At 32.1% G+C, this 72,089-nt stretch overlaps 1 protein-coding gene and 1 long non-coding RNA gene across 2 annotated transcripts; both read left to right on the top strand.

The window, feature by feature from the left end:
- The first annotated feature begins 37,417 nt into the window (after positions 1 to 37,417).
- On the top strand, positions 37,418 to 70,594 carry LOC127730389 (vacuolar-sorting protein SNF8-like). Its single transcript, XM_052238769.1, has 8 exons — positions 37,418 to 37,605; positions 39,694 to 39,744; positions 43,526 to 43,664; positions 46,405 to 46,509; positions 48,655 to 48,727; positions 49,270 to 49,411; positions 55,739 to 55,813; positions 70,397 to 70,594. The coding sequence occupies exons 1-8, from the start codon at positions 37,552 to 37,554 to the stop codon at positions 70,502 to 70,504; spliced, it is 747 nt and encodes a 248-aa protein (XP_052094729.1). The 5' UTR covers positions 37,418 to 37,551; the 3' UTR covers positions 70,505 to 70,594.
- Positions 52,118 to 53,841, top strand: LOC127730390 (uncharacterized). Its single transcript, XR_007995091.1, has 2 exons — positions 52,118 to 53,419; positions 53,555 to 53,841. It is a non-coding gene; the product is annotated as an uncharacterized LOC127730390 (long non-coding RNA).
- Positions 70,595 to 72,089: the final 1,495 nt, after the last annotated feature.

Below are 72,089 nucleotides of genomic sequence, written 5' to 3'. Positions count from 1 at the left end.
TCACCGTACGGCCTTCAACAATGAGCAAAGCCCATACCGCATAGTCAGCTATAAAAGGCCCCGAAATGACAAATGTAAAACAATTCAAACGAGAAAACTAACGGCCTAATTTACAAAAAAATGAACGAAAAACAAATATGTAACACATCAACAAACGACAACCACTGAATTACAGGCTCCTGACTTGGGACAGGCACATACATACAGAATGTGGCGGGGTTAAACATGTTAGCTGGATCCCAACCCTCCCCTAACCTGGGACAGTGGTGTAACAGTACAACATAAGCTTAACTCATCAGATGGATACAAACAGAAATACTACACAGAGTGGACGTGGCCAGGTACTTGTATATCCCAACAACAAATAGACACTAAGTACAGATCTGAGAGTACTCGCAGTTAGTGACAGCTAGTTCAAAGCAACTAACAACTAATTAAAAAAAATCATGCATCTAAGACTAAATTATCAATTAGTACACATCCAACATCCAATTATTGAAGAGGCATAACTTTTACATTCAAGATACAAACATTTCATTAATAAAATAGAGTCACACGAGGTAAAAAAGTATGCATTCTTATTGCCTATGATGTACGTCAATGTACACAAATATGATCATTGATAATTAAGAAGAAACTGTTATCAATGCATTAGAATTTATTGACACACAGGAGAATATACTTTAAAGATTCTCAACAAAATAGATTTAACTGCATTTGTTAAATTAATTCTTAGAAACAAAGAATTTGAGTTTAATGGACTGTTATACAAACACATTATAGGAGCGCCCATTGTCACCAACATACACAGATCTGCATCTGTCTGCCCTATTCATTAAAATCTTAGATAAGTTCCAATGGAGAGAAAACATCAAAGTACACTGTCAATAGGAATGACGGTTTTACTGTCTTCACAGGCAAATTGGAGCAAGTTGAAGATTTCTTTAACCTTGCAAACGAAATTGACCATCTACTTAAGTTCTAATATGAGGTGTCGACATCTAGTATGGCCTATTTAGAGGGTGGTAAAGGGTTATTTTCGTGCAACGTTTTCGGCCTTTTTATTTCACTTGTTCCATGTTTCGAGGTTTTATTTCTCGTTTTCTCGTGTTTGGTTCGATGTGCGTGCTTCGTGTTTTCCCTTAATTATTTTCCGTGTTTCGTGTCGGTACTCTTATTTTCTCGTGCTTGTCCCGCATTTGATTAAAAAGTAAACCGGGACCAATTCAAAGTCAGCCCAAATATTGTTTTAAATTATAAACTAATTAACTGGTCCCAAGATATTTATTAATAGCCTATTGTATTACTATGATAAATCGGATGCAACTAACGGACGCTAAAAGGTGACCACATGCAGGGTCGCCATGTCCATTTATAATAACTGCATGATCTCCAAGAACGGCTGAGTAATAACTTTTGGTACTTTTTTCCTTAATATTTACGATTTTATTCCTTGGCTTCGTTTTTCCAGAGTGTTTTTTTTCCGTGCAACGTTTTTGCGATTTGTTATTTCACGTATTTCCGTGTTCATACCTTCCCTTTTACCAGCCTCTATTTAGATACCGAAGTGTACAAAAGTGAACGACTCCATAATAATGGAATTTTTTATGTTAAGTCACATATATTAAAAACACAGAAACGTATCAATATTTACCAATCACTAGTGCACATCCAAAACACACATAAATTTAAGAGCATTACAGTGTGTGAATAATATAAGAAATTTCTACTTCTACCACTAAGTGACCACCGTCATTTGGTTGAATATCCTGTTACTGTTTGGTGTGCGCTTGCATACTTATAACAAGTCCAAAAATAATTTTAACAGAAATGAAATAATTTGTGCTGTACATAACATTTATACATGGTGCAAATAAAAACATGGGACTTGAAATTTAATGTGAATGCAGAAGTCTCTTGAACGAGTCAAGACTTTCTGCAGCGGTCACTGAAATAATAGTTACATCAATGAATTAAATAAACATTTAATTAACTTACAAGATAACTTAATTGATAGAGAATACTGTAAAAAGGAAACAGTAAAAGTTGTAAAAATGTATATTAACGAACAGTCTTTATTTTACTTGTTTTATTTTCATTTGAAACAGATTTGTTTTTATCTGATTTGTCAAAATGACAAGTGTGCATAATGATTTTATTGTTACAAATCAAATCCCAAAGCCCACTATAACTCATTATGTAGAAACCACAGCACTATTTTAAAATATCTCTCTTTGAATATCTAGACACAGATGTTTGATATCATAGGTCGTTATAATTAAATCTTGTCACTTATTTATCACTGTCAACTTTGCTCAAGTCAGTAAACCCTTGCAATGCATAAAATGTAGCGTTACAATAAATATACATGTTTGAAAAGGACCTATAGATTGTTTATTATCATATCAGATAAGTGAATTAGCGATCTGTGAAATTTCTTTATTGCCATGTTTTGAATATCTTAGTTACACCGTATGGAGGTGCTCTTAATTGCAGGAAGCTAATACAGATCAGATAAATAGGTGTTCCGAATGAACAATAATTTAGCTTCCGAATATTCCTCCATAGACTATATTTCTAACTAATAAATATGCGTGAACCCTCAGGGGTTCACGCAATAATATTACTATCTGTGCAAAATAATCTTTTTTTTAAGATTAAGATATAGAACAAACATTTAAATACTATTGTTTATCTATTTCCTTTTAATCACGAATAGGCTAATCTAAATTCTACTGTAATTGAAATGTATTGAATTACGTTTACTTGTAACTACGGAGTACATTCAATTGAATAAAAAAGTAATAAATCAGCACCAATTATAATTGCATTTTTAAATTACCCTAGATCTACCGGTGGTGGATGCCACTGCTGGGGTGCTTTCGTCCACAAGGGTATCAGCAGCCCAGTAGTCTGAACTTCTTTGTTTACATAAAATATAATTTTTATGACCATTTTCTGAAATTTTACTGTTTTTAAAATGTTGCTTTATTCGACACTAAGATTGTTTACCCCCAGACATAGATTGCCTTAGTCGTATTTAGCAAATCTGTACGGAATTTCAGTTTTCAATACTCCTCAACCTCCTATATGACTTGAACTTCGAACTGTTTTGATTAGAGCGCCACTGATAAGTACTTTGTAGACGAAACTCTTGCGTACTAAACTACCAGCCTAGTGTCTTTGATGAGTTTATTTCATTGATTGAAGTTAACCACATTAGCAGTATCATTTTGTTTTTGCACCAGATGCGCATTTCGACAGTAAATATCTCTTCAGTGATGCTCGAGGCTGAAATATTTGAAAATCCAAAGTTAAGTGAAGTCTGATTATTTATCTAACACAATTTCATGAACTTTAGCATATCTTATATCAATATTGGACTTTAATGGACTTCCCCTTTTTGAAATTGCATTGCAGTTCAGTATTTATGTTAAACTCTTTTATCAGATGAATATATATTTCGTGCATATTGTGAGTCAATTTACAAAACTATCTGATCGTTTAACAATAACTTTTTATATTTAATTTGCTTCTCATAGCCAGCCTTAAATCTGACAATAAGCAGGTTACTCGCTTCAATTTTTCTTCGACTTACTGTAGATTCATTTATTTTCGTGGGTATCAATTTTCGTGGATTGAGGAACACTTCCATTTTCGTGGATATCTGATTTCGTGGTTTCGCCAATCACTGCATACAAAGCCTAAAGAAAATATTCAATTCGTTGAACATTTGAATTCGTGGTTCACCTCTATCCACGAAACCCACGAAAATTGGTATCCAACAAATAATAATGAATCCACAGTATCTAATTTAACACCCGATCCCAATACAATAAGCATTGTAAATTTCTAAGCCTTGTTTTCATATCCATAGCTTTAACAAACCGACACGATCATTTGCTTATTCTTAAAATGAGAGTTAACATGTTACTTGAAACTTACAAAGTCCTTACAAACGTCATCTTCTCCCCAATTAAATGTTTTTTAAGTTTATTTTCAAATTTTGAATTTGATTTTATATTGTTGTGGCCAAAACACGAGGGTGGAAAAAGGTTGCCTCAACATATAGATGTGTGTACACACAGTCATATGTTGATATTTTGGCAAAAATCCTGATCTATTTATACATTTCACAGAAAAGACTTGGCTCATTCATATATTTTTTTGCTGTCAGACAAATTCTGACATCGTAGATGTTAACCACATTGGATCATACATGTAAACTAGATATAAGGAGTGGTGCACATTATTTCCAGACATCTTATCAGAATTTGAACATGCATGACTTATTGTCCTATTGATGTACTACTTCCTTGAAATTTTAGCCTGTTAATTTAACATACCCAAAAAGAGACCCGTACTAGCAGCACGTATGTATATACCTACTTATAGCAAGAAATCCCTCTAAGAACTGACAAAATTAAACGTAACTGATACTTTTGTGAGCATTTGATTTCGTCTTAAAACCTAACTCAGTGTGAATAGATAAAAATGGTTTGATATATAAAGCATTACTCTTCAAGGTGACACTAAAGGGGTGGATAAAACTTTATTAATAACGAATGAAATATTAAGGGGTAAACAGGAATTGCACACATGACACCAGATCACATCAACCACCAACAAAAAACAACGCATGATCAATAAGCCTGACTATGCGCTAGCACAAAATGTGGTGAGGTTAAACCAGTTTTACGTGCGCACAGCCCTCCTTTGCATTTCTAGACCATATGTCGTAAAACAAACACACACACAAAAATACATTCACAGTGCAGCTTCCATCAGGGAAACTAAGCAAATTATTTCAAAGAAGGCTCTTATTTATATGTGTTTTAATGTGTCTCTGACATCAGCATTGAATGAACTAATACGGTAAAAATAAAGTGTTTTTTCTTTTGTTTTTTTTTAAATAGAATAAAATAAAAGATATATTAATAGCTGCACAATTGGATAAAAACAGAAATTACTGTTCCAATATTTCAATTATTTTTTTTATTTTGTTGAAAAGAATTTTGGCCATTTTCACAGAATTTGGCGCACTAAAATCCGGACAGGGTAGATAAAGTGGGATAGATAAACAGATTCGAACCATTCTCATGTCCCACTTACTTAACACAACATACAAGACTTGGTACGCGACTGATTAATCGATGTTTTCCCTAATTGATAGAAATACTATTATTTATTATTCAGTAGAATAGAAGAAAACTTCGATTTAACCTCTGTTAACTTTACAGCATTTAGACATGAACTGTCAGTTTTATTCTGTAGGTTTAGAATGACGAAATGAATTAAATATAATTCCAAATCGAGAAGACATAAACAACAGACATGACGGCTCTAACGAAATAATTGCCTTCAGTTATTTTATAATATCACAAATCTGTTACTTGAATGTCGCTTCTTCAGAATTTAATCAATTAAAAGTTATTGTACACAAACAATGAATTTATAAATGAAATTAAATTACCCTATGACTAAAGTCAATTCTTTCATATTCTTTAGATTTGTTTTAAAATATCCATGCCACATCCTCAAAATCCTTTACCAAACAGTGAAACATATACATATGAAAATGGAAATTACTTTCTCTAAACCAATTTTATTAAACTATAAACGTTTATGTATTCAACCACAAATCAACATTATATATTTATAACAGCAATTATTAGTTTCTGCTTATAATATGTGTAGATTCTATCATGATCATTTATTCAAAAACAGATTTTTAAGGATATATCAACCCGATTATTCGGGTATCACTCATAACATGAAATCAACCAAATAGTTCATGTGATGTATACCAACACAAATTAAATCTTTATTTCCAAGTATAAATGTATTAAACTAACTACATTATCGACACCACATGATTCTTAAATTATCCTCATCGGCTATGCTAAAGACAGAAAATTTTCGAAACAAGGCGATGAAACATTGTATGAAAACCCGTTACAACATAAATTTTATTTCTAAGTTAAACATTTTATCAATTTGATGCTTCCAGCGAATTTTGCGTGAATGTTTTGGAACCTTAGTTTCTATTCATCAACGGGAAATATAAGTATATGTCATATATCATGCCAATGCCAACTGATACACTCGGAGACTTACTCACCAGCAGCAGTATCGTCCAATTGATTTATCTAAAATATACCTTTAAGATTGTACCAGTACCGAACCATTACCAAATAGACAGATGGAACCCATTTAGTGCAATGTTTATCCCAACCTCCTTAACAAAACACATGGTATATATTTAAACGATTTCAAATCAGTAATGAATGCACTAAAGTCTAGATCTGTTGGAACACAATTTTCAGATCATTCCGATAACAAGAGAATTTGAAAAACAAGCTGTCTTCTTTAGTTGATTGAATAGATAAATAACTTACTTCTACATTAGAAATGTGTGTTATATCAATTCAACAGACAAATGAGGTTTTAACAATGTTTCAGTTAGCGCTTATGCAAACAGATGACGTTACTTTTTTTAAAATAAAACAAATAAGTAATATAAAATAAATAACAACAAATAGTTATGCCATCATAAAATGCATTACTGTAGTTCGATTTGCATTATGACAAAACTATCATTAGTAAATCGGTTTTGAACTGAAACGGAAATTTTAATCTGAACATGTCTGGAAAACACTGATCAATAAACTAACGAGTCACGTTCAGTCCTTTCAGGACAATCATTCAGTACCTTTTTAAACACATCGTTCGCAGTCAATTTGAAAGATCTGTACAGTCAATTCTCATACCAATATCAAAACTCAATTACCTATTTCAGGAGACCCAAAACACTTTCGTTATTGATACAAATTCTGCGTATCGGTTGGAGTAATTATGGACATTGCTAAAGATATGCTATTAAAATCCATGACAACTCCGTCCATAGAAGATGAAAAACTTTTTTTCGTGTAGAACTCCCAATAAGGGTTTAAATGCCATCAATGAAATATTTTTTTTGGCGTCTGTAGATTTATGTGTATGTTTGTTAGAATGTTTTAGTCAGTTGTGTTGTATGTCTGTGATGTATGTTTGCACAGTGCTGAATCCCAATCATTGTCACATTAACTTATAATGTCTGTTTGGGTTGCTCACCAAATTTTGTCATTATACCGGAACTTTAAACAACTGTTAATTATACAAGGGGAGGTTTATCTAGCTATAAAACCAGTTTTAACCCACCTTTTTCTTCGGAAAATGCCTGTACCAAGACAGGAATATGACATTTGTGTTCCGTTGGTTGATAACGTTTGATTTTGTCAGTTTTTATGGACTTCCCCCTTTTTGAATTTACCTCGGATTTCGTGTTACTTTTTTAGCAATATATTCCATCAAAAATCTGAGCAGAAACCAATACATGATTACTTCAGATATAAACTACAACTGTCATTTTATATTCTTTTTGCATCCAAGATTTTCAAACACAAGAGGGATATAGATAGATATATTTACCATCAGTGATGAAAAGTCTAGACCTCCAAATTACCCTTGTGGATCGTCCCCATACATATAAAGCCCCGCTGGTCATCTTATAACTGGAGAGTTGTTAGCCTTAAACTTAAATATCCAGCTCATCAACTGGATTGATTGATTGTTTGTGTTAAACTTTCAGCAAACTTTCATTAATAATGGCTATATCGTGGCTGTCAGTTTGTATAGGTGGAGGAAGCCGGAAAACCCGGTGAGAACCCTCGACCTTCGGCAGGAAAGCTGACAATCCTGTCAATTAAGATTGCTGTCGAACGAACCTGTCACATGTGGAATTCGAGCTCACAACCTCGGTGTTGACAGGCTGACAGAGAGACTGTCAGAACTTTTGCAGAAAATTGGGAAAAAGCGATCCAGATGAACCAAAAATGGCCACTTTATCTTAATGTATAAAAGCTGTTCGGTCATGAATTCAGATGCGCACTGAAAATCTACGATACAAAAGAACCCTGAGGTTGTGGATGCTTTATCTTTATGTACGACGAACATGTTGTTTTTTCAAGCAGAAAAAGTCTAAAAAATAGTGTTTGATGTACAAAAATCATTATTTGGAATGTGTTCTAAAATAAATGGAATTCACAACAAAACTGAAGATCCTACATACACACCTACGCCATTCACGAAAAAAATCCCAAACCCGTCCTTCTCTCCATTTGTATTTACATAATACAGGAGGATGAAAGTCTCCTATCCTTATACTGGATACTTTATATCCACAAAACTCCTTATTAAAAACGAAATATAGCCGGGTCGTCAAGATGTTTCGCTTTCGACAGTTAGAATGGTTTTACACTACTTTTCCCTGCAACAAATAAACCGAAGATGATATCATTAAAATGTTGGATATTTTTATCGACAACATATTTGTTGAGTTTGGTGGATTGATATTTCAGCAGACAGTCAGTATTCCAATGGGTTATGTTCCACTATTGACCGACTTCTTTTTTGTAATCATATGAAGCTGAATTTATACAGAACCCTCACAGATAAAAAGAAAGAGCATGTTCTTCAATTTCACCAACAAATATATGATGATGGCCCATCACTCAAAAACCCACATCTCAAAGAGTGTTTACATCTTTTTGCGGACCTGTTTTTGTATTGTTATGAGTTACAATGTATGACTAAAATCAGCAAAGACCCATCGAAACAACATCTGATACAAAAATTTAACAATACTTTTAGATATTTGGATGATATATTGGCTCTCAATAATGACGACTTCAGTATGTATACTAAAGAAATTTATCCTTTTGAACTTACTTTAAATAAAGCTAACACTAACAATGACCACTGTCCTTTCCTCGATCTTGATATCTATATCATTAACGGGAAGCTTAATACAAAAATTTATGATAAAAGAGATGATTTTTCATTTCCTATCATTAATTATCCATTTTAAGATGGTGACGTTCGCTTGTCACCATCTTATGGTGTTTATATATCTCAACTTGTACGATTCGCTCGTGTATGTAACAACGTATTAGATTTTAGCGAGAGAAATTTATGTATTACTGAAAAATTATTACACCAGGGTTTTCGATATCATAAACTAGTCAAAACATTTACTAAATTTTATCATCGGTATAAGGACATCATTCGTAAATATAACTCAACATGCAGACATCTTATACGTTCGGGTATTTCACATCCAATCTTTTATAGTAATATTCTTTACAAAGCACAAAATTGTCAGTATTCACCTCAAAAGCTAACAAAATCTTTAAACAGACTTATTAAGAAGGGATATAGTTACGATACTGTTGTCAGGTCATTAAAGATTGCATATTTTGGCTTTAATATTGATTCACTTATAGGGTCTTTGCATCAGAATTAAACACATTTATTCTAAAACCAGTTGTTGGCATGACACGGGTTATGTTCTTCTCATATATTTTATGACGGTATAATACTAAACCCCTAACAGGAGGGATTGTGCCTGATATTCATATAATGAGACATAATCTTTCAATCAGTTTAATTGAGGTTTGGAGCTGGCATGTCAGTAACTGCTAGTAGTCTGTTGTTATTTATGTATTATTGTCATTTTGTTTATTTTCTTTTGTTTCCTATTCTGATATCGGACTCCGACTTCTCTTATACTGAGTTTTACTGTGCGTACTGTTGTGCGTTTGTTTTTTTTACTACATTGGCTAGAGATATAGGGGGAGGGTTGAGATCTCAAAAAACATGTTTAACCCCGCCGCATTTTTGCGCCTGTCCCAAGTCAGGAGCCTCTGGCCTTTGTTAGTCTTGTATCATTTTTAATTTTAGTTTCCTGTGTATAATTTGGAGTTTAGTATGACGTCCATTATCACTGAACTAGTATATATATTTGTTTAGGGGCCAGCTGAAGGACGCCTCCGGGTGCGGGAGTTTCTCGCTGCATTGAAGACCCATTGGTGGCATTCGGCTGTCGTCTGCTCTATGGTCGGGTTGTTGTCTCTTTGACACATTCCCCATTTCCATTCTCAATTTTATCTAATATATTGCAGTGAACTTGAGATTAAGGATACTACCGAAAGTTAAAGTTGACACAGATGGACGAACTCAAACTAGAACAATAAACATGATAATTTCAACTTTTCGATTGTCAAATTCCCATTTCTCAGTAGTAAAATATCCTCTGTTCCATGATATGGCGTATACACATCACAGTTAATATGTTACGCTTGTGCATATTATACGGACTTCATTAAGAGGAGTATGCGTCTTACACAAAAACTATTCCAACAGAGTTATAAAGAAGAACGACTGAAATCGACGCTACATACGTTTTACTGTTTTACTGTCATCATCACAAAATTAGTTGACCGATACGGTACGTCGGTGTTTCAACTTAGCATAAGAAAAATAGTTGAAACACAACATAAACTCTTAACAGAGATTTAACTCTTTTAGGTTTAGACTTTAGGTTTAGACTTTCCATATGATGTTAAAATCAAAATGTTCATTTCAGACAGAAATTTATTTAAAAGTGTATCATCGAAAAAACTTGGTATAAGCTCATCGCCTTTTCTAACATCAGTCCAGTATCATAGTTCTGTTTGAGTCATACTATTTATTCCTAGTCTTTCTCGTTATAACTTTAATTATCTTATGTCGACCATTCCAAGAGAATATTTCAATTGTTTTATGTCATTTTTCACTGTTTTTAAATTTTATTGAAAAAACAAGGCATCATTGTTATTTTTCTAATCTTTTAAAATCTATCTTGTAGATATAGGAAGTGACATTTATTTCTCCGGAATTCTGGAGTCCGATCATTTTTTTATAGCTGTTTGTAACACTGCGACAGTATAGTCATTGTTAGATAGAAATTGAAAGAACCTTAGTGAGCGCGCTCACATACCCCACGTCTCCACATTGTCATTGAAGAAATAAAATAAGTGTAAGAAAAAAAATTGTATCAGAAAAAAAAATGGTATCAGAAAAAAAATTGAATCATAATTTCCTGTCAATATGCACATCTACATAGTATGTCCTTATTATCTACACAGTTTCATGAAATTCTGTTGTGTGGTTTGAGAGGAGTTGCGATGACAAAAGGTTGCAGTAGTATATTGGGCAAATAAGTTCAAAGGGGCGTAACTCCTGGAAAAAAAATTGAATCGTAATTTCCTGTCGATATGCACATCTATGTAGTATGTCCTTATTATCTGAAAAGGTTTCATGAAATTCTGTTGTGTGGTTTGAGATGAGTTGCGATGACAAAAGGTTACTGTAGTATATTGGGCAAATAAGTTCAAAGGGGCGTAACTCCTAGAAAAAAAATTGAATCGTAATTTCCTGTCGATATGCACATCTTCGTAGTATGTCCTTATTATCTGAAAAGGTTTCATGGAATTCTGTTGTGTGGTTTGAGATGAGTTTCGATGACAAAAGGTTACAGTAGTATATTGGGCAAATAAGTTCAAAGGGGCGTAACTCCTAGAAAAAAAATTGAATCGTAATTTCCTGTCGATATGCACATCTTCGTAGTATGTCCTTATTATCTGAAAAGGTTTCATGGAATTCTGTTGTGTGGTTTGAGAGGAGTTGCGATGACAAAAGGTTGCAGTAGTATATTGGGCAAATAAGTTCAAAGGGGCGTAACTCCTGGAAAAAAATTGAATCGTAATGTCCTGTCGATATGCACATCTACGTAGTATGTCCTTATTATCTGAAAAGGTTTCATGAAATTCTGTTGTGTGGTTTGAGAGGAGTTGCGATGACAAACTGTTGCAGTAGTACATTAAAGTAAATAAGTTCAAAGGGGCGTAACTCCTAGAAAAAGAATTGAATCGTAATTTCCTGTCGATATGCACAACTACATAGTATATCCTTATTATCTAAAAAGGTTTCGTGAAATTCTGTTGTGTGGTTTGAGAGGAGTTGCGATGACAAGAAACAGGACTGACGGACTGATGGACTGACGGACGGACGGACGGACAGACGGACGGACGGGTCAAAATCATTATACCCTCCGCAACTCGTTGCGTGGTGTATAATAATGCATTTTATTCAAGAACCAGCAGTTATATAGAATCATAACAGCGTGGACATGGACACATGATATTTAAATGTTATCATGTGTATCACTGGCTGTCGACAACAAAGACTTCACGCAATTACAGTATGTCAGGGACTCTCAATGGGGATATACATAATTACTATTTTACACATGTCCATTCATAAAATAAAAGTTTTTGCAAGAAAGTTTATAGGAAGATTTTTTAATATATTTTTATATACTCACAACAAAAAGTTTCTATTGACAGAATGAGTATATTCAGAGGTGATATCACCAAGTAATCGAGAAAAAAAAACGTTATGTTTTTCTTGCACAAACGTTCTGTGGCTCCTTAAAAAAATAAGAAAACATTTATTCGTACGAGTTGATGTAGAGTTACCTACAATCAACTTTCATACTAAGATTATTCTTGTTGGTAATAGGAACCCCGGACCTTCATAAAAATCATTTTAGTCCTCTGGCTGCATAATGTTTAGCACGGAACAAATTTGAATTCCCATCGAAGACTCCAACGATCAGATTTCCGTGAACATTTAATATCATTCTAACAAAAAATAACTCGTGAAAATATCAAGAAGCATATGAATCCGGTCTTGTGTGCAAAATGTACTTTGATTGGAGTCAGAATAGCTTTTGTGGAAACATTGATATTTATTTTAGATTTTGTTATACCTGAACACGTATAACAAAAGTTACAGGATCTATATTCTTTTACTAAAATTTAGCAGGTAATTTAAAAGAAATTTGGTCTTACTCAACTATTTTTTTTTGTTATTTGAGGACGCATTTTTGAGAGCATTCTGCATAAACGTTTATTTGCAATTTTATTCATGCTGATTTCAAAAGCCTCTTGCATAGCCACCTCTTCCTTATTTTAACTGAATCAGGAATGGTCGCCGCCTTACAATTTGAAATTGTACTCACTTCTTTTTCGGTTTCTGTGTTTCAATATATATCCATGAATTTAATGATATGTTCACAATACATCTGTTTTGGAATAATAAATCATGTGCACAAGACTAAACTGGTCAACTGTAACACGAGATAATGTACAGGTTATTATGTCAACATAACCCGTAACAGTGTAACAAGTTGCTTTTTAAAAAAAACGTGAACCTTAGAACTTTTTTATTCTAATTATTAATTCAACTGAATAAGAAATTATATATCAGTGTTATCTTGGCCATATGTGTGGAGGATAATATTTTCTTTTTATTGTAAATCATTACAATTTTGGCATGTTGAGAGGAGTGTTAAATATAAAGCAAGGAGAGAAAAAAAAAGATTCCCAGACGTATAATTTCTTAAAGAATAGTAATAATTCAAAACATGGAGGACACATGTACCTTCCTCCAAAAATTCATAAAATTAATCTAGAAATAAGTTATGAGGCATTGCGAACTGGTCAGCTAGCAGGTCACATTAATGTTCGTTACCGACCAATCATAAATAGAATCATGTGCAAAACAGTGTAGACGATACCATTGATTGGCGCGCTAAAATATCCCATTGACTGGGTCAGATTAGGTGAACGTTCGTCTGTAACGCCCACAACTCACGACGTATTTATTATAAACATTTAAACTGGGGGGTTGCCAAAGGGTCTCAGTATATATACGAACTACAGTGCACAGTATATTATATACATATTTTATTTGCGATCATAAAATGTACGAAGTCGTCCATTACTATGTAAATTGGGTCGATTAAAAAAAAAGGTGAATATGTTTCTGTTGCCAAGGGTTTTTCACAAGTATAGCAGTTAGCAGAAAAGTTCACCAAACTATACATTTCACCTATTCAAAAACGTTAATGCAAATTTCAAAAGGCTTGATCCAAATAGCCTTTTTACTGTCTAATAACTTGCAAGTACGAAAAAGACAGGAAAGAAGTATATTTTGTCTATATGTTTTGTGTTTGCACACTTTTTAAAGTTGATCATGAATTCGTTCTAAAATAAAATTTTGACCAGATAAAAGTTAAAAGATGACATAATTGGACAACCGCAATTGTTAAATCGCTTTGGCGTCCGAAAAAAAGATAATAATCAACACATCCATTGTAACTTTTAAAGCCAGTTAAATCCTATTTTGCTGAAAGAACGTGCGATATCATAAACATTGATTACCAAAAGATAACAAAAACACAAGTAAAGAACGTTTAAGTATTCAATATAAATCAAAACACAAAGTTTATTCCTGATTAGTTTTTCGAATTATTTTATTTAGGCACTGAGACCCTTTGGCAACCCAACAGTTTAAATGTCTATAATAAATACGTCGTGAGTTGTGGGCGTTACAGACGAACGTTCACCTAATCTGACCCAGTCAATGGGATATTTTAGCGCGCCAATCAATGGTCTCGTCTACACTGTTTTGCACATGATTCTAAGTGTAACTCTCCCGCGAGAGATACTTACTTGATCTAATTATAAATATAAAAAAGAAGATGTGGTATGATTGCCAATGAGACAGCTCTCCACAAGAGACCAAATGACACAGAAATTAAAAACTATTGGTCATCGTACGGCCTTCAACAATGAGCAAAGCCCATACCGCATAGTCAGCTATAAAAGGCCCCGAAATGACAAATGTAAAACAATCCAAACGAGAAAACTAACGGCCTAATTTATGTACAAAAAATGAACGAAAAACAAATATGTAACACATCAACAAACGACAACCACTGAATTACAGGCTCCTGACTTGGGACAGTCACATACATACAGAATGTGGCGGGTTAAACATGTTATCGGGATCCCAACCCTCCCCCTAACCTGGGACAGTGGTGTAACAGTACAACATATGTTGAAAAAGGTTTTACTCATCAGATGGATACAAACAGAAATACTACACAGAGTGGACGTGGCCGGGTACTTGTATATCCCAACAACAAATAGACACTAAGTACAGACCTGAGAGTACTCGCAGTTAGTGACAGCTAGTTCAAAGCCACTAACAACTAATTAAAAAAATCATGCATCTAAGACTAAATTATCAATTAGTACACGTCCAACATCCAATTATTGAAGAGGCATAACTTTTAAATTCAAGATACAAAAGATTTCATTAGTAAAATAGAGCCTGGCACACGAGGTAAAAACGTATGCATTCTTATTGCCTATGATGTACGTCAATGTACACAAATATGATCATTGATAATTTAGAAGAAACTGTTATCAATGCATTAGAATTTATTGACACACAGGAGAATATACTTTAAAGATTCTCAACAAAATAGATTTAACTGCATTTGTTGAATTAATTCTTAGAAACAATGAATTTGAGTTTAATGGACTGTTATACAAACACATTGTAGGAGCGCCCATTGTCACCAACATGCACAAATCTGCATCTGTCTGCCCTATTCATTAAAATCTTATATAAGTTCCAATGGAGAGAAAACATCAAATTACACTGTCAATAGGAATGACGGTTTTACTGTCTTCACAGGCAAATTAGAGCAAGTTGAAGATTTCTTTAACCTTGCAAACGAAATTGACCATCTACTTAAGTTCTAATATGAGATGTCGACATCTAGTATGGCATATTTAGAGGGTGGTAAAGGGTTATTTTCGTGCAACGTTTTCGGCCTTTTTATTTCACATGTTTCCGTGTTTCGACGTTTTATTTCTCGTTTTCTCGTGTTTGGTTCGATGTGCGTGCTTCGTGTTTTCCCTTAATTATTTTCCGTGTTTCGTGTCGGTATTCTTATTTTCTCGTGCTTGTCCCGCATTTGATTAAAAAGTAAACCGGGACTAATTCAAAGTCAGCCCAAATATTGTTTTAGATTATAAGCTAATTAACTGGTCCCAAGATATTTATTAATAGCCTATTGTATTACTATGATAAATCGGATGCAACTAACGGACGCTGAAAGGTGACCACATGCAGGGTCGCCATGTCCATTTATAATGACTGCATGATCTCCAAGAACGACTGAGTAATAACTTTTGGTACTTTTTTCCTTAATATTTACGATTTGATTCCTTGGCTTCGTTTTTCCAGAGAGTTTTATTTTTCCGTGCAACGTTTTTTCGATTTGTTATTTCACGTATTTCCGTGTTCATACCCTCCCTTTTACCACCCTCTATTTACAAAAGTGAACGATTCCATAATAATGGAATTCTTGATGTTAAGTCACATATATTAACAAGAGTGCACACGCTGAAATGTCTCGCCTTCTTTACTAATCATTGATATTATGTTGATAGTCCTAAATATAAAGTTTTATTACAACTGTCACATAAACTTAACATTAACCAAGTAAACTAAACATTGACCAATGAACCATGAAAATGAGGTCAAGGTCAGAGGAACTATGCTAGGCAGGCATGTACAGCTAACAATTCTTCCATACAACAAATATAGTTGACCTATTGCTTATAGTTTAAGAAAAACAGACCAAAACACAAAAACTTAACACTGAGCAATGAACCTTGAAAATGAGGTCAAGGTCAAATAAATCCTGCGTGACTGCCAAATAGATCATAAAATATTTCCATACACCAAATATAGTTGAACTATTGCATATAGTATAAGAAAAACAGACCAAAACACAAAAACTTAACTATAACCACTAAACCATGAAAATGAGGTCAAGGTCAGATGACACCTGCCAGTTGGACATGTACACCTTACAGTCCTTCCATATACCAAATATACTAGACCTATTGCTTATAGTATCTGAGATATGGACTTGACCACCAAAACTTAACCTTGTTCATTGATCCATGAAATGAGGTCGAGGTCAAGTGAAAACTGTCTGACGGGCATGAGGACCTTGCAAGGTACGCACATACCAAATATAGTTGAACTATTGCATATAGTATTAGAAAAAAAGACCAAAACTCAAAAACTTAACTTTGACCACTGAACCATGAAAATGAGGTCAAGGTCATATGACACTTGCCCGCTAGACATGTACACCTTACAATCATTCCATACACCAAATATAGTAGACCTATGGCATACAGTATAAGAAAAACAGACCAAAACACAAAAACTTAACTATAACCACTGAACCATGAAAATGAGGTCAAGGTCAGATGACACCTGCCAGTTGGACATGTACACCTTACAGTCCTTCAGTACACCGAATATACTAGACCTATTGCTTGTAGTATCTGAGATATGGACTTGACCACCAAAACTTAACCTTGTTCACTGATCCATGAAATGAGGTCGAGGTCAAGTGAAAACTGTCTGACGGGCATGAGGACCTTGCAAGGTACGCACATACCAAATATAGTTATCCTATTACTTATAATAAGAGAGAATCTAACATTACAAAAAATCTAAACTTTTTTTTCAAGTAGTCACTGAACCATGAAAATGAGGTCAAGGACATTGGACATGTGACTGACAGAAACTTCGTAACATGAGGCATCCATATACAAAGTATGAAGCATCCAGACCTTCCACCTTCTAAAATATAAAGCTTTTAAGAAGTTAGCTAACGCCGCCGCCGCCGCCGCCGCCGCCGCCGCCGTAGCCGCCGCCGCCGCCGCCGGATCACTATCCCTATGTCGAGCTTTCTGCGACAAAAGTCGCAGGCTCGACAAAAACACAGAAACATATCAATATTTACCAATCACTAGTGCACATGCAAAACACACATGAATTTAAGAGCATTACAGTGTGTGAATAATATAAGAATTACTACTTCTACTACTAAGTGACCACCGTCATTTGGTTGACTATTCTGTCACTGTTTGGTGTGCGCTTGCATACTTATAACAAGTCCAAAAATAATTTTAACAGAAATGAAATAATTTGTGCTGTACATAACATTTATACAAGGTGCAAATAAAAACATGGGACTTGAAATTTAATGTGAATACAGTAGTCTCTTGAACGAGTCAAGACTTTCTGCAGCGGTCACTGAAATAATAGTGACATCAATGAATTAAATAAACATTTAATTAACTTACAAGATAACTTAATTGATAGAGAATACTGTAAAAAGGAAACAGTAAAAGTTGTAAAAATGTATATTAACGAACAGTCTTTATTTTACTTGTTTTATTTTCATTTGAAACAGATTTTTTTTTATCTGATTTGTCAAAATGACAAGTGTGCATAATGATTTTATTGTTACAAATCAAATCCCAAAGCCCACTATAACTCATTATGTAGAAACCACAGCACTATTTTAAAATATCTCTCTGTAAATATCTAGAGACACAGATGTTTGATACCATAGTATAATTAAATCTTGACCATTTAACTTTCACTTGTTTATCAAAGGGTACAACTGTCAACTTTGCTCAAGTCAGTAAACCCTTGCAATGCATAAAATGTAGCGTTACAATAAATATACATGTTTGAAAAGGATCTATAGATTGTTTATTATCATATATCAGATAAGTGAATTAGCGATCTGTGAAAATTCTTTATTGCCATGTTTTAATAAATATCTTAGATACACCGTATGGAGGTGCTCTTAATTGCAGGAAGCTAATACAGATCAGATAAATAGGTGTTCCGAATGAACAATAATTTAGCTTCCGAATATTCCTCCATAGACTATATTTCTAACTAATAAATATGCGTGAACCCTCAGGGGTTCACGCAATAATAACCTTTAAACTGGATGCACTCGTTTTATTATTCTAGTATATAAGGTATTATGAACATATTTAATTCTTGGATAGATACTGAAACACAAATTAAAAAAAAAATAAGTACAATTCTAAATTTAATCGCTGTGATCTGTCCATTCGTTTTTCAAATCAATAGTACAGCTGCATTTTACAGGTCGGGCACATTTCCTTATACGAACATGTATTATTTTGAATACGTATGCCCCGTCAATGCATGTACGTATAAGTGTTTGTTTACAAATAAAGCATTTTTTTTAATTTGGCAATTGACCAATCCACTGAATCATTTGCAATGCATGATGGACTACTTGTCTATAACTGATACACTACTCAAGTTAACTTTTCACTTATTGACAGAAATGATTTTTCTTACTTTTTTTCTCTCGATTACTTGGTGATATCACCTCTGAATATACTAATTCTTTTTGCTGTGAGTAAATAAGTATATTCAAAACAAATTCCTATAAACTTTCCTGCAAAATAAATTATTTTATGGATGGACTTGTGTAAAAAAATAATTATTATATCCCCATTGAGAGGCCCCTGACATACTGTTATTGCGTGAAGTCTTTGTTGTCGACAGCCAGTGACCAACACGATATCATTTAAATATTATGTGCCCATGTCCACACTGTTTTGAAGTTCATTCTATAAAATATTTTATAAATATATTTTCGTTTTACTTAATGATAAATCAAATGCTTTCAATGGCCATTGTCCGTTTGATGTAAGGACTGGACACTGACATAGAAATCCTTTTACATAATGATGATTTAATGTGATGATGTCGACTATTCAAATAGCTCATTTTATAGAAAGGTCTGAAATAAATGGGATGTCATGTTTGTCTACAGAGTTGTACTTATATGTATTTATATTTTATTGATCTTATTATTAATTATTGTATATTGTCATGTAATTTTGTTTAACCTAGCTTTCACGGAAATTGTTTTACATGTAAAATCTAATATGACTTATCTGTTCTGTATATCTGCATTCAAATGAAAAATTAATGAAAACTATGTTAGGCCAAAGAGGACGATTCATCATAGACGTGGTAGCTCGGATGCATGAGCCCTATAAAAAATATATTTAATATATTTCAAAGCGAAAGTACTAGCATAGCAAATTACGTAGACGACTTTATATATTTACTTCTACAGCGATGTGTACACTTGCTTGACAAAATGCAGTTTTTTGTAGTTAATGTAGTTCATTTACCAATGAAAGAGATAAAATAATACGTTTCAGTTCAAGACCTGATTACCATTGTGTCCAAGAAATGCTCCCCATGAACATAGTTATTGACGTCTTTGTCCAGATGTCGTAGAAAAAGTTCAAATTTAGTTTATATAAGAATGACACTAATTATGACATTGGTAGTTTTGTTTGGCAAATACAGTAAATTGAGATATGGAATTATCCTGTCATTTCTGGCATACTATTTTACATAAAAAAATAATTCTGTTAGTAACAAAAAAAATCATGATCGTAACATAGGAATTTTAAATAAGTATATATAGCACGTTGTTATATATGTACTTTTATACACAACATTGTCATTTAATATATATTTTTAGCATCTGTTTGGGGGTAGGTTTGAATAATAATTATAAAAAAAAAACAATCATTATGACAATCCTCTAGACCAACTTGAACCTAATCTTTCGACACCATATTTGTTGTCAGTTCAGCTGCTAATTATTCTTAACGACGGAAATGCATTACAAGCATTACACTATTAATACTTGTCTCTATTTCAAGACTCCATTTATATAATCTAAAATTATTAAAAAATTATATATATGATGGAAATTAATTTAAAGACAAGTTACAATGCCTAGTACAAAATCATGTAAACATAACCAATTATATCAACCAGACCGAGTTCTGATTTCGTGTACTATCTTGAAGTTGTAAGACGAATATATTGTTAAATAGAAACAACTTTTAAACAAACCCTTTATAAAATGCAAAATGAAAAATAGATTCATATTGTAAATCTTGAATTAACAGTTTTCGTTACGTTTTCTCTCTCGATGATATTGTCAAGTATTGCATGTATCGGTTACACGTCGCTTCAAGTTTTACAGAGGGAATTAGATGTGGTATTTTTTAAACGATGATGTAAAAATTGCCTAAGATTATTATTAATTATAAGCGGCCGTTTCATTAAATCGATATATTTTACAGTGATTGCTAGTTCACCTTACTGCCTTTAAGGTCAAGTTACGTTTAATGGTCTATGTCACAGATTTTGGTAAAATTTTGCATACAGCATTTGCTCGATGAACTTTATCTTTTAACTGGAAATCGAAAACATAATTCATTTATCTCTTGTAATTTCTAATATATTACTGAATGAATTCATTACAAATGAGTGAACAGGTGTATAGAAATCAAATACAATCGGCGAAAAACTTTCTTAAATGTATTGTACAATCAACAAATCTTTAATTACCAGTCCATAGATTTTTCTCAAAAAATTATGTGATGTTGACACATGAATTTCCGTTTTAATGATGTAAAATGAAAAAAGGGTCATCGGATTCGTTTTTACGGTATTCATAATTCAAAGTGGTGTTCTAGGTAAAAAAATGAAATACCACAAAACGTCGAAATAATTCGTCATCTCGTTGTCAGCCGTAAAACGTCGATTTGCTAAGTTTGCTTTAGAAAAACGAAGTCGGCGTCCTTGTGAATATTTCATTATTATTTTTGTCAATTGAGAATTAAAGAAAGGTTTATGATAAATCATGTTATTGCCGCTAAACATGACTAAAATTATCGATTGACTCCTCGTAAAAAAAACTATAAAAGATAAATTTAAAACTATTATTAGAAACAAATCGGTTTTAATGTTAACTAGGGTCTCAGAAAAACTCTCCAGTCCATTTGGAGCCTCTAGTTTTTAGATGTGTGATTTTTTTAATGTATGAAATGATTCAACGGTCATATTAAATAAAACATACAATTATATTATATTCCTTAATCTATATCTCTTAAACCAACACGCTATAATATTATTTTGATGGATGCTGCGGTCTGACAAACAAATGAGAAATCTCAACATTAATTCTTGCATTTGCTGTCTTAAACAATAAAATTAATGTGACTTGAGAATGGCCTCACGATCCGCCTATGTAAACATTGTTGATCTCGTCATTTGTTTTATCTTATTATGTAACTTCCATGAAATTAAGACGGACATATTTCTAAACTCTCAGGAAATGCACTTTTGTTGACATGCGTGACATATAAAAGCGAAATATTAAGTAGAAAATTCTTAAGTACACAACTCCCCATTTGCAATGTTGACAGTTTGGAAACAAAAACTGATCGAAATGTCATTTATATCAGAAAAATCGGATTAGAATGCATTTTATATGACAAAAAATAAAGTGCTCTGTTAATTTGCGCTGGTAACCCTAGCAGAAAGACAAAGCAAGTCAGTCTCATTCTGAAGCAGTTAGCTTGAAAACACCGGGCATTCTAGAGTTATACTTCCAACAAAATATTGATTGGTAAAAGTGTTTTAACAATTAAGCTACCATTGTTCAAGTACGTGTTTTGTGCTTATTCTTTGTTATCTATTTGTGTTAACTGCATGCTTCCGTAACTTCAAATCATTCTAAATGTTATTAAAGTCTATATGTCAGGCGCAAGTTATTGCTCTGATTCTCTTTAAAATTAGGTTTCAGATTTTGGTTATGAGCGTTTCTGATGAAGGTGAATGAAAAAAGCACTTCAGAGGAACTAATAAATTAATAAAAAAGTCATTTTCATCTTAACGGTTTTTTGATCTAGAGAATTTGGAGTTTATGGCATCTCTTTGATAGTCTCTATTTAATTTATTCACTTATATTTCAGCTTTTTGTTTAAACCGGGCCAATTTAGAGCCTAATATATTGTATATACACCTCTAGCGATTGTTGAAGACTTTATGTTGACCTTTAGATGTTTGTTATTTTTTTTTCTTGGGTTGCTGTCTCGTTAACGTATAGCTCAAATCTCCTTCTATTCTTATTGATAGTTATTGGAGACAATTTCATGTTTTTCAAGTGAATAAATATTTACGACTTTTGAAACTTTAAATGTACAATACAAAACTTGATTCCTAGATAATAATAAACGAGTTTTCAGCGGTCGTTGGACAACGGTCCGTGTATCACTTATCAATTAAAAATTTCAAAAAGTTTTGAAATTTTAGATTTTTTGGAATTTTGATCAAACTTTTTAAGTTTTAAAATATCAAAATTTTTTAAAAGTTTTTAAATTTTGAAATTTTCTCCAAATAATTAAAATTTTAAAATTCTAAATATCGTTTTTAAATTTGATAGTTTAGATAGTTGATCAAACTTTAAAAGTACTAAACTTAACGTGCAGTTTTGATTATTTCGCTTTTTGAAAGTTTGAATTTTTCAATTTTAGATTAATATATCAAAAATAGAATAGGGGCGAAAAGAGGGGTACCTGTAAACACGGCTCTGATTATGATCATTCTTAGTTAGGAATAAAAAGCACGAAGTATATCAAATCAGTTTTAATTACAAACTAAATAATTAAATTTTAAAGAAGAATTCGGATTTTTATAAATCATATTAGACATCACAGTATCCTGAAATTTTTAATGTTGTGCATCTATTAAAAAAATATTTTTAAACCTATTTAAACCGGCATCAAACAAGTTGATTTACTTTTAAAAAAAATCTCTAATATTTGGTGTCCCCAGCGCCCAACATTTGGGAGTAACAGTGAAAACTGACCAACTCGCAGTAGGCCAAATAGTATTATTCGACTTTTGAGCGTTCCTCAAGGAGGTAGATCCAGAAAAAGCGCTTCGGTTGCATGCAATTTTTAACGTTTTTTTTCCATTTTTTATCGATTGCATGACGATAATATATTGCCTTTTATGATTGATTTCAGTTCCAATAGATATAAGAAGATGTGGTATGAGTGCCAATGAGACAACTCTCCATCCAACTCACAATTTATAAAAGTAAACCATTATAGGTCAAAGTATGTTCTTCAACATGGAGCCTTGGCTCACACCGAACAGCAAGCTGTAAAGGGCCCATAGAATTACTAGTGTTAAACCATTCAAACGGGAAAAACCACTGTCTAATCTATATAAAAAACGAGAAACGAGAAAAACTTATCTGAAACAATAATGTAACATCACAACATAGAAAGTATTGATACAGAAGGAATACTGAATTTATGGTGTCGCAATGAACGTTGTGATAGGCATGCTTTACCTAACCCCTAGACAGAAATGTGTACTAGTTCTGTGATAATGGACGTCATACTAGACTCCGAAATATAACAGTGAACTTAAATTAAAATCATACAAGACTACAAAGGCCAGAGGCCTATGAATTGGGACAGGCGCACAAATGGGCGGGGTTAAACATGTTTTGTGAGATCTCAACCCTCCCCTATAACTAGCCAATGTAGAAAAAACAAACACACAGCAATACGCACAGTAAAACGCACTTTACAAGAAGTCCAAGTCCTACATCAGAATAGGAAACAAAAGAAACTAATCAAAATGACAATGATATATAAATTAACAAAGGACTTCTAGCAGTTACTGACATGCCAGCTCCAGACCTCAATTAAAGTAATTGAAAGATTATGTCTTCATTATATGAATATCAAGCACAATCCCTTCCTGTTGTTTATATTGCTAATTTGTTATCGTCCTGAACATGCATGAAATATATGCCACTGGCAACCAACAATCGATCATTTAAAATATTTCGTTTACATACAAATTACAAAGAAACTTAGGTTTCAACTGCCTCGGGCAAAGTAGCCCTTAGATGGATTTTGATATGGCCAAACACCTTTTCAATTGTTTCGGTTCTTATATTTACTTGACTTTCAAATATTTAGTTTTCAGCGTTCTGTAGGTGAATGCTTTAATTAAAATTCAGCGTTTTACATTGTCCTGGTTTTTCGAGAGCAACATTGGTGTTTGTCCAAAAATTAAAAATTCATCATGCAGACAGCGTGGCACTCTCTTTACACGCCCCATTCTGACTGGACAGGTACTGTCTTCTTTTACTTTGCTGAAAGTTGATTGTCGTACGCTAACTTAAAAATGCACAAATAACAAATACGGAACTATCCCTTAATACAAAAATATCCCGTTTCCTTTTATTTGCTATTTTAAAAAATTGGCGGATTGAGGACCCCTAATCGAGCTACGTATATGATAAATGCATATACTTTTTACAAGCATCAGTCCAAACGTTGTCTACATAATAACCATTTAACTTCAAAAGTGGGGGTATGGTTGTTTTGTCGATGTGAGGATTTTTTTTCGCGCTAAGCGCGAACAATTTTATTAAGTTTTTCAACGTAATTAATCAAATTATTTGGTTCATAAGTTAACACTATATGGCATGGGGAAAATCTGTAAACAGAATATTTTTTTTTGTCCTCTGCTTGTACAGAATATTTTTTCCCCATCAAATTGGGGATCAGATATTTTTTTCGGAAAAAGACATACCCCCCTTTGAAGTTAAATGATCGTTCCCTGACTAGCCCCCACCTTTTCAAATTCATTGATCCGCACCTGAAAAATGTACCATTATTGTGGGAGGTCAAATATAGTGTCACTTTAGTGACAATATTTATATTTCGGATTCCCAAATAGATTACCATTTATCGCTGATATAAACTTTTAAAAATTTATTTCAATTTTCAAAATTCCGACACCTACAAATGGATAGATGAGCGCTTAATGTACAGCTGCAACAATTACATAAGTATGCAGGCTGAAAATAATGTTAATGGTATACGTTTATATGATATGAATGTGTTCAGCTTTTACAAAACCAGAACGATGAGTTTGATGTTAACGTTTACTTTATTTGGCCTTTTTTAATTTTATTTAACTGTATTGGCCTTTTCAGCTTAATTTGATTCGAGCGTCACTGATACGTCTTTTGTAGACGAAACGCGCGTCTGGCGCAAATACAAAGTTTACATACTGGTATCTATCTATGGTGATTTTATGTAGATACTTAATAACAGTATCCTGGCTCCAAGCTACTAATATTTGGTCTTACTCTTAAATTCATGGTAAAAAAGATATCAACAACCACCCACATTCGAGGCTAGCACAACGTTCATTGAATTCATTTTTCCTACTGTACCAATACTTAGAACTAAAATCAATGATACAAGGCAATATCTGATCGTCATGCAATCAATTTAGTAAAACCAATTATGACCTATAATTCAGAAGTAACATATTTGGATACATATATTTCTTTTCATAGAGCCAAAAACAGAGCCTTATCTTCAGGAAAACAAATTAATCAACTTGATTTTACAGACAAAACCCCTATTGAAAATATGCATCTTAAATTTTGTAAATCTACTCTAGGAATAAGAAAAAATGCATCCAATTTAGGAGCAAGAGTTGAATTAGGAAGATTGCCTATAGAATGTTTTATTAAAACACAAACCCTTTTATATTTAGCTAGACTATATAATAATAATATTAATCCATTGATAAAGGAAGCTTTTTCTCTAGCACAGTCTCTAGATTTGACTGGAACTTATTCATGGTATACATATGCAAAAAATATTGTTGAAGAGACTAATATTGACCTTAATATTTTTTCTAATTGTAAGGACATAAAAGATGTAAATAAAATAAAAAACGATATAAAGTTAAAAATGAAAAATAGATATGAAGATTTAATTGAAACTAAATTTGAAAACATTGATGATAAAAGTAAATTTTATCTATATAAAAAACTTAAAAAGGATTGCAAACTAGAATCTTATCTAAATATATCTAATTTTCAGATAAGGAGATTGATCACTAAATTTAGACTAAGTGATCACTCCCTCTTAATTGAAAAGGGGAGATAATTTAAAATCCCAAGAGAGGAACGACTTTGTCATAAATGTAAAATACTAGAGGATGAGAAACATTTTTTACTCTATTGTGATTATAATAAAACACTAAGAAATGCCTTTTTTGAACACATATGTACTGAAAATAATAACTTTAATAATTTAAATGGAGAAGAAAAAATTCATTATTTACTTAATCCATCAACGCCTTTACAAACAAATAAGTTAGGATCCTTCTTGAAAAAGTCATTAGAACTGAGGGCAGGGGACTCTTAACAACTTGTTTGTTTTTATAAATTTTGATACTGTTTTTATTGTGTTTGTTTGATATGTATGTATATATGTTTATTGTGTTAATACATGTTGGTCACAAACTGTAAAGTTTATAAGACAATAAAATATTTGATTTGATTTGATTTGATTTGAATAAAAAATGAAAACAAAACGTCAAAAATTGCATGCGTCCGAAGCGCTTTTCTGGATCTACCTTTATCAGGAACGCTCAAAGCCGAATATTTGAATGCCAACATTTTATAAAGAACTGAAATAGTTGATTAAAAGGTTAAAGATGATCGTTCAAAATGTACAAGCAATGATTTCATCTGCCGACATGATTGCAGAAAGTAAGAAGTCGTAGAGCAAAACAGAAAAAAATGAAATCAAATTTGAGATAACATAACGTGTATTGAGCCATTTTATTGCTTAAAGTTCAATAGAAAATATATATACATACTCAACCTAACCATACTATTTGACCTACTGCGAGTTGGTCAGTTTTCACTGTTACTCCTAAATGATGGGCGCTTGGTAAACAACATAGTTCTGAATTATAAAGCTTATGTTAGAGATTTTCAAAACGTAAATCAACTTGTTTGATGCCGGTTTAAATAGGTTTACATTTTTTTTTTCAATAGATGCATAACCTTAAAATTTTCAGGATACTGTTATCTCATGTGATGTCCAATTTGTTTAAAAAAAACTTCTTCTTTAGATTATTTATTTTGCACTTAAAAATGATTTGCTATATTTCGTGCTTTCTTTTCTAAGGTAAGAATCATCATAATCAGAGCCGTGCGTCTTGTTTTAAAATGAATTCTCTTCTTTTGAGAATTATTTATTTTGTTATCCAATTTTTAACCTCTTTCAACTGTCTGCCTCTGGTTTTATTTTATACATTAACTTTAAAGTAACAGTAACTTTTCACTTCATTTTGTTTCGCTTCGTTCCGCTTTTATTTCGTTTCGCAGTTTACTGACAGGTATACTTCGTGCTTTTTATTCCTAACTAAGAATGATCATAATCAGAGCCGTGTTTACAGGTACCCCTCTTTTCGACCCTTTTCTATTTTTGATATCTTAATCAAAAATTGAAAAAAATCAAACTTTCAAAAAGCGAAATAATCAAAACTGCACGTTAAGTTTAGTACTTTTAAAGTTTGATCAATTATCTAAACTATCAAATTTAAAAACGATATTTAGAATTTTAAAATTTTAATTATTTGGTGAAAATTTCAAAACTTTTAAATAATTTGGAATTCTGATATTTTAAAACTTTGATCGAAATTCCAAAAATCTAACATTTGAAAACTTTTTAAAAACTTTGAATTGATAAGTGTTACACGGACCGACCACACATATACAAAATGTAGTAGCATGGAATAACCTGTAAGGTACTAACTGCCATAATTGAAATTCAACAAATGATCCTATCTAGAAAATCAAATTATAATATTGCTTCTTAAAAATAAAAATTGATTTCAGGTAATCCCCTTCGTTGTATTAAACTTGCTTATGGTTTGCTGCAATGGAAGGAAGAAAATATTCCCTGTTTACATACATGGAATATTTGCTTCATTCAATTTACTATTTAGCTATACTTAACTGAAAGGGCTGACTGGGTATAGAAATGTTGTCACTTGAACTACAGTACGTTGGCTGTTCGGAATGTACAAATACACAACCACGTCCAGACGGAATGGGACGTTACATTCGATGTCTCGTTAAGAGACAGTGCCAAAGCAAAACTCATAAGGGGTTCGTAGCTAGGTTACTTATTACAAGGCAAAATTGCTGTCCCGTATCCAACAAAACCTCTTTTTCAGTGGCAGTCTAAATCTTCTGCTTATCTGGAATTTTAAATGAAATCACATAAAAAGTTATAATGTATATAGATGGAATATTAAGCCAACTCTTGTATATAACATATACCGTATAATTTAACGACAACTAAAAAACTGATACTCTTGCCGATTCGTCATTGTAAGTGAGTATTGACACATTGTCTAACTATAATATTTCATATATGCACAAAATAATGATAATGTTATGTTATTGATATGAATAAAAAAGAAAAAAATCTGTTATGAGCTTGGTGCCATTTCAGGAAAGATTTACAGCAAACCAAATGAAAATCTTATGATGTTTAAAGTGCCAAAAGAACGTACTTCACCGTATGTTATCAATGTCCGTGTCAAAAATCAACTATTGATTCTAATGTACAAATACCATAGAGAGTTCTATGGAACCATTGATGACACTAAAACAAATATTAATTTAGCATTTCTTTTGATAAATGACCAAAGTCATAACCTGTCTTTTGTATAACCACTTAATGTACGTCACTTGTGTACTGACACTCCATGAAACAAACATTTCCGTTGATGACGAAAGCTAGAATTGCTGATAAATGTCATCAAAGTAATAATTATATTACAACAAACTATACTAACCTTAACTTATTTGAACTACAACCATCAGACAGATATGTTTGCTCTGTGCCTCGGGAAAATACCACAGTAAAAATAATGGCGGAAAACAGAAACTTCTTAAAAGAGAGGCAGAAAAAGAAAAAGACAAACAACAGTATACAAAACACAACATAGAAAACTAAAGACTGAGCAAAACGAACCCTACCAAAAATCGAAGTGATCCTTTAGAAGTGCTCCGGATGGGTTAGCAGATCTTGCTCCACATATTGCACCCGTCGTGTTGCTCATGCAAGTACAAATCCGGTGATAAGTCTAATGCAGTAGGTCATATTCGGGGAAAGGAGGTTAAGTTATAACGCTCCTAATTCTGGACAGAAAGTAACACATATTTAAAACAAAATAGTTCCTAAGCATAGTTTAACTTTCAAAATATGCAGAATATTTCGGTAATTTGGTATCAAATAGAAGCTGAATAATTGGTGATCATTGTGGAACACTTTTTGACTGATAAATATGAATAATAATTATAGGAATGCATGAAATTTAAATAAGGAGGGTATATTTTGCCTGTTTCTCTGATCTGAAGTACCTGTTTTACCACGGTACTTCTTAGTCCTGGAAAACAGAACGCTCTTAAATGCAATTAAAGATATTTTTATATTTTTTAGCAAGAGACAAGTTTAAGTAAAGCTTTTACAAATAAAAGAAGAATGTGTCTGAGGACAAGAATGCCCCGATCAAGCTTCAAACAAACGAAAATGGGACGGACGGACGGTCAAGGGTAACACTTAATGCCCCCGTCACCAACGGCCGTCGGGGCATAAAAAAACGTTCACTTTATTTGAACTGAAGACAAACTGAGAGCTATGAATGCTTGAAATTGAACAATTTAACATAGAAAGCAATGGGGTCAATAATTCGTGATGTGCATCATTAAATCGTACCGGTAGAAAGAGGGATTTCTGGATACAGCAAAGATCAGAATTATTTTTGACATTCACAAGACTGATATTGTTTGTTAAATTTTATTTGTAAAATACTTGTTTGATAAATCTTTTATAGTTTAAAAGGGTATAGCGAATTTCTTCTTTTTAATTTACAGGATTGAAATATGAAGTTTGTTTAAACCTACAGAATTTTGAATATTGTACAGCCGTACTCTATCTAAAGCTTTGAACAGTATGCCAACATTATAATATCACTAACTATTATAACCCTAAAATACTGAGTCCACTAAGATATGAGATAATTATTAAGTAAGTTTCTTGAATATTTCATGTGACACACCTTTTATTCTGTTGGAAGCAATTGAAAGCGTTAACATCTAGCTAAAACTTTTAAGTAAATATAATCAAAAACATTATTTCTGTAATTGAGCAATAATTGTTCAAAAATGTAAGAAAGAACTTCTGGGATCAGAAAAGTTGATAGATATGCGAAATGAAGCAATTGAGATAATTGGGTATATTCTGTTAGGGATTGTTTAGTTCAGGAAATGATGATTATATTACTGAATAAATATTATATCTAGTCATAAATATTGCAACTTGTGATATATTAATTCTAAAAAGTCATTTGGAAAATAATTTATTTCATCGTTTTCTTAAATTAATTATGATCTCAATCAAAAATATTAATAGAGAGATTGGTGTTTAAAACTTTCAAATCATTTTATAAATATTCTGTTTTGGTTTTAACCTAAAAGATAATTAGAATGACGTGATTGCAGATCGAGAACTAGCGTAAATCATTGATAAAAAATACTCACGAGTCAGTGGGTGGGAGAATTTGTTTCCGCATAGAAAGGTTGTTGCACTAATTTAAAAAAAAAAGAAGCGATCATAATGTCATGATGATATATGTAACGTGTTCTATACTTTCCCATTGTGAGACTTAAATAGTAATAATAGTGTAAATTATTCATCTCACTTTTTATTCATTCCAGAAGCGGAAATATCATGTCAATTTAATAAAGCTAATATTGATCTAGGATGGTGTTATTTGGTATGAAAAATACTAGAACCCTATTGTCATAACCTTCGTTTGTGGTGTTATGCAAAAAGAAAAACAAAACATATACTACAGGCAGTGTGACAAGAATGTGAGTCGAAAACATTAAAAATGTAGCTCTTGTATTATGTATCTATGCTTCCAATACTGATAAAACATATCTGGAAAAATGAAATGCATGTACCAATATGATTTATTTAATTAAAATAGTTCCTGACAGCCGAAAGCGTGATAATATATTTTCTCAAAATCTATAAAATTTTAAACAACTTACAACAATTCAGTTTTCCGGCAATCTGATCAAATTACTTCTTGCCGAGTCACGAGAATTTCAATATTTTATAAATCATATACTGTCCATGTGTAAGTATAAAAAATTAAAATAACTTAATTAAAGGTCTAGATCTTAAGATATAAAAGGAAAATTTGATTAAAAAAAAAGTTGTCCTTTAAAAGATTTAAATCTTTTAACAGTTTTCATCTTATAAACGTGTAGTTCGTCTCTGTCTAGCTTTATACATATACGAAGTTAACTTGTTTCTATGAAGTATATATCTAGAAGAAACTAAACTGATATATGGTATGGTACATTAGGAATGTATTCCAATAGTAATATAACTGATACTTATTTACACAACACTCATAATATAACCTAATTCTTTCTTTACTCATTTATTGTGTTAAGAAGAAAATGAAAACATTATATAAGCTACTCTGTTTTAGCTTTCATTATTATCACTCCTTTCCAGAGCTGTTCCCTTGCGAATTTATTATCAAGCTTATTGATTGCATATTCAGGACAAGAACACACTATAAAAAACAACAAATAAATAAAAAATAGGTGGACAAGGAGTGAGAAAATCTTTGTTCAATTGAACATTTATAACACACATCCTTATCTTCCTAGTAACACTAAGGATTTTTATAGTATTACTATTAAAAATCCTTGGTAAAAGCCTTCAGTCAAATGTACTGTATCTTTCACGAAAATAAAAAGTACTTATCAATTGTATTGGAATGAAAATGTTGGAATCCAACTGCGTTTCAATAGCACTACTTTCATTCAATTGATTATAGTTTCAAACAGGGTGTATTTTTATCGGTTTTACAGTAAAGGGGCCTATCAATTCAATCTAGTCCACTTAAAAACCAAGTTTCCAACTCCATCAGAGAAAAAGTTGCCTTTTTAGGTAACGTTTGGTCATATAGCTCCAAACGTTTCTATGTATTTATCCTTGTCCACTCTGTTTTTAAAGGGGAAGAATCAATAGCTTGTCAAAAATGGTTCTAAAGCGTATTGTAGTGACATCATCTAAGTTTCGCCCCTTGTGTTGTAAGGGCTTGTATGTTATTAAGAGTACATGTGAGATCACATACAGGGGCGTAGCTGGACTTAAATAAAGTGCAATCATAACTATCGATTTTTTTGGGACCATTTTATGCAGAAAATGATTACTTTTTTCGGGGCATTTTCCCGGTATGCCATGCTTTTGAAATTCATATCACTCCTTCACGCCCAAACTCCTATTTTGTGAATACTTGTGGACTTTATAGTGATTCGGTAAGGGAGGAGGCTATGGACCGCTCAAAGTCCCCAACTGGTCCAGGGTAGCACTCTCGTCGGGGATCCAGGGCAGCATCGTATACGGTGGTCCAGGGAAGCGAATCCCCATGAAGCTCCGGGCATATGAGTAATTACAGTGACTGCTTTGAACATGAGAAATACCCTATCTGTTTCTTACTATACCATATTTTCATGAAACGATAGTAAAAGTCTAGTGAGTTCCGTAATTTGCTGCTTATATTAGTAACATGGTTATTTTCAAATATAAAATAAATTTTATAAAACGGGAAGACCAGGAAGAGTCGACAACCGAAGCGTTAATCAATGGACAATTGACAAACCCGGGAACAGATAAGACACAAAAGGAGAAACAAAAACATTCAACATTGAAAACTAAATACAGATGAAAAACACGGACCCAAAACAACAATGAAGCGACCTCCGGTGCTCCGGAAGGGTAAGCAGTTACTGCTTCTTGCAAGACACCCGTAGTGTTTCTCACGAAAGTCATTCTCAAATCAAATGAGAGGTTTCTACGATAACGGTAGAAAGTCATTTGGGACACAGATACCCCAGGTGAATTAATAGTCTTTTGGACGAACGGACAATAGGAATACGAAATCTAACGGCCACCTTTAAGTCTTGACTTATAAGTAAGGGAAATAAATCTGAGATGTTTTCAAGGTGATTGTTTGAGCCTGTATTATTAAATGTTAATACTGCATGTAAGACTTAAAGTATATTAATATCGAAAGTCAATATATCTATTTTTGCCAAGGCAAATGATCGCAGAACTCTCTCGGTGTTGATATCCATTTCTTTGTGAACATGTATGAGCGCCAACGAAGATAGTCTGTCCTGTACCATGGTTGAACGGAGAAGTTTTCGGTCGCCGTAATGCACTAAATGACCGTTCAGTAGTTGATATAGTTACTGGCATTGTAACTAGAATTGAGAAGATTGCGAATATTGAAGGATATATAGTTCCTTATTGGTCACTGCTAGAGACGACATCAGAGATTTGGGCTTTAAACACCGCCGACACGATTATCTGTAAAGACTAAAAACTATCCGTAATTCAATTTCAGAATTTTTTTTTTTGTGAAAAAAATGTGCAAGCAAATGATTTTTTGCGTAAAGGCAGCTACGCGCCTGACATACAAAATTGCAGCGAACATTCGATAATTATTACTAGTAATACATAACAAAGATAAAAGAAACCAAAAATATAGTTCAGTACAAAATGAAAATAACTCAAACTGACTTTATAAAGTTTGTGCGTCCGTAGCTCTGGATTTACCTTCATCAGGAACACACAAACACAAACATTTGAAAGCCCCGGATGTATAATAATTTAAAAATTGGAGGAGCCATATGACCAAAAGGACCTAAAAAGTATATATACAAAAGACCAGTATTATAATCTACTAACCAGACCACCATTCGCATTGTTTTACATGCAGTAGATATGGATACCCCTGAGGGCGTTATGGTTAATGCAAAATGATGGATTTTAATAATTTAGAAGGGGGTCTTTCAGGAATGTTACCTTATGTCAGGATAAATCATGATATAAATGCTGGATATTCAATAACACTATACAATAACTATCTCGCATGCATGCTGGTGAATTTTAACGTGCAAAGAAGGATAATCATTACATGTAATTACATGCATTTACTGTCACGAAATAGAAGTTCCTTCATAATATAAGTTCCAAGTGCAAAAACAATTTTGTAGTATTATTTCCACTGGAAGAAATATTTACAGTATTTGTTTCTTACGGAATAAAGGTAACAGGCACAGATATAATGGCATAGTGTATAACAAAGTTTCCAGTAGAACTTTTGTTAGGCGGAACAAATATACGTTGACAAACGAAACTCCATGTGTGCACCTTGACGTATTTTTTCAAACTGACTTTAATTATTAATTAAAGCGATCACTATTCGGTAAAATTATGAAACAGAATACTATTTACTCTGATATATTCATAAATTAAGATACATGCATGTCTTAAGCCGTTGAGGGATTTCTCATTATCACTGAATATTTTTTTATAATTAAATATGAAAAATTATATATAATTCAAATTTAGAAATATGTTCCAAATTCATTACAACTATAGTCATATTTATTATGAATTATCTGTATTTAACCTTTGTAACCTGTAAAATGAATGCGCGCAATGTAATCAAAAGCTGCGTGCAAACGTAAAACAAATTTAATCCCCAAATGCGCGCAAATGCAATGCGCCCATAAGTGTTTCCGTTGACCGTCCGTCTTTCCGTCTTTCCCATTTTCGTTTCCGCTCTCTAACTTAAGTTTTCCTCAACCAAATTTTATGAAGCTTATACAAATGCTAAGAACCAATATTGCAGACAGAGTTCGTATTTGGGCAGTCAGTCACTTACTGTTCTAGAGTTATGCCCCTTTTTTACTAGGAAAATTTGATTTTTTTTTTTCATTTTCGCACTCTTATTTAAGTTTTCCTCGTCCAAACTTTATAAAACTCATACACTTTGCTAAGAACCACAACACGCAGACAGAGTTCGCCGGAATTTGGGTAGTGAGTCATGTACTGTTCTATAGTAATGCCCCTTTTTAACTTGGAAAATTGCAAAACTTTAGCGGGGCCATTCGTGTCCTCAGGCACAATCTTCTTTTATTTATAATAGAAGGATCTATTCATGGATATTTAGTTTGTTTTGTAAATAATTAAACAGTTGTGTCTTGAAGAATTAGATTCATTGTTGGGACATTACATTGGTGGGTTGCTTGTTACCATTACTGTTTCAAAAAAGAATCTTTTTGTCCTACAGATTTCACCGACCAAGAAATAAATTTTTCATCTTAGAAATTTGACGTACAAAAAAATCACATAAAACAACACAGGTTTCAGATAACCCGACAAAGTACAGGCACACATTGGGTGGGTTTAAACCAGTTAACACACAAACCTCTCCCTTTGATTATCTAGATCGTATATCATAAAACTAAAACCCAGCATAAAAACATGACCTGCACCGTGCAACTTCCAACAGGATGGCTAATAATTTGAACAAAGAAATATAAAAAAAAAACAGCAAATAATTTGCTAATAGGTTTCTTGAAGTTTGGCTCATCGCAAAATTCTATTGAAACCGGTAGTTTTGTGTACGATAATTTCGACTTTTAAAAGCTTCGCAAGGATTAAGTACACTATACAAATCTTTGATCTACGTAATAGGTTTTTTGACTTTGAAAAAAAGGTACGACGATACTTAAATTTTTGTAATGTCCCAACAATGTTTTCGTGTGGAAAATCGATACTTTAAGGTAGATAGGGTGTCTTCCTCCATCTTGGATTTTGTAATACCTGAAAACAATCGGTCTAGATCTTTAATAGAATATGCAAATTTTGAGAGTAGTAGGTAATTCATGTGTAAGAATTTTCATTTCAATATAGAAAATGACATGTTTTATCATATTTATGGTTGTATTTTACAAAAAACAGAAAACTTTTGTTTGATTCAATTTTTCCCAACTTTGCCACATAAGGGGAGGCAACTCAAATGTAAGGGCAGATAATTCAGATAAAGGTACTTTTACAATAGAATGTGTTAGGAATTTACCTATTTTATTATGTAGCAAGAAAACGAGTCCGGTGACCCCATTTTTTCTTTTTCTTATCTGAAAGCATAATATTAAAGCTATCTTCTCATATTTTATCTCAAAATTCTAAAGTGTAGTTTTCGTTTTATGGCAGAAAATTGGGTTTTCCATGCATAATCTATACAAAATCTGTTAATTTTGAACAAGCTGTAGCGTGAAAATAAGCCCCGTCACCCATTCTTTTTATCATTTTTTTTTAAAAAGCTTGATATAAACTACATTTTGGCAAATTATTAAAAAATTCTATGGATTATAATTTAGACACCCCATCTACCTTAAGCCTCCTTTTTAACACATAAGTCCCAAACGTTGAACACATTAAACAGGTGGTTTCTTTATGTATTGGTCCTGGCTCGGACTATTATACTAACTATGTCCCAGATTGGTCTGACCAGGAATAGTCAGATCGATCTTATACATGTAACAGAAGACAGAAAACTTATTAGAACTCTTTACATGTTAAACATATCACAACATATGATACAAAGGTACAGACCTAAAATACCATACATGTACTTCTCTGACAGATATAAGTGCATTATCAAAAAATTCTGCCACGTTCCCAATTGGAAATAACAATATAGCATACGGTACTGTTCCTTTATCTATCCCAGTATTGTTAGTCCACAGGTGTAGTTTGAAAAGGGTGAAAATCCAGGATGTTAACTTAAATTTTTTTTTCTGAGACAAGTGCCTGTGGAATGTGATAGTCCAAGAACCTCCTCGTCAGTGGTCGTCCTTTGTCATATCCTAGTGTTCTTGTCGTTCGGATAATATATTGACCTGTAAATGTCTAAAAGGCTGGTTTTTTGTGTCGTCAGTTCAGATGCTGTCAAATCACCAGTCGATTGGTTTTATTATATGTCTCTGGTTTTAAAAAGTGCATCATATTTCATGTACGCGTATATGTTGCGGCAATAAAACTGGAGAAAATAATTCCGTTTTCGTTTTATACTTTACCTTTCGGTAGTTGTTGTCGGCAGAACGCTTTAAAGGAATGTTAATTTAGACTTAAGATACAAGCTACGCAATAACATCGAAGAAAAAGTAAAATTGATAATTCTGTGAAAATATTACTTAAATACTTAGCAGTTTGGTTTCATTCCATCTCCATAATGCATCGAAGAGGCCATGGAATAGGAGCAATTAATAAAAAGACGTTAGCACAGGTAACCGAAGTGTAGACTGTCATATAGAATATTGTAAAACTTCTCCAGATGCACAGGTTTGTTTGTACATTTTTGACATGTTGGTTGAGGTGTAAATACGGCCATATGATATTTGTCAATCCTTCTGACAAGTTACAGGTTGATCACACAATTCCCCAAGAAGGAAACAATCCCTCAATTGAGGAAGAATTAAATATAGACAAATTCACTTCCTACCCATTCCACTCAGATTTCCATTACACTTGACATGACTTGTCAGTGGCGGATCCAGGGGGGTTCTGGGGGTTGGAACCCCCCTTTTTTTTGACGATCAATGCATTTGAATGGGGTTAAAATGGTTAAAATGGAGAAGACGTTACTAAGTTGAAAAACTTGTGTCTAATCCATTTGTCATTTTTGAACAATAAAATATGTTTAAACTATTTGAATGGGGACATATAGTTGGAACCCCCCTTTATCCTCGGTTAGGAACCCCCCTTTTATAAATGGTTGGATCCGCCCCTGCTTGTCCAGACTAAAAAAAAAACTAGTACCACTAAGTTCAATCTCTCCTAAAATACTAAGGATTTCAATATTTCAATCGAACTCAAACATATGGTCCTCCTACAGTGGGAGCACCATGATACATACCAATGACAGACCACCTGTAAAATCAAATACTGGTAAGGCCTTTGAATATTAAATGTTGGTTTTCCCTAATACAGGAAAATTTCTAAATGGTCTGTAGGGACACTTTTTATATTGTTTTACTTTACTTTTTTGCAAAACTGGCATGAACATTTGTATATCAGGTTTATGTTTGCATTTCTTAAACTGAACTATGAGCACATAAGTTATATATCTGGTCATTTGCTTATTATTATTCATGGTCACAAAAACTCCTGTAATAGCACTAAATAAACTTGGACAATTTGGGGTTATGCTAAAGGAAGAGCTAGTTTTGATCTCAATGATTTTTGGATAAGCTTAGATATAGCTGTTTTTCTGATCACACCTGAAAATTACAGATTTTTATTAAGTATTTTTTTTTCAAAAAGTTAGGGTCATAGCCTATACATTTGTAAATTAGGGTTGCTTGTATGACCAACAACACTTTTTTTTTGGCCTTACATCTTGATCTATATTGTGATATAAGCTATTTTAGATTTTAAGAATGATAAATGAAACAACCTTTTTAAAGAAATGATCAGACAATTAAAACATCATTGATAATTTTCTCTAAACATGCTAAAGAGAATTTTTATCTGTTTAAAAAAAAAAGATTGACCTGGAGTGTAAAAAACAGACCCGACAGGGTTAAGGTAAACCAACAATCTCTTTTGCATGGCCTTATAAATACATATAATCACCTTGAGACAGTAGTTGGCGTTTGCTCCATGATCTACAAACTGTATGATAATATAAGCAACACAGAAGGTGTGCTTCAAAACAATGCAGTAATTGGTGTGTTCATTTTGTTTGCCATGTTTGCATAGAATTGTCATGATTGTTGAAGAATTTTTTATGCATATGACCCAGATGACTGGCTTTTTAATAAGATTTTCCTCATCCTGAAGTTCTTTGAAATATTGTTCTAATATTTTAGAGTGTGCAACTGGCAAGAACATTTGTTTGTACGGCACTCTAAAGTCAGAGCAATCTTGACCAATTAAAATTTGCATTATTACTTGATTTAACAATTTGTGTGCGATTTTAAGCTTAAACAACCTCTAAAAATCTACATGGGCTGTATGTTCGAAATGCAAACATACTGGAAGTACCAAAAAAAAACAACAGTAAGAGCTTTGGCTTTACAAATCTAATTTTCAAACTGGTTTCTCTACATCAATTATCTGGTAACGAGTACATATAAAGTTAGGACAAGATGTTACAGATTTTCATTTTATTGGAATTGGCCTTTTTGGTAATCAGATATGTATATAAGTATTCAGCAAATGATAAATCTCTTTTATGATATATAATTGAAACTCTTGTGAAGACATTTTAATATAGTGTGCCAATTCTTTACTTCATTCATATGCATGTAGAATGTTTTAATATGCATCAATTGCAACATTTAGTGATTATGTAGTTGAATTTCTGTTGTAGGCTAAGTATAAAGACAAAGGAACAGAAATAGCTGCAGACCAATTAAGTCAGGTAAACAAAAATTCTTGTTATACCTATGACTGTATTATAGACATGTCTACAGTCATAATCTCAGTATTTCCATGGCTATTTAAGTGTGATTTCCAGAGTTACAAAATGTATCACATTCTATGACAGAGTTATTTGACTGAATTGCAACAGTTGATCATTCTTTCAAGTTTTAAAACTTTCTAGGGAAGTCTGTTCATTTATTACCAACAGAAATTCCTCAGAAAATCATTCTGAAGCTTTTGAAACATTTTAACAATTTTTACCATTCATAATTGAAGTTTTGCATGGCTCTTTTGAAGCTCTTATCATTCACTCACTATCATATAGTTTTTTTTAGTAAAACTGTTTGATCTGTGCTGCAGTGTTTGAGAGATGAAATTCAAATGTGTTATTACAAGCTAGTAAATGACAAGACTAATTTTTAATGAAAAACAAGAATTTGTATCAAAATTTTAGCTTAACAAAGATCAATTGTAATTAAGACATCTAGAGAATACACCGAATATCAGTAAACGCACTATGAACTATATATACAAGTACATCAGACAGATTTTACTAATTTAATTTAAAAGAATTACACTGTACGACTTTTAACCTTTTAATTTTCATATAAAACTAAGAAAGTCAGACTTCCGGTGATGACATGTGATGATGACATGTTCATTTTATCCCCTCTTAATTTTCGTACGAAAAATAAAATTCTTTATGGGCTTGCTTTTTTATTTCACAAGAATTAATTCTACATTTCAAAGTACATTTGTAGCATTTTTATATGTACATGTAACTGTTTTCTTTAAGTGACATGTTTATGGCCCAATTAACACCTTTGATGGTCGTTAATCTGTTGATCATTCGATCTCGGATTAATTAGTGTAATCACTTCTGATTACACATGTGCAACAAGCCAACAATTAAAATGCTTACTTTGCAATCAAGACAATTTGTAAGCATAGATGAATCAGCTTATTTCCGAAAGCAATTATTTTATTAAAAATTTGATGAATGTTGTCAGTATTTGAAAGACGAACAAGTAATTAAAAATGAACACCTTATTTTGCACACTCCCACTAATCATTATAAAACAACATAAAAATTTTTCAAAACACTTCGTTTGTGATGGCTTCAAATAATTTATTCTTCACTGGATTTTTTTTTCTTCAGAAACTAAAATCCATGAATTTAAGACCCCACGAACATGTAACTTTTCTCAAACCACAAAAATTGATGCCCACGAATAAAAGTACTTTCACAGTAGACTATTAATGATGCAAGATTAAAAGCCACGTTGTAAACAGAAAGTGTAGAAAAATTAGGGAAGACAATTTCAAGCAGGATACATTTGAGTTATTCTGGAACATCCTTACAGTTTAAAGTTATCACAGTCTCCACCTTGCATGTCTGATAGAAAAAAATTTAACACAAAATATTTTGAACTGTATACAGTGATATAATAGAATGTATATACAGATATGTGTTCATTTATTTAAGATATATATTAAAAGAATAGCAATATTCATAATAAAAGGAGTAATACTTTTTATATGACCGCAACAAATTTTGCCGTCGTATATTGGTATCACGTCATCGTCGTCAGCCTCGTCCGAAGACATTTGGTTTCCAGACAATAACTTTAGTAAATGTAAATAGAAATCTATGAAATTTAAACACAAGGTTTATAACCACAAAAGGAAGGTTTGGATTGATTTTGGGGGTTATAGTCCTAACAGTTTAGGAATTAGGGGCCAAAAAGGGGCCCAAATAAGCATTTTTCTAGTTTCCAGACAATAACTTGTGGAGCGGTGTATGGATCTCTCTGAAATTATACCACAAGTTTCCATACCACAAAGGGATGGTTAGGATTGGCTTTTGGTGGTTATGGCTCAAACCGTTTAGGAATTAGGGGAAAAACAAGGGTTTCCTGGTTAATGAACAATTAAAAAAAAGTACAATGTTATCTTTCGATAACCTCCCTTACACTGCTTTTAAATTATGTATAAAGAATGTTGTATTGTCTTGAGGTGATTAGCTGTCAATTTATTTTTAGAAGTTACTATTTGAAAATGCTGATTAAGGACTATTAATTTTAGCCATGATTATGTGAATTGAGATTATGACCATATGATGGCATATCTTGAGGGAAAGAATTTTTTTTTTTGGAAAAAGGGGGGGAGGTGGGAAAAAAATTGGGGGGGGGGGGGGGGGGGGGGGGGGGGTAAAAAAGAAATTGTGAGAGGGGGACAATTTTTTCTCATTTCAGAAAATATATTTTTTTTTTTCAAAAAAAAGGGGTGGGGGGGGGGGGGGGTCAATTCGCATAGGCAAAGTGTATTGCACATAAGCAAAAAATTGAATATAAATTCAAATCAGATAACCAATTCTAAGTTCTTTGACTACAGTTATTCTGTGTCAGAAACCTATTATGTGTCAAATATTTAATTACAATCCAAATTCAGACCTGTATCAAGTGCGAATATTGTGTCCATTTTTGCCCAAACTGTTCAGAGTAGGACCTCTGCGGTCGTATCTAGCTGTGCTCGGCGAAGCAATTTATTCAATTTATTTTAAGGAGTAAAATTTCTTTTCTCATAAGAGTAGACGTATCTCTATCTAAATGTAACACTCTCAAACGTGTCCATTCCATTATAGAAGTTTGTATGTTTTAATTTTAATAATTTCATGTCATCATATTTGAAAAATACTATACATGTATAGTTTTCCATAAAATCATAGGAAAACTACATATTAAAGTATTTGACAAAGTACATGTTTCCTATAGCCTGTAAGCAGAAATCAAAACAACTAAATCAAGTATCCATGGAAATACTCTTTTTCTTCAATCCATGAAAATTCATTCCTACAAAAAAAATGTCTAATTTAAATGTAACTGATTTCATTTTTATTAATGTGTATGTCAACCAATTGGGGTGTCCTTCATAGCAACTTAATACTCAAAGTCAAACAATTAATATATATGTTTATAAACACAGTTAGTTAAGTCTATCTTAGTATTTACAACATACAGACATACACAATGTAGCATCAGGTCACATTACAAAAGACAAATAAGTCCAATATTGTGAATTTAACGCAGCTCTATAAAAAAGGGTAGAACACTAAATCTTCTATGTTCTGTACTATTTGCAAATCATTGATTTAAATTCAGTGCTGTTTTTATAACAAAAGGTTCTCTTACATACTGACTTTATACAAAGAAAGACAATTAGATTGTGATGACTGGAATACATGCAAAAACCACCAGGTCTAGGGGAGATAATTATTAAAAAAAATATCCTTAGCTATATGTCTATATGAAATTGAAAGCGATTTGATGAAATACATAATTATTTTGCAGGAAATGTAACTTACTAAATTGTGACCTTACACATTGTTGCAACAGCACTGTTTTCACTGCAATTACCATGCATATCTGAGATTGAAAAATTGTTCAATTTTTTGTCATATTTTTTTCTTAGAACAGACTGGAAGACATATTAATATATGGAATATTGGGGTACATGTCAATAAGAGAGTAACCTAACAGTGCCAAAAAAAACCCACCAAAAAGACATTTAATTTTAGGGGTTTAGCCTACAGTCTTCACTAATAGAAAATTGCCATGTCTAGAAAATTTGTGAATAAAACAGACAGTTATTAAGGATATACAAAAAGCTTGAGGGACATATAATGTTATTGTATAGACACCTGTTTATTATTGAAGATTATAGTTGATCATAAGATGCAAATACATAGATAATTTTATTAAATTGTTTTTCCTTTTAAGATGGCAAAACAAATGGAGGCCTTTAAGGGGTATTTAGAAGACTTTGCATCTAAGCACAAAGATCAGATTAAAAAAGATCCTGAATTCAGAGTAGCTTTCCAGGAGATGTGTTCCACAATAGGAGTAGACCCTTTAGCTTGTATGTATAAAAGTTATACCCACCATTAAATTCTTCTCAGTCCCTATAAATGCTTTATTTATAGGTTAAGCATACTGTAGGTCAGTCACACACCTACTTTTAGTATAGCTGAGTTCTTTTTTAGCTCACCTGGCCCGCAGGGCCAAGTGAGCTTTTCTCATCACTTGGCGTCCGTCGTCGTTAGCTTTTTACAAAAATCTTCTCCTCTGAAACCACTGGGCCAAATTTAACCAAACTTGGCCACAATCGTCATTAGGGTATCTAGTTTAAAAAATGTGTCCGATGATCCCGACAACCAACCAAGATGGCCGCCATGGCTAAAAATATAATATAGGGTAATTTTGCAGTTTTTGGTTATTATCTTGAATATTATTATAGATAGAGATAAACTGTAAACAGCAATAATGTTCAGCAAAGTAAGATCTACAAATAAGTTGTCATGACCAAAATTGTCAGTCGACCCATTTAGGAGTTATTGCCCTTAATAGTCAATTTTTAACAATTTTTTGTAAATTTTTGTAATCTTTTACAAAAATCTTCTCTTCTGAAACTACTGAGACAAATTTAACCATACTTGGCCATAATCATTATTAGGGTATCTAGTTTAAAAATTTTGTCCGATGACCCCGCCTTTCAACCATCATGGCCGACTTGGGTAAAAATAGAACATAGGAGTAAAATGCAGTTTTTGGTTTATATCTCTGAAACTATAGCATATAGAGCAAATCTGACAGGTGGCAAAAATGTTCATCAGATTTAGATTTATCTGCCCTGGAATTTTCAGACGAATCCAACAACCCGTTGTTGGGTTGCTGCCCCTGAGTTAGTAATTTTACAAAAATTTTGCAGTTTTTTGTTATTATCTTAGATATCATTATAATATCTAATATCTAATACTATTAATTATGATTTTAACCTTATTTTACATGATTTCCAAAGCATCAGTAAATACAGATGAGCGACACAGGCTCTTGAGAGCCTCTAGTTCTCTTTGTTCATCACAGTTTTCTGCTGTATTTTTATTGTTAGTCACAAATGATAGCATCTTGATATTAAATTTCCATCTTACTATATCATATGGTTCCTTTTCATATATATATGTATACTCCAACTCTGAATAATGTGTATACTGGTTTTCTTGTTTATGTCTCTCCGTCCCATAAAATTTTCTTTTCAGGAACTACAAATAAGAATTTTCTGACATTTAGTATGAAGCTTCATGTGAGCATGCTATACCAAGTGATGTGTATTAACATCCATTGCATATCAACTTCCTTTTGACCGAATACTAATTTATTCTCACACAAAATGGCCATGTATGAAATTATTTATCAACCTTAATATGAGCATGCAATACCAGTTGGATGGTTTTGACATCCAATTACTGAACAAATTTTTGTTGACCAAATAATTGTTATATATAGTTGTCATATATGGATTTTTTCTTTCAGATTTTTTAGCAACTGCAAATCAGAGCTTTTTGAAATTTGGTATCAAGCCTCATGAGAACATGCTATGCCTTTTCACAGCCATTGTTCTTGATCTTTCTGTTTACTAAAAACTTACAGCTGGGTTATCATTAGTGAGCAATAGATCACAGTCCATCTTGTTTATGCCTATCTCTTTCCTGTTTGGTCCAAGTGGTCCAAGGTCACAGTTATCGTCCTTAGGTTTTCGTTGTCTACGAATATAGTCCCTAGTGTGAACAGTGTATAACTTGCATTTTTTTTTACACACTTTTCCAATTTACTTCTTGATATTTTATGCATGAAATATTAAGTAAGGGGATGAAATTACATGTTAAAAAAATTTGGGTGCTGAATCTTTATGTTAAGTAGTGATTTGGTCCAGTTAAAAAAGGTCAAAAATTAGAATGTCTGAAACTGTCAAACTGAATTTTAGCCCCCCTTAACACAGAATTGTCAATATTTTGAGTTAGAGCTGGTAGAAGTTTCTATAATTTTGATATTATTTGTATCAATAGTAGTACACTACACTGTAAAAATCTTTTTGAGATAGAGGAGGTGCGATTTTTTTAATTTGAATTTATTGTCAAAAAGAAATGCACTACGAAATAACTGTGTTCTTGGGCCAAGTACATTTACTAGTATTTCCTTTGTGTGTTATGCTGTTGGCAATTTTTCTCAACATTTACAAATAACAGATTCTTGATATTTAAAAATACTAGGCTTCATCTAGATTAGCAATTTTCAGATCTGTTGCATAGTACTCTTCTTTGATTAAATGCTTTTAAGTAAGGATTCAGCCATAAGTGCAAATATGTATACATTTATGACTGGTTGCAAACATAGTATGCATCTGTTTGTTTTACTTTTTTTATATATAAGTTACCAATTGACTAAGTCGTTGCTTATAACAGGCCAGGAATAAGGAAAGATTTTTTTGTTGAGAATACTTTTTGAAAATACACCATTGAAATTTAAATCTAATAAAATGAATAAAAATCTACTTCTGTCCTTATGAACTTGTTATTTTTATTACTGGTAATGATGTTTTATTGTAAAGTGGTAAAAATTGCAATATTCTAATGCCAGACATATTTTAACATAATATAAGTAGAGAGATAATGAAACAATATAAAAAATTAACAAAAACTGAATCCAATTCACTTTACACATCATGCACATTAAGCCATACCATTGCAGATACATTATATCAACAGGAAAAAAAAACTGGAATAAAGTATATGTATATAATGTAAAGAACTAAAACATTTCAGCAAGTAAAGGTTTCTGGGCAGAGATGCTTGGTGTAGGTGACTTTTACTATGAATTAGGAGTACAAGTTATAGAAGTTTGTATAGCAACAAGCCACAGAAATGGAGGTTAGTTATTAATTCAAAAGTTCATTTTCTATTCTTTCAAAGAATTTTGCATTGGAAATAGACATTTTGTGTAAAAATGGGAAGAATGATCCTCTTTAATAAAAAAAACCCTCATTTTAACCTGTTGATTTTCGAACCTCTATCAAATACAAACCCATTTTCACAGCAAAATTTGAATATCTCTTATCTTATTGCAAAATGATTGCATACTTTGGATAAACTTGATAAATGATGATAATATGAAGTTTTTAAATATGACTGGGAACACTTATTGCTATAAAACATTGCTGTCACCTAGATCAAGAATAAAAAAAATTCAGAATTTTTTTTGGAAGGATCAATTAGTACTGAACTTTGGATGAATGATTTCATTTAGAAAACATATGTATGATGTTCTTTAGTTTAAGAACTATTGTCTTAAGATCCCAAATCAACAACAAATATGGTACTAATATTGAAAATTGGGGCCAATAGTCAGTACAAAACTATGGAAAAAACTATTGCAGCCAATTTTTTGCAGCTGATTCTTTTATGATATGCTTTAATTGTATTTGTTGCTGACCTAACTGATGTCAAACATGGCAGAATTAGTTGCTAAAAATGTAATGGAAAATATAGTTCAGAAAAAAATGTAAATAAATCCTGTTCAGGACCAATTGATTGCTATGTTTAGGTTTTTGAACAGGCACAGTTAGATATGACAAGCTAAACAAATTCAACATCTAAATTTCAACAGTTTTGCATTGGGAGTTCCTCCTACATGTATAGGCTAAGGGAAATATACCTTTATTACTAATGTTAGTCCATACAAAGTTCAGCAGTAACTTTAATGAAACTGTTATCAGTGTTTTTGTCGCGTCTGCAAAATTTATTTCGGGAAAGCGAAACATAGTGAACCTCTACGTTTAGGTTCAGTCTGTGGGTAAAGTTTTTTTATACATTAATAACTTTTGTCAAACCTACATGGAATTTTATGTTTGGACAGAACCCTGTTTATGATGAAAGACAGTATCAAGAGCGAAATTTAGAAAATATTTATTTTCATTTTTCCTTATTTAAATGATAAGTAGACTTAATTTTATTACAGTTGACATTCAGATTTAGTATGAGGTTAAAATCTTCTTTTAGACATCAATAACTTTGTAAAACCTTCATAAAAATTTATGAAATTTGGACAACGCTTGTTTATGACCAAAATATAGAATCCAGAGCAAAACTTTGATAATATTTATTTTCATTTTTCTGTATTTTACTGATAAATGGACTTAGTATTTTTACAGTTAACAAGTAGATATAGTGTTGGGTTCAAGTTTGTTACACATCAGTTACTTTGTCAAACCCTCATAGAGTTTTATGAAACTTTGGCTAAGCTTTTTTATGATTTAGAGATAATGTTGATCTGAAGCAAACCTTTGAAAATATATTTTTTTCATTTTTAGTATTTTTCTGATAGATGTTCTTCATTTTTTACAGTTAACATTTTAATACAGACAGTCTGGAATTAAATTTTTTGACATGATAAATTTGTAAACCCTCATGGATTGTTATGAAACTTGGACAGAAGCTTATCTTTAAGACCAAGAAATAGCATCTAAAGAAAAAGTTTGATTTTTTTTAAATCCTGTATTTTACTGATAAATGGACTAGTAAAAAATACACTTTTACACTGACAGTAGCAATTGCAGGTGAGATACAGGGACCCCTTACAAATTTTTTTTTATATTGTATCTGATGAGTTTCTTCCCTTGATAATGGAGCAGAATATATCTGAAAGAATATATGCATAGATTTGCATTGCCAAAGAAACACTTAGAAATTTCATAAAAATAAAATGATAAATTTTTGTCACATACAATTGTAGTGTTCTTATTATTGTCCTGAACATGCATGAAATATTTGAAACTGGACCTTTATAAGCAAAAAACAATCTATCTTCTTATTTTGGTTTCTAATGACATACATTTGTACTTTCCTGATGATTAAGCAAAGTATAACCAAGTACACAAATTCACTTGGCTTACAGTACTTATTATTTTAACACTACATGAAATGTTACATTTCTTACATCTTACTTGTGTTAGTGAAGAATGATGTTTCTGCAATAGACTATCTTGTCTTTTACATCACTTGTCAATGCTTTTGTAGGATTAATAGATATAGAAGAATTAAGGAGTAGATTGTTAGCCTCCAGAGGAAAGAAAAGTCAAGACATATCTGTGTAAGTGGGAAAAAATCCATTGAATTATTCCCCTTTGCCTGTCAGAGCAGTGCATATGTTGAATACAAAACTTTTATACTAGTTTGTCGGATATAATTGAGTAAATAAGTAATGACACAATTGAAAGGTTGTTTGCACTCTGATATCTTTATCATATATTAGTATTACTACACTTGAATGGTACTACTGATGGTGGACTGTCAGTCTATGAGTTTAACATTTGCCCAATAGCCAATACGGACATGATATTTTCTCAAGCTTTTGCATTGAAGATTATTTTGGAGGCATGTGATGTGTATATATAATGAAAAATAAGTATGAAATATCCTTTGTTTAGAAATACTGAGATATATATATAATCTGTCGACAAGACATGCAAGACTATGGTAAAACAAACTAGATTATGCCAGTATGTTAAGATTTAAACCATCACTGTTCCAGTTTGCAAGTTCTTCAAGACTTTGGAGTGAAATTCTTTAAAATAAAAATAAAACACAGACTCAATACTTATCTTGTTAATATATTTATAATGCTGGTTTTAGAGATGATTTACTGAGAGCAATAAAGAAACTGAAAGTTTTAGGAAATGGGTTCACTGTATTACCAATAGGTACAACCTACCTAGTACAAAGTATTCCAGGAGAACTAAGCATGGATCATACATCAGTTTTACAACAAGCAGAGGTAAGGTTCTCATGGACTGGTTATAATGCCCCTACTTCATAGGAGGGAATATACTGTTTAACCTCTGTCCATCCCTTTTCTGTCTGTCTATAATGTATTTATGTCACATTCTCCTCAGCAACTATAAATGTCAAAGGTTCTGTTTTGGCCCCAAGCTTTATCTGGTTATGCCATAGGGTATGACATGTTTTCATCTCTTTCAATGGTTTACTTTTTGTTGGCTGAAATCTTTCAAACACCATAACATGAAAATGACATTAGTGGTCTCTTAGTAGCATACTCTCTTTGAGTGATGGAGGATAAGGGTTCAATCATCAGCCAAGTAACCCCAATGACTTGAAAATTAGTATTTGCTGCTTTTCTGCTAAAAATATGTAATTAAGGAGTAAGAGCAAGACTGGTTGGCTCAGAGTCAGAATAATGTGCCAGGGTAGAGTGAAGTATCTTCCTGTTACCTTGTGAACAACATCATTGAAAAATCTGGCTGAGCTTATCTGTTTAGTAGAAAACAGTTCATATCCATATCACATCAACATGTTCTTGTCCTTATATGTATGTAATATTTGCCACAGGACATTTAATGCCCAATTCATCATCCATCATGCATATAAATAAAATTTTGTCACATTTTGGATATCATAAAAACTGACTGCCATGAAATTGTGCTGAAAATATATTCATCCTTCTGTTTTGAAATGGGATAATTAAATATTATAAGCCCTGGAATTTTCTTGATCAATCATGTACTATCAAATGAGGAAATTTTTGGAAGAAGGTTTTTAGTTTCTCTTTGTAGCTTATTTTGATTTTTCAAATAAAGGGCTTTCTAATTTATAATTCACTTATGTTTGTATTACAGTTTTAGACACTCACTCACAGTAGTTTGATTGTTAAGATTCAAAATATTCTATTTGGTATGAATTAATGCAATGACGATAGCAAGGTCATCATTTATTCAATTTCATGTACTTTAATTCAAAACATGAATAATATTTGTTCATCAGGGACTTTCATTTGTAAAAAAAAATTTCATCCGATAAGTATCTTTAAACATAGTTCCATTGGGGTTACAAACATTTGACAAAGTATAACTTCATTAAAATCAATCTTCATAAATATGCAAACATTGTACTGTAAAATTTTCTCAGTAATTTGAAGAGAAAAAGCAGACAAAAGTTCTAAAGTATAATAATTATGAAAGGTTATATAAATTAACACTGAGATAGGAGTGTTGTTTTTGAAACGTGTTTGTATTACCTTATTTATGACATGTTTGAACAAAAAAATACACAGAATGAATAGTAAACATCTTTGTATTTGACTGGTTCTTTGATAAATTCATTATATTTTGTATTTGAATGTTTTGATCATTTATAATTTCATTGAATCTTTGTTTTTGACTATCTGGATCTTTTATAAACATTAAAACTTTGTATTTGACTGTCTGGTTCTTTTATAAACATTAAAACTTTGTATTTGACTGTCTGGTTCTTTTATAAACATTAAAACTTTGTTTTTGACTATCTGGATCTTTTATAAACATTAAAACTTTGTTTTTGACTATCTGGATCTTTTATAAACATTAAAACTTTGTTTTTGACTATCTGGATCTTTTATAAACATTAAAACTTTGTATTTGACTGTCTGGTTCTTTTATAAACATTAAAACTTTATATTTGACTGTCTGGTTCTTTTATAAACATTAAAACTTTGTATTTGACTGTCTGGTTCTTTTATAAACATTAAAACTTTGTTTTTGACTATCTGGATCTTTTATAAACATTAAAACTTTGTATTTGACTGTCTGGTTCTTTTATAAACATTAAAACTTTGTATTTGACTGTCTGGTTCTTTTATAAACATTAAAACTTTGTATTTGACTGTCTGGTTCTTTTATAAACATTAAAACTTTGTGTTTGACTATCTGGATCTTTTATAAACATTAAAACTTTGTGTTTGACTATCTGGATCTTTTATAAACATTAAAACTTTGTTTTTGACTATCTGGATCTTTTATAATCATTAAAACTTTGTTTTTGACTATCTGGATCTTTTATAAACATTAAAACTTTGTTTTTGACTATCTGGATCTTTTATAAACATTAAAACTTTGTTTTTTACTATCTGGATCTTTTATAAACATTAAAACTTTGTATTTGACTGTCTGGTTCTTTTATAAACATTAAAACTTTATATTTGACTGTCTGGTTCTTTTATAAACATTAAAACTTTGTATTTGACTGTCTGGTTCTTTTATAATCACAACATATCTTTGTGTTTGATTGACTGGATCTTTTATGAACATATTATGCATTTGTATTTGAACCTGTAAACCTAACCTGTTAAATGAAAAGTTCTGTGTGATATAAAACTTTTAGGGTTATTGACAGTTATCTAATGTTACCCTGAAGCTGTCAAAAAATGTATGTCCCAGTGTGTTCTTTTTTCTGTCTGGGATGAAAGTTCTGTTTGATTAAATACTAATTTTGACATAATTGAGAAGTAAATGCATTAAATAGAACAAAACAGGGTTCATGAATTAAGATATGTCAGTCCTTTTCTTAAAAAATCTTTCAATTTTAGTCGATTGTAAGTTATATTGAGATGTAAATGAGTTATGGTTGTTTATTTTTATACGACCGCAAAAAAATTTTGTGGTCGTATATTGGTATGACGTTGGCGTCGTCGTCGATGTCATTGTTGTCGTCGTCCGAAGACACATTAGTTTTCGCACTCTAACTTTAGTTTAAGTGAATGGATCTCTATGAAATTTTACCAAAAGGTTCAATACCACAAAAGGAAGGTGGGGATTGATTTTGGGGGTTATGGTACCCACAGTGAAGGAATTAGGGGCCAAAAAGGGGCAAAAAATAAGCATTTTTGTAACTTCCAGACATAACTTGTGTGTAAGTGTATGGATCTCTCTGACATTGTACCACAAGGTTCCATATCACAAAGGGAGTGCTGGGATTGATTTTGGGGGTAATTGCCTCCAAATTTTAGGAATTAGGGGCCAAAAAGGGGCAAAAAACAAGCATTTTTCTAGTTTCATGACAATAACTTGTGTGTTAGTGTATGGATCTTTATGAAATTGTACTACAAGGTTCCATATCACAAAGGGAAAGCTGGAATTGAGTTTGGGGGTAATTGCCTAAAAAGTTTAGGAATAAGGGGCCAAAAAGGGGCCAAAAATAAGCATTTTTCTAGTTTCCAGACAATAACTTGTGTTCAAATGTATGGATCTCTCTGAAATTGTACTGCAAGGTACCATACCACAAAGGGAAGGCTGGGATTGAGTTTGGGGGTGATGAATCATAAGGGGGTTCATAAAATTTGGGGGGAGGGGGGTTTTTTTTTCTTCCTTTTTTTTCTTTTTTTCCTTTTTTTTTCTTTTAAAATTTTCCATTTTAAGTTGGTTATTTCTGATTTATATTTAAAAGCAAATAATAATGATATGGTAGGAGATACACACCAAATAGGATGTGTAACTTATTATATAATAAGTATTGTGCAATAGCAAGAAATTTTCAATTGCACAGTATTGCACAATAGCAAGAAATCTTCAATTGCACAGTATTGCACAATAACAAGAAATCTTCAATTGCACAGTATTGCGCAATAGCAAGAAATATCCAATAGCACAATATTGCGCAATAGCAAGAAATTGTCAATTGTACAGTATTGCACAATAGCAAGAAATATTCAATTGCACAGTATTGTGCAAAAGAAGATACTTCGTATAAATTGCTTATTTCTTGACCAATTTCAATGGGGTTTTATTCTTGAATTCTCTGGGTTCTTTAATATGCTGAATCTAACCGTGTATTAAGTTTTTGGATTTTGGGCCCCGTTTTTAAATTGGTCCACATTGAGGTCCAAAGGGTCCAAAATTAAACTTTGTTTGATTTCATCAAAAATTGAATTATTGGGGTTCTTTGATATGCCGAATCTAACCGTGTATTTAGATTCTTAATTTTTGGTTTCGTTTTCAAATTGGTCTACATTAAGGTCCAAAGGGTCCAAAATTAAACTTTGTTTGATTTCATCAAAAATTGAATTATTGGGGTTCTTTGATATGCCGAATCTAACAGTGTATTTAGATTCTTAATTTTTGGTTCCGTTTTCAAATTGGTCTACATTAAGGTCCAAAGGGTCCAAAATTAAACTTAGTTTGATTTTAACAAAAATTGAATTCTTAGGGTTCTTTGATATGCTGAATCTAAACATGTATTTAGATTTTTGATTATGGGCCCAGTTTTCAAGTTGGTCCAAATCGGGGTCCAAAATTAAACTTTGTTTGATTTCAACAAAAATTGAATATATGGGGTTCTTTGATATGCTGAATCTAACCATGTATTTAGATTTTTGATTTTTGGGCCCTGTTATCAACTTTGTCCACATTGAGGTCAAAAGGGTCCAAAATTAAACTTTGTTTGATTTCATCAAAAATTGAATTCTTGGGGTTCTTTGATATGCTGAATCTAACCATGTATTTAGATTTTGGATATTGGACCATAATAGGTGAATGTCCAATTTAAATTTTTTAAGTTCTTAGACCACATTCATTCTGTGTCAGAAACCTATGCTGTGTCAAATATTTGATCACAATCCAAATTCAGAGCTGTATCAAGCTTGAATGTTGTGTCCATACTTGCCCCAACTGTTCAGGGTTCGACCTCTGCGGTTGTATCAAGCTGCGCCCTGTAGAGCATTTTATTGTATGATATGATGAGAAAAGAGTATGTTCTTGTCTTGAATATGGATGTTGGCTGGTGGAAATTTAACATCTATCCATATACATATTTTTGTCACTTTTTTGTTATTTTGCTTCTTAGTTTTACACTCGATTTTTAGGAGTAGGGGTACAATATTAATCCAACTGAAAATGTGTTTCTTGTTACCTGACCAATTCTTTTTTAAATTTTTCAACTTAATTTTTTCATTGCCAGTCATATACATAGAAAATTCTAATATATTGACAACCTTCAAAACCACATTCATGTTTGTCTGTTACAACCCCTGGCATAAAAACAAAACATTCTGGAATTTGTGAACAAGTTTGGCCATACTATCATACTGTATGATGTGTTGTTACAATGGTAAAATTGAAGATACATTTAGAAACATTTACTTCATATTGATTACTTAAATTTTGAATATCAAGTAAGATCCAACTAGCCAATATTCACACATTTATCAGGTTAGAAACTTGAAACATAAGATTTAGTATGTCTGAACTATCTGTAGTAGGTCAAAATTTTATCCATATAAATAATTGCAAAATACGCAAACTCTGTCCCTTGGTTTCTACCAAATTTTCATGCATGATTTAATGATTCACATTTAAAAGAGGCAGAAGATAACAAAAAGACAATCAAATATCATAAGTCGAAGAAAAACATACAATACCATGGTTCAAAATAAAAACAATAACAAGATCAGCAATCTAAATAAAAAACAATACACAGAAAACTTAAGACTGAGTAACACGAATCCAACTAATAGTTATCAAAGGTACCAGGCTTATAATTTAATGCGCCAGACGCGCGTTTCGTCTACACAAGACTCATCAGTGATGCTCAGATCCTGAGAAAGGTCTCAGGTTTTCCAGAATGGTAAGCAGATCCTGTTTCACTTATGGTCTCTATTGTGTTGCTAATATCAAGTTAGATCAGATCCTCATTGTTCTAATTAAAAGGTAAATTACATTTTAGATATTATGTGAAAATTCCTGACTGTTTAGAGTCACTCTTCCATTACATCATTTTCATTATTCAGTGATTGATGTTTTATATCGTTATTATGTCAATTCTTCCAGTTCTTCAGAATCTTTTTCCTAGTTAACTATACAGTTATCTAATGTTTGCATCAATTATAAGCTTATGTCAGTATGTAGTTATTTGTAAAAAAAAAACTTATTTGTTGAGATCCAGCGATTAAGTTATTTCTCAACATAATTTTCAACAAAAGATACATTTTTCAATAATTATTTCAAACAGTCATGTGACAGTATTCTTAATATGAAAATAGAAATATTTTAGCTTGGATATTTTAATATTTTCATTTGGCATTAAAACTATGGATAACTCCTCTGAAGGCAATTGTAATAAACAGTTATAGTATTATGTTTACATAATTTGATTAACTTAATGGTATTTTAAGGCTCTAGTCTACAATACAATTATATTTGTATTGTCTTTCTTCTCTGCTTTACACACTGGTGAATTCTCTGTATACTAGATCCTACATGTTGCATGAACCTGATTAAATACATAATATTACTTTTTACTTTCCTGAGACTAAAAGTAATTTTGTGTTCTGTTACAGTCCAATGGTTTTATTACGAAGACTGAGTTGATGTCCCAACTGAAGTGGGAGGATGAAAGAGCTAGCAGAGCTTTGGTAGGTTTTTACATACTAATGAGTCTTAAATTGATGTATGCTATTTGGATAAAGTTCAGTTGGTGTATGAATCATAATCACCAAAATGTCAAATGCTGTAAGACAAAGTTCATTTCAGAAAAAGTACTTATGATATTGGAGTAAGATATGAATTTAAAGAATTCATGGACTCCATTCTCTTGGTCATGCACAGGTGACTTAAGGCAAAGTATATGTGATTGGCAACAATTCAGATTTAGAGGAATAAAATTGAGAATGGAAATGGGGAATGTGTCAAAGAGACAACAACCCGATTAAAGAGCAGAAAACTGCCCAAGGCCACCAATGGGTCTTCAACACAGCAAAAAAATCCCCCACCTGGAGGCGGGTTTCAGCTGGCCCCGAAACAAAAATATGTATTAGTTCAGTGAAAATGGACGTCACACTAAACTACAAAGCATATAAATGAACTAAAATTAAAAAACATACAAGACTAACAAAAGCCAGAGGCTGCTGACTTGGGACAGGTGCAAGAATGCTGCGGGGTTAAACATGTTTTTTGAGATCTCAGCCCTCCCCTTATACCTCTAGCCAATGTAGAATAAACAATTACACAGCAATAGGCACAGTAAAACTCAGTTAAAAGGAAGTCTGAGTCCGATGTCAGAATAGGTAACAGAAGAAACTAAGCAAAATGACAGATACATAAATTAACAAAGGACTTCTAATAGTTACTGACATGCCAGCTCCAGACCTCAATTAAACTGATTGAAAGATTATGTCTTCATCATATGAAAGTCAAGCACAATCCCTCCCGTTAGGGGTTTAGTATCATACCATCATAAAATATATTACAAGAACATAACCCGTATCATGCCAGCAACTCATTTTAGAATAAATGTGTTCATTTCCAATGCAAAGACCCTATGAGTGAATCAATATTAATTCCAAAATATGCTATCTTTAATGACCTGACAACAGTATCGTAACTATATACCTTCTGAATAAGTCTGTTTAAAGGTTTAGTTAGCTTTTGAGGTGAATGACAACATTTTTGTGCTTTGTATACAATATTACCATAAAAGATTGGATGTGATATACCTGAACATATAAGATGTCTGCATGCTGATTTATATTTATGAAATTTGTATGTGTTATACTGCATCTGAATATAGAAAAAAATATATATTTTATACATAGCATTTACCCTCTAATATTTTCAAAGCATTAAAACAGAATTGTTCACAGCAATAATATGTAATTTTTAATAGCTTAAAAATTCTGTCGACAAATCATCAAGAAATTGTAATTTAAAGGGAAAAAATGCATATTTTCGCTGCTTTTTAAGTACGTTTCATTTATAAATCTATATCTCAAATTTCAATTGATTGTTTCAATCAAAGTATAAATGCTACATATTATCATTTCTTCTATATTAATATGCAGTTCAAGGAAGTCTTAATGCATACAAAAAGTTTCATAAAAATTTGAAACAACACCCAACATGCCCAATCAGGTATACTTTGCTTTAATTTTTTTTTGAAATTTGAGATTTATTTTTTTGATATTTATTCTGTTTGAAAATATGATCAGCATTTGAAATTTGGTATGGTGTTTCACTAACATTGATGTGTTTTGGTTCGAAGCGTTATATGCGGATCAATATAAATGTTACGTGAAGAATTTGCTATCATATAAGATTGATAATTAGAAGCTGTTGCATTATAATTCGAGATCTCATTTCAAGATGATTGTTAATCCTGTCTCTTTATAGTACTACTATCAATTTGATGTAACATAATCCTTTGTTAATTTGTCACTGTTTTTGAGTTAAGGTTCTGTAATTTTGTGATGTATTTAATAGAAAAATCATCAATATTTCAAATGAATATATGTTTTAGCCTCTCAAAGTAATTCTTGTAGATAAGAAAAAGCCTATAACTATGAAAGGGGGATAATGATGGTTTAGGATGATGATTTCTATAAGTTATCATCGGACATGATCTGTCCAGAAGTTATCACTGATTGGGGAAATATAGATAAGTAATGTGATGACATTGAAATAGGAAAATGATAGGATTAAGTAAAATGAGGGTGTCATAAAACTATTTTCAAAGAATTGTAAAAGATGATCTTGAAATTCTTTGGCAAGGGAAACCCCACTTGGCTAGGGAATACAGGGATTTAAATGGTTTCTAGAATGAATTGATGGTATGGAGTATTTTACTGGGATAAAATAACTCCTTTTAATTAGTTCTGAAGTTTATCCATTTCTTAGTTATTTATCAAAATGTCAGAGAAAAGATTATTTGACATTATTTTTAACTAAAAAATTACATTATTTTATGAAATGTGTGGTCTTTGAGTTGTAATAAAACCCTTGCATTGTCATAATTATATAGTATTCCTTATTGCATAAACCCAAGTATGATCAAATTTTAGCCATCTTTAACATTAGATCAAAGGCGTTAACTTCCCTCTTTACATGTATTCTATATCTTAATGTTGCCTGCTGGTCATTTTAATTGATGTTCCCCATTTCCCATATAATTTTCATTTTGAATAAGCATAAATATCAATTTAATGTAAAATACTGATTTTTGTAAATTATGCTGAATGCATGTGACTTCTTGTCCAATATCAATGATTGGTTTTGCACTTATATCAGAATCAAACAGTTTCATTAGTATTCACAGAGAACTTGTAAAAATAATACTCCCAATCAAAGAGTGGGTGCTATACTACATTTGCCTTCAGATTTGCTGGACAGTTACTTCTTGTTTGGCAATCCATTGAATTTATAGTATACCTACTGCATTATGATTTTTTTGGTTACAAATGTCTGTATTAAGGAATGATTTAATATTTAGTCTGGAATATTATAATGATAAGTTGTATTGTGTTAGAGATTTTCACATCTACCAAGTAGTTCCTTCCTGTTTGATGACTATTCTATGAATTTTTATGATCCCAACTGAGCATGGAATTTTTTGTTACATATTTCTTATGTTCTGCTTACCGACAGTGTGAGGGGTATAGCCAGTCAAGGTACTTAAATACTGCCGTAGTAAAGCATTTTGTAATAAGGAATGATTTGCTATTTGGTCTAGAAGATGGGTTTTACAGTGGTGGCAATTTTCATACCTGCCGGACATTTACTTCATGTGTGATGTTAAGTTGATACCAACTGAACATGGTATTTTTGATCATTTTTAGTCAATGTTTGATAGCAAGTGGGGGTATTCTTTGAAGGACATATTTTCATACTAAATTTGTATAAAGGTTTTGTTTGTTTTTTGTAATTTGATCAACAGCTTTATATGTTCATAATATTAAACAGTTTACAGCTGTCAAGGATTTTATTACAATACATTTAATACAGATCTGTTTGTTTTACATTTAATTTTTCATTATTCAATAGTAATGAATATTCAGTATGAATGATTATTCAGTTCCAATGATCAATTGGATGCATTTGATATACTTTTTACTTGAAAGCAGGTTCTACAGTTGTGCTCCAATGACTTTGAATTTTTTTACATTGATCATGTTGAAATGGATGTTTATGAAGAAGTATTTTTAGAAAGTAGTTTACTATGTTTAGTATGTATGATTTGCTTTTGAAATACCATTTCAGTTTCAAACTGATTGTTCAGTCTTGCTTCAGCGACCTTGACTATTAACATTGTTCCAATGATAAGTTTTCTATGAATAATTTGTAAGATAAAGTATATTATTATACCCTTTACTATGGTATAATGCTTATGACTTGTCAATCCATCAGTCCTGATCTTATCATCTCAACTCCTCTATAACCAAATAAAAGAATTTCATGAAACTTTGTAGATAATTAGGACATACTATGCAGATTTGCACAGTGACAGAAAATTTTGATTCATGTTTTTTCTAGGAGTCATACACCTTTGAATTTAGAATTTTGGCCATAATATAATACTGAAACAGTTTGTCAGTGCAACTCCTCTGTCACCACACTTCAGAATTTGATGAAACTTTGTAGATAATAAGGACATACTATAGTAATGTACAGATTGACAGGAAATAATGATTCATTGTTTTTTCTAGGAGTCATGCCCTTTGAACTTAGAATTTTTACCTAAATATACTACTGCAACAATTTGTCATCGCAATTCCTCTGAAATCACATAACAGAATTTTATGAAACTTTGCAGGTAATGACTAGAAGTTTTTATCAGTTGACTTTTGTAGGAATTATGAGTCTAGATCTTTTAACTAAGGAATCTTGTGAGATTTTGTTTGCTCAGTGACAATGTGAAGGCTTGGGGTATGTGAGCGTGTTTACAAATATTCTTTCATTATTGATATTTGGTATGCAGATGTATTAGTATTTATTCGTTTTAAAGTTGAAGTGTCATTTTTCAAACCGCTAAAGTTTGAAATCATCCACTGAACATGCTGAAGAAAATTGTGTATGGCTGATCCCAGGACTTCAAAATCACAGGATTTCTTTTCTCCTTTTGACAGGGAGAACTCGGAAGTGATGAGATATTAATAATAATAATAATAATAATAATTCTTTATTTAAAGAGGGTTACACAGTTAGCTATAAAACTAATCTTCCCTGAGGCCCTCATGAAATACAATGAAATATAACAAACAATTACAAAATATCAAACAAACACACATATATGAAAAAATGAAATAAAAAATTGTTATGAAATATACATATTAATATTAATAAATAACATATTAATGGGAAGTTCTCATTCTATCACAGCTTTGCCAATTTTTCATCACATTTCTTTGTACTGATCTGTTTGCCATGAATCCAATATGTATTATTAGAACTTCTTTTTAGCTTATACCATTTATGGACTATTTGAATGAAAGGACATGTGGGGTATACATTTGTACCTCAATGAATCAGCGGCCCAATGACACAGAAAACAAAAAAGACATCAAAAGGTCAAAATACCATATCAACAATGAAAGAAAATGTATTTTAATAACCAACTTGATAAATAACAAAAGCAGGCAATTGAAATGCATGGGAGGTGTCTCAATATCAATATTTGGGTACAGACATCCGACTAGGGTTTAAAAAAGTGCCCTCCCATTCATATATTGATTCATGCGAAAATCCCTACCCATTCATATATTTCATAGGAAATTTACAACCCATTTATATATATTTCTCAGCTACCATGATGTCATTTTTAGACGTTAACCACATGGGATCATTTATATTATTAGATAAAAATGTCTAAACACAGTTTTTACAGGCTCTTAACAGAAGATGATAATTTTTGACCCATTAATATAGTACCTCCATGAAATTGCACCCCACTGATATATTTTACATTCCAAAAAACTGACCAATACCAGCCGCACATCTGTGTATACATTTAAATAGGATAAGAAGAGACCCCCCTGTGATGAAATGATACATCTGCACTAATAAATAATGGAAAATGAAGGATATAGTGTATCAATTTATAACTCAAAATCATTATTCACACACGAAGAAACCAAAAGCAAAAGAACAACACTTATATTGATGTTTTATATCTTAAAGTCACAGTGATACGGTATCATACCACAAGGGTCATGTTACAGTAAATGGGCTTCATCACAGATTTTGCATACAACTGTTGCTCGTTAAACTAACTAAAATTAAATAGTATAATTTATTTATCTCTTTCATTTTCTGAAATATTACTACATTTTGTAATTGCATTCTTTCAAAATAGGTGACATTTGTATAGAAAGCACATAAAATCAGTGTAAAACATCCTGAAATTAGTCAAAAATCATCAAATTTCCAATCTCAAATCAATAGATTTTTTCTTAAAAAATTATATGTTGTTAATACCTAAATGATGTAAAAAAATAATCATAAGGCCTCTTCAAACCTTTTTTTAGATAAAGGGATGTCCATGATCATTGGCTTATGAGAAATATGCTGTGATATAATATTGTTGATGCATCTGAATATCTTCTGTTCATGATAATATTTAGACCTAGCTTAAGAATACAATAATGCCAATATGATTGTTACCAACAAATGACTTCTTATAGGAGTTCTTCACCTGAAATGGTAATATTTTACCAATTTAAGCATTTTGCAATATTTTGAAAACTATAATAGTGGGACTGAAATTGTAAATAGCAAAAGATATCAGCAATACAAAACTACAAAAATGCCAAAATGACTGAAACCATTAATTGATTGCTTATCATTGTTTTTGTCTCCCCTTGACAGAGTCGAAAAGCGAGACATAGGTATGCTATTTCCAGCGTCGTCTGCGGCAGCGTCAACAATGTATTAGTTTGTGTTTAGGTCTAGTTTTTGGTGAACCACTAGTGGTAGGTCAGTGATATTAGGTATGCAGTTGTATTAGCACTGGCACATCTCATTTCCATGGAGATTATTTGGCTCCGCTCCCTCAGTCATGGTCTATTGACTTTGAAACTTTTGCCAAGTTTACATGTATTAGTTTGTGATTAGGTCAGTTTATGGGGAACCACTAATGGTAGGTCAATGATATTTGGTATGCAGTTGTATAAGCATTGGCATATCTCATTTCCATAGAAATTTTTTGGATCTGCCCCCCCCCCCCCTATTGACTCTGAATTTTTTGCTTAGTTTACATGTATTAGTTTGTGATTAGGTCAGTTCAAAGGGAACCATTAGTGGTAGGACAATGTTAATTTGTATGCAGTTGTATAAGCATTAGCACATCTCATTTCCATGGAAAATAAATGGCCCCACCCCCTCATGGTCTATTGACTTTGAAACTTTTGCTTAGTTTACATCTGTATTAGTTTGTGATTAGATCAGTTTAAGATGAACCGCTCATGTTAAGTCAATGATATTTGGTATGCAAATTTATTGGCATTTGCAAGTCTTGTTTCCATGGAGATTGTATAGCCCCACCCGCTCATCATGGTTCATTGACTTTGAAACTTTTACATAGTTTACAAGTTAATGTTTGTGTTAGGTTTGTTTAAAGGTAATGACTTATGATAAGTCAATGGTATTTGGTATGCAGTTTTATTAGCACTGCACATCTCATTTCCATGGAGATTGTTTAGCCATGTACCTTCAGTCAAGGTTCATTGACTTTGAATATTTGCATAACTTACATGTTAATTAAAGTATTGCTATTTTAATTTCAACATTTGCATTATCAAAATTACAAAAAGGTGAGACATATCTCTGTTTTAACAGTTTGTTTTGGTATTCCTTAAATAATAACTTTTGAACAACTTTAGTGTTTCCATTGATATTTTGCTAACAATTTACCATATACTATCAATGTGAGGCATAAACAGTAGGCAGCAAAAATATCAGCTTCTAAAATCTGATAAAGGAACATTAGTCTGATTTTTTATGCATACTAAGTGACAATACAGGCTCCTTTGGGAGTTTTTTTCAATCTTTCCACATTTCCTCTGTGGTGGAACTTATTTTAAATTGCAAAAATAACAGTAGCAAAGTTATATATTGTTTTTAAGTAGAATAATTATGAAGGGAAATGAAGAACATACAGTCATGTAATTTTGTAAATTAACACAACATGATAAGAATTTTATATCAATATAGTTAATTTTAGATACAGTTGCTTCAAAAAAATGTATAAGGATTTTTAACAGGTTTATAAGGTAAACTCTAAAATTTGTATAATGGAAGGCTATCTGAAAATGTGATTGTATGTAAAATGTATATCTCTGATGCATTCTTACTTTAAGAAATGTAGAAAAGGTGTGTATTTATTAATAGATGATAATTAATCCGGAATATTTCCTTCATTGTTCCCCACTGTCAGTGTTAGCACTAAATACTTATTAACAATATTGATTTATGAAGGATTTTAAAATTGAATTCTGCCCAGATAGTAAATTAAAATGCTTGGGAGTAAATTTATTCAGAGTGTTGACTTGATCATCATTTCCAAAGGGAATTATCATTGTAATTTAGAATTGTATTAGATTACTGTTTTTGTTCCTAATTAACTCTCTGTTGCTAAATCTAGTGTGTAATGGCCATGTATAATGATACAACCTTATCAGCTTATTATAGTCAACTTTTAAAAAGCATGCTATTTACATGATCAGTTGGGATTTCCTATGTAATGAACAATAGGATTAATCTAGTCTTTTGAGTTGCCCACTACATTTTACTTTCCTTCCTGTTTTATACAGTATGTGATTTGAGTAGAGAAATTTGACGATGTCCAACCTACAGATACATGTAATACCCTCCATCTTTACAATTATAATTGAATACAGTGTCATTCATGTGCAAGAATCAGCATTGACTTAATTACCATGTTGTTGATAATCAAAATAGTATATGGTAATGATTGAATATTGTACTTACCAAACTAAAACTTGATAGAGAATTAACTCCTATATTGATGTCTATGAAAATAACCTCTTTTAAAATTAAGGTTGTTAACTGTATGTGCCAATCTTTACTAGACGTCTTTCTTGCTTTTCTATCTGATTATTTTTTGGATTCAGCAGTTTGAATCAATTTAAGCAGTTTCCTTCTCAAATTAACTTATGACTACAAAATTCAAGTGGCAGCTGCTTGTATACTTTATAGTTTTGGTTGTTTTTAGTAAATGACTATACGCAAAGGTCAACACAATGTTTTCACCATTGATTTAAAAGCATCAAACAAACATACTCACACTTGAAAACGTTTTTCAATTCCAATTGAAATAAAAAGACTGTTTTCTTTTATATTTTAAAATTCAAAAAATATGATAGGATTTTGCAATTTTATTTTTATATTTAACTTGCAATATTATGACGTTGTTATGTTATGTTACATTAAAAATGTTCCGTATTTGGCACAAATTGTTTGAACTTTGGGTCCTCAAAGCTCTTCAACTTTGTACTTGATTGGCTTTATAACTATTTTGATCTGAGGGTCACTGATGAGTCTTATGTAGAAGAAACGCGCATCTGGCATATTAAATTATAATCCTGGTACCTTTGATAACTAATTAATTATGCATTTAATTTTCAAATAAATTCCTATTTCTTTGATCTGTTGAACAATTGTAATTTTTATGCCCCCGCCGTAGCTGTGGGGGCATTAAGTTTTACCCTTGTCTGTCTGTACGTATGTATGTCCGTCCGTACGTCCCAAAATTGGTTTCCGTTCTCTAACTTGAGTCTGCCTCAACCAAATGTTATGAAACTTCTACACAATGCTTATTACCACAAAACACAGATCAAGTTTGAATTTTGGTGGGGTCACTTTAACCGTTCTAGAGTTATGCCCCTTTATAAATGGAAAAATTGCAAAATTTTTAGTTTCCGTTCTCTAACTTAAGTTTGCCTCAACCAAATAGTATGAAACTTATACACAATGCTTGTTACCACTAAAAACAGATCAAGTATGAATTTTGGTGGCGTCACTTTAACCGTTCTAGAGTTATGCCCCTTTATAAATGGAAAAATTGCAAAATTTTTAGTTTCGGTTCTCTTACTTAAGTTTGCCTCAACCAAATGTTATGAAACTTATACATAATAATTATTACCACAAAACACAGATCAAGTTTGAATTTTGGTGGCGTCACTTTAACCGTTCTAGAGTTATGCCCCTTTATAAATGGAAAAATTGCAAAATTTTTATTTTCTTCTTAATATCAAGTTATTTTTAAAATTGGAGTTATCTTCCTTTGTCCATGATTATAGTTGAATCAACTACAATCAATGCTTTATACAATGCAATGTTTAATTTTGACTTCCACTGATAAAACACAGATCAAGTTGAATTTGGATAGTGTCACTTTAACCATTATTGAGTTATGCCCCTTCATAAACATAAAAATTGCTGAATTTTTAGTTTCCGTTCTCTAACTTTAGTTTGTCTCAACCAAATGTTATAAAACTTATACACAAAATTCATTACCACAAAACTAAGATCAAGTACAAATTTTTTGTTTCCGTTTTCTAACTTTAGTTTGCCTCAACCAAATGTTATGAAACTTATACACAATGCTTATTACTACATAATACAGATTAAGTACGAAATTTGGTGGTGACACTTTTACCATTCTTGAGTTATGTCCCTTTATAAACATAAAAATTGCTGAAATTTTAGTTTCCGTTCTCTAACTTTAGTTTGTCTCAACCAAATGTTATAAAACTTATACACAACCGTTCTAGAGTTATGCGTGTTTACAAATAGAAAAATTGCTGAATTTTTAGTTTCTGTTCTCTACTTAAGTTAGCCTCAACCAAATGTTATGAGACTTACACACAATGCTTATTACCACAAAACTCAGATCAAGTTCAAATTAGGGTAGCGTCATTTTTACCGTTCTTCAGTTATGTCCCTTTATAACTATATGATATGCAAGCGGGGGCATCATCTGTGTCCACATGTGGATACTATCCACATTTATTTAAAAATAAAGATGAGCTAATTTGATTATTCGACATGGGTTGTTGGTAAAACTTGAATCTAATGACATATTGTGTGGACTCTTGTCTATTATTGAAGACTGTATGTTGGCCTCTTGATGTCTTTTGGTTTATTTTTGTTTTTGGGTTGATGTATAATTGACTTATGAACCCACATCTTATTTTTATTCATATTAAGTTGATACTAATATGTCTATAATGTAAGATAGTGGCAGCTCATTGAATGTATGACTTTGGTGCCAGTACAAAACTATGATGTCCTTCATCACTGAAATTATTTTTTATGTGATTGTAGTAAAAGAAAACATGTTTCACTAAAAAAAAGAGAAGGAAAAGGGATACACTACCTCATAATGATTTACAAAATTACAAGATACCTAAATTAACCTAATCACCTTTCATGCATTTCATAAGTTAATTCTTGGTCAGAGATGCTCAAAGTCAATTATTTGAAAATTTGAAAGCAGTATTAAAGATAATAAACCAAAAATAACTTAAACTTAATGTGAAATTAAGTGTTAGAAATGATGCATGTGCATTGGGAGCATAACTTCGTCAACTGAAAATTTCTTATTTTTCAATATCATAGTTATATCACGTACAAAAACATAAGATGTTTTTTTTTTTTATTGTGATATGGGGAAACTTCTTTTCAAAAGTTACTGTTATCAGAAATTGCAAATTGTTTTCATTTAATCATTAAGCATGATGAAATATACACATTCTTTTGATACAACATATGATTGACTGGAAATATACTTGGAAAGAAATCAATTTCAAAGGTTTTAGCTTTTAGTATTAACATGCTTGAATGTTAAATTTATTTGGTTTAGTAATCAGAGGCTGTATGAAGTTAAGTGTCAACAAAACAAGATATTCATTTTGAAAGACCACAGAGAGTATGTGGAAATCAAGATAAATTATTTAAACTAAAACTAAAAGTGTAAGCAGAATGCAGGAAGCTTTAAGTTAGTAGTATGTTTGCATTTAATTTTAAAACGTTTCATGTTTTAAAAGGTTCACTTAATTTTGTAAAGACATATCTGGTTAATTAGTCATAACTTAAAGTTATGCTGTATCATGAATAAAATTGGACATTTCTTGACTTTATAGATTTGATGAAAGATGCATGTTACCACGCCCAACATCAGTACACAATTTACTTTTATAGAAGTTCACTAAATTCATCAAACACTAGTATGGTATCATCTCAAATTGAAACAAGGGACATGTGTGAATGTATATGAGACATGAAATCTAATGATCATCAAAGAAGGAAGTTTTTTTTAATAAATATTCATTTAATTACTCATATGGGTCATCTGTATGTTAATGAAAACTTTACCCAATTGATTCACCAATTCATGAACAAAACATCTGACAAATAATACAGAAATTATATGAAAAGACCAGCTCATGTACTGGCTTACAACTGTTATTTGGAGAATGCAACTACCTTGACTACTTCAGATTAACATAGATAAAGAAATAAAGTAAAATGACAGTTTTTTCTTGAATCTAGTTTTTTGCTGTTTTTTTTAGTGAGCTTTTCTCATCACTTGGCGTCTGTCGTCCGTCATCCGTAGTCGTCGTCAGCGTCGTCTGTTGTCGACGTCGTTAACTTTTAACATTTTGAACTTCTTCTAGAGAACCACTGAATGGAATGAAACCAAACATGGCATGAATGATCCTTATGAGGTGCTGACCAAGTGTTGTTACTTTGAAGCCGACCCATCATCCAAGATGGCTGCCAGCGGGTGACTTAGTTTAACATAGGACCCTTTGGGAAATACATACAAATGTCTTCTTCTAGAGAACCACTGAATGGAATGAAACCAAATATTGCATGAATGCTCCTTATGAGGTTCTGACCAAGTGTTGTTACTTTGAAGCCGACCCATCATCCAAGATGGCTGCCAGCGGGTGACTTAGTTTAACATAGGACCCTTTGGGAAATACATACAAATGTCTTCTTCTAGAGAACCACTGAATGGAATGAAACCAAATATTGCATGAATGCTCCTTATGAGGTTCTGACCAAGTGTTGTTACTTTGAAGCCGATCCATCATCCAAGATGGCCGCCAGCAGGGGACTTAGTTTAACATAAGACCCTATGGGAAATACATACAAATGTCTTCTTTTAGAGAACCACTGAATTGAATGAAACCAATTATGGCATGAATGCTCCTTATGAGGTGGTGACCAAGTGTTGTTACTTTGAAGCCGACCCATCATCCAAGATGGCCGCCAGCAGGGACTTAGTTTAACATAGGACCCTATGGGAAATATATACAACTGTCTTCTTTTAGAGAACCACTGAATGGAATGAAACCAAAAATGGCATGAATGTTCCTTATGAGGTGCTGACCAAGTGTTGTTACTTTGAAGCCGATCCATCATCCAAGATGGCCCCCAGCTGGGGACTTAGTTTAACATAGGACCCTATGGGAAATACATACAAATGTCTTCTTTTAGAGTACCACTGAATGGAATGAAACCAAATATGGCATGAATGCTCCTTATGAGGTGCTGACCAAGTGTTGCTTCTTTGTTGCTAATTTACTGTTCAAGATGGCCACGAAGATATTTTATTAAATAACAGGACCAATATTAAACCAAATTTGGCCTCAATCATTATTTGGGTATCTGTTATGTTTTTTATACGACTGCAAAAAAATTTGCGGTCGTATATTGGTATGACGTTGGCGTCGTCATCGTCGTAGTCCGAAGACACATTGGTTTTCGCACTCTAACTTTAGTTTAAGTGAATGGATCTTTATGAAATTGTACTACAAGGTTTCATATCACAAAGGGAAAGCTGGGTTTGAGTTTGGGGGTAATTGCCTAAACGTTTAGGAATTTGGGGCCAAAAAACAAGTATTTTTCTAGTTTCCAGACAATAACTTGTGTTCAAGTGTATGGATCTCTCTGAAATTGTACTGCAGGTACCATACCACAAAGGGAAGGCTGGGATTGAGTTTGGGGGTGATGAATCATAAGGGGGTTCAAAAAATTTGGGGGGGGATTTTTTTTTTCTTTAAAATTTTCCATTTTAAATTGGTTATTTCTGATTTATATATAAAAGCAAATAACAATGATATGGTTTGAATAGGTAAATTAAAAAAATTTAAGTTCTTAGACCACATTCATTCTGTGTCAGAAACCTGTGCTGTGTCAAATATTTAATCACAATCCAAATTCAGTGCTGTATCAAGCTTGAATATTGTGTCCATACTTGCCCCAACTGTGCAGGGTTGGACCTCTGTGGTCGAATCAAGCTGCACCCAGCGGAGCATTTTATTATCTATCTTTACATGATATCTAAAACCAAAGTAGAGTCAGGTGAGTGACACAGGCTCTTGAGAGCCTCTAGTTTTATTGAATCTAAGTTTTTTAGTGGGTTAGTTCTGAATACCTTTCTGATCTATATATTTTTCAATTATGCTGCATTAGTTTGTGTATCTCAATAAATTTTGTATCCAATTATGTTACCGGTACGTATAAAAATATAGCAACTATTACTTTGATATTACAGACGGTAAAAACCTTCAACATGTAATGTTTTATGATATTCTAGTTGTTAAGTTAAACTAATTAGACCATGTATCTTGATAAAGATCCTATGGAGAAAGTTCCAGGAAAAATGACCTTGGCTTACAGTAATTTTACCCCCGCTTTAAAAAAGTGGGGGTACGCTGTTTTATCTCTGTCTGTCCGTCCATCTGTCAGTCCATCCATCCGTCAGTCCGTCCGTCCGTCTGTCCATCCCATGAATATTTTTCGTTGCATCTTTCTCAGGAACTACATTACAAGGATTTCTTAAATTTGGTTTCGGGGTTTATATGAGTCAGCTATACCGTGTGATGCGTTTTCAGATTCATCACTCAACAACTTACTGTTTACCTTATTCTTTTAGCGGGGCTGGGGTCTCATTAGTGAGCAGTAAATCACAGATTCACTTATTTTGTTGAGCTTTCGTGTCGCTCAGTCTTTAGTTTTCTATGATGTGTTTTGTATACTGTTATTTGTCTTTTGATCGTTTCTCTTGTTACTATCGACTTATCACACTGAAAGTTGTTTTTTTTATTAATTCACAGATGTTTGATTTAGTAGTAGCAAAGAACTAAAAATTAAAGTTCATCCTTTAAAATTTTAATATCAAACCTTTTCTGTTTCAGAATTTCATGGTGAAAGAAGGGCTTGCTTGGGTGGATGATCAAGGAAAAGAAAGGCAATTTTGGTTTCCAAGTTTCTTTCCATATTTGAAATCTGCAAACAACTCTTAGTTGTAACTACACGATATTAAATTTGTTGTTAGTGTATAGAATTTATGTATTATTACCTGATTATGTTTTGATAAAATATAATTTACATGTTTTACTGTTCAACCCTTAATAGAATTTTGTGTCATTGAAAAGTCTAGCATAAATACAGAAGTTGCAATGGTGAGATGTAGCATCTATAGAGTCATCTTGATCAATGATTTGTGAACTCTAATAGTTAAATGGTTTTTTTTACAAATTGAATCAAAACAATTCTTCACATTATCAAAAATACATTGGGTGAACATTTCACTAGTAAACCATTTTTGATCTGAAAAGCTCTTGAATGACTGAACAATGAATTATTTATATAAAAAGGGGATATGGTATGATTGCCAATGAGACAACTATCCACCATAGTTCAAATGAAGTGGATGTAAGCAATTAAAGGCAGCGGTATGGCCTTCAAAAATGAGAAAAACCCATACTGTATAGTCTGCTATAAAAGGCCCAAACATGAAATCAATTGAGAAAACTAATGGCCTAATTTATACCATAACAATTTACAAAAAACAAATATGACAGACACAAACCAACGACAACCACTGAACTACAGGCTCCTGACTTGGGACAGGCACATAAAGAATGTGGCGGGGTTAAACATGTTTTGTGAGCGCTCAACCCTCCACCTAACCTAGGACAGCGATGTAAAAGCACAACATAAGAACAAACTATAAAAATCAATTGAAAAAACTTAACTCATCAGACTAGTACAAAGCAGAAAAACATCATACAAAACACAGACTAGACGTGGAAGGGTATATTATCCATCCCTCAACAACAAAAAAGACACTAAGTACAGATCTGAGAGTACTCGCAGTTACTGACAGCTAGTTCAAACCAATAACAACTTATTAAAAAAAATATGTATCTAAGGCTAAAATATCAATCAGTACACATCCAACATCCAATAGATTTAGGATAAAAATGTCATAAACAGTCGGAGAAAAACATGACCTTGTGCAATGCCAAAATATAGGTATCGACATATTGTAGTACCGTGAAAGTATATATGTCAGTGTATAACAATAATATTTAGTATGGTTTAATTTACTGATAACAAAATCAATCTTTATATCAATAAAAACAACATTCAAAAATTTAATTACAGTGTTGAATTGGTAACCCTTTAAACCAAGATTATTTTAAGGGTTAATAAGTTTACCCGGATCATATATAAATTTCTGGGCTTGGTTAACAACGTCATCGTAAAATTTAGGATGTCCTATTCCCTTTGAAATAAATTTTCTACAGGTACAGCCAAACTTGCAAACCAAATCTTTGTATCTATGGAAGAATTTAGTAAAGGTTTTAAGTAATTTGTGATAACGAAATCCCTGGTTTAATAATTTACTAGTAATACATAGATTACGCTCATTGAAATCCAAAATGTCACTACAGACACAGGCATAGCAAACGAGTTGGGATATATAAACAACAATAGACGGTACCAAAGGAACATCACCGTCCAAAAAAGGAAAATTAACAATAGGGAAAGAAAAATCGTCCCTTTTGTCGTAAATTTCTGTGTAGAGTTTTTGATGTAACA

This window comes from Mytilus californianus, unplaced genomic scaffold, assembly GCF_021869535.1.
Source record: "Mytilus californianus isolate M0D057914Y unplaced genomic scaffold, xbMytCali1.0.p SCAF_2, whole genome shotgun sequence".
In the NCBI taxonomy this organism is placed as follows: Eukaryota; Metazoa; Mollusca; class Bivalvia; order Mytilida; family Mytilidae; genus Mytilus; species Mytilus californianus.
The sequence above is the reverse complement of the archived record's forward strand: the minus strand, read 5'-3'. Positions and strand labels throughout refer to the sequence as shown.

Bases quoted from the DNA above. Each gene is read 5' to 3' on its own strand.
- LOC127730389 (XM_052238769.1), top strand. From the start codon at position 37,552: ATGCATCGAAGAGGCCATGGAATAGGAGCAATTAATAAAAAGACGTTA. The intron at 37,606-39,693 runs GTAACCGAAGTG...TTTCTGTTGTAG, and splicing joins ATAAAAAGACGTTAGCACAG to GCTAAGTATAAAGACAAAGG. The intron at 49,412-55,738 runs GTAAGGTTCTCA...GTTCTGTTACAG, and splicing joins CAGTTTTACAACAAGCAGAG to TCCAATGGTTTTATTACGAA.